This window comes from Eretmochelys imbricata, chromosome 13 (assembly GCF_965152235.1).
Source record: "Eretmochelys imbricata isolate rEreImb1 chromosome 13, rEreImb1.hap1, whole genome shotgun sequence".
NCBI lineage: Eukaryota > Metazoa > Chordata > Testudines > Cheloniidae > Eretmochelys > Eretmochelys imbricata.
In genome coordinates, this window is record NC_135584.1 from 4,150,306 (window position 1) to 4,219,944 (window position 69,639).

General features: G+C 49.6%; 3 protein-coding genes across 5 annotated transcripts; 2 read left to right on the plus strand and 1 right to left on the minus strand.

Moving 5' to 3' along the window:
* Positions 1-2,540: 2,540 nt before the first annotated feature.
* On the minus strand, positions 2,541-20,221 carry ARFRP1 (ARF related protein 1). Its single transcript, XM_077831808.1, has 8 exons — positions 20,063-20,221; positions 18,529-18,628; positions 18,045-18,132; positions 17,468-17,550; positions 15,081-15,162; positions 14,424-14,494; positions 5,045-5,145; positions 2,541-3,512 (listed from the first exon to the last, which is right to left on the minus strand). The coding sequence occupies exons 2-8, from the start codon at positions 18,619-18,621 to the stop codon at positions 3,425-3,427; spliced, it is 606 nt and encodes a 201-aa protein (XP_077687934.1). The 5' UTR covers positions 18,622-18,628; positions 20,063-20,221; the 3' UTR covers positions 2,541-3,424.
* A 138-nt stretch (positions 20,222-20,359) lies between these two features.
* ZGPAT (zinc finger CCCH-type and G-patch domain containing) lies at positions 20,360-31,487 on the plus strand. Its single transcript, XM_077831807.1, has 7 exons — positions 20,360-20,479; positions 21,476-22,269; positions 22,938-23,071; positions 25,083-25,241; positions 26,432-26,563; positions 27,501-27,909; positions 28,607-31,487. The coding sequence occupies exons 2-7, from the start codon at positions 21,635-21,637 to the stop codon at positions 28,743-28,745; spliced, it is 1,608 nt and encodes a 535-aa protein (XP_077687933.1). The 5' UTR covers positions 20,360-20,479; positions 21,476-21,634; the 3' UTR covers positions 28,746-31,487.
* A 794-nt stretch (positions 31,488-32,281) lies between these two features.
* Positions 32,282-60,321, plus strand: LIME1 (Lck interacting transmembrane adaptor 1). 3 transcript variants are annotated; one of them, XR_013347753.1, is made up of 7 exons: positions 32,282-32,474; positions 45,093-45,240; positions 47,503-47,554; positions 50,203-50,290; positions 50,746-51,197; positions 57,292-57,841; positions 60,259-60,312. XR_013347753.1 is itself a non-coding variant. In XM_077831980.1 (6 exons), exons 2-6 carry the CDS (start codon positions 45,143-45,145, stop codon positions 57,721-57,723), a joined length of 1,122 nt encoding a protein of 373 aa, XP_077688106.1. In that variant the 5' UTR covers positions 32,282-32,474; positions 45,093-45,142; the 3' UTR covers positions 57,724-60,321. The 3 variants fall into 3 exon arrangements, 2 of the variants coding, with proteins under 2 accessions (XP_077688106.1, XP_077688107.1); XM_077831980.1 differs by having other exon boundaries at positions 57,292-60,321; XM_077831981.1 differs by lacking the exon at positions 32,282-32,474 and adding an exon at positions 41,024-41,145 and having other exon boundaries at positions 57,292-60,321.
* Positions 60,322-69,639: the final 9,318 nt, after the last annotated feature.

Here is a 69,639-nt window from a genome sequence, read left to right on the forward strand (position 1 = left end):
GACTGCAGCGAAGGAGGAAGTTATTCTGCCCTTCAGGCTGGACTGTACTTTCTGGATGTTAGAACAATTATGGCTTTGGCTTAGGAATGAGACACCATCCTCCCAACATCCACAGGGAAAGGGAGAGTGGTAGAAAGGCTGAAATGCCCCTGGCATCCACTTAAACAGAAAGGGCCTATTCCTTATAACTCTGTGCAAAGCAACTGCTCAGTAAAAAAAACACCAAATAGGCAGGTCTCCTTTTATCTGCTGTTTCACTTATGTCACTGTGCCTGTTGGCCTCTCTGTCCCGGAGAGGAACAGGCCTAAACCAATGCACTAAAAACACTCAGATTTTCAAAGCTGCCTGGGCTATCTGAATCCCCAAGTCCCATTCATTTTAATGGGGCTTGGGCACCTAGATCCCTTCAGTGGCTTTGTCTCACACAGTTTAAGGTTGAGAATTTCAATGAATTCAACCACTGGAGCAATTCTGCATTCCAGCTGTCTCTCTTTCACTACGGCAAGTGTTCCATTGAGCAACAGACTGTGCATGAGAAGGCAGTTATGGTTAGACCACCTTACTGCTGGTGAACAGAATCTGTAGGCCCTGTGTTAAATCTACTGGAGTCTGGCTCTTCTGAGCCAGGCTGTTTCAGGCCTGGGGCCCTGGCTACATTCAAACTGAGTGATTACACTCAGTCTCCAGTTCCCCATGAGTTTCAAGTAAAGAATTTTCTTTTTCCCCCGGACATCTTGTGTAGCGTTGTTACGTGCTGCAGGGGTCTGCTGGAATTTCCTAAAGGAAGAGGGACGTTTGGACTGCTGTCTGAGAAAACATTCTCCTTCACTTCACCCTTCCCTCTTTATTCTTTCCTCAGCACAGAGATGGAGAGTCCGGGCAGCTGAGAACACCTCCAAGGAGGTTTTTCTGTTTTAAAGGAAGAAGAAATCTGTAACTGCTGTGCTCCTCCTTAGCAAGGCCACTTCACACCTGTTCCCTTCCCCTGCTGTGTAAACAACGAGCTAACATCAGTTATTGGTGCAAGAGGGAAGAAATCCCACAATGGTGCTGCGAACAGTGATGCAGCCTCCTGAAACTGTTCCTGTAACTCATCCAGACACGCTGGCTTTTCCCCTTCTCCAAACTGGGATCACGTCAAAAGCCAAATGGCCCAAATTCTGCTCCCATTTAGTGGGGTAAATTCAGAATAATCCTACTGTCTGCAGTGGATATACTCTGCACCTACCCTGGGTTAAGTGCAAACAATATAGCTCTCAACATCTTCTGCAATAGGTTCATGCCTTGTTTGTAGCCCTTTACATGCATCCTGTAACACACAGTCCTGGGCTCTGTGTGAGAAGGCCTGTGCATCAGTGGATTTTTCCATTATGCAGCTAGTGGTCAGGATTCTTGGTACATTCCCCGCTCTCTGCAGATCTTGGGGCTATGGTCAGCTGTAGAAAAAACACAGCATTTGCCAACACATCCACTATTAAACACTCTCACCGCAGGGTTTGAGATGTTGTCAGAAAAGATTAATTCAAAGGCAGTCAGTTCTCAGTGATTCAGATCTATGCTTCCAATATAGCATTAGGCTGTTGCAGCAGCCAACCCAGCTATTCTTTAGAGGTTCACACAGAATCACAGGGTTGGAAGGGACCTCAGGAGGTCATCTAGTCCAACCCCCTGCTCAAAGCAGGACCAATCCCCAATTTTTGTCTTGGATCCCTAAGTGGCCCCCTCAAGGGCTGAACTCACAACCCTAGGTTTAGCAGGCCAATGCTCAAACCACTGAGCTATCCCTCCCCCCTTATACCACCCTCATTCCCATGGTTCCAGTAGTACATTAAGGGACAGGACTCACATCTGTCAGATCTGGTTCATTGGATTAGATAGGGTTCAGCCTGTTTGAAAAAACAACCCCTAGCCCCTCCCACTCCAAAAGGACTATTTGCCAAAATCCTACTTTATGGGATGACGATCTTTCTGAACTCCCTTTCCCATCACTGCTGGCATAGGTCTGCGCCTACTCTCCAGTGTGCACGTACAGCTTCCACTGACGTCACTGTGTCCTCAGGTTCTTACAGGGTGCTCAGAGCTGGTTCAGCCCCTTGTCCTGGAGGTGAGTGGATTAGTTGTAGCCTTTATCTCACAGCTTTCAGTTTAAACTACACAGAAAAACCTCAGAGGAACTTGGCACGTTAATGCAATGCATCAAATGTTTAAACAAATGCCACTTTACCTTCTTGTGAAATTATCACTCATTCATGTCCAGATATTAGCATAGCCACAGCACCCAGTCACCCCTGCCAACACCTCATAAACTTCACTCAAGTGTCTTGTTTCAGAAGAGGAATTCACGGAGCACTTGTGAAGGTGCTGACTCATTAATAGTTTATGATCACTTTAGCAGGCACCCAACGGGCCTGGGCTTTGGCTGGGAGAGTGGCATTTTTGCGTTCTATTTCATTTCCAGTGACCAGAAGCCTGCTGCAAAGGGCGATTGCCACCAACTCTTTAGTGTGGAGGCCTATTAAACAACTACATCAGCAAGGGAGACAGGCAGAGCAGCATGAAGCTTTATTGTATACTTATCCCACCCAGCTTACAGGCACAGCTTTCATCCTGGAACACACATATAGAGGGCCTCAATCCCTCCTAATTACAGTACAGACACCAGGTATTCTCTCAGTTAGACAGACAGCACAATAGTGCTATTGACAATCAACACGAGGCGACACTTCTGAAGGTCATTTTCCAGTTAAAATAGCCCATTGTGAGCTTACATGCCATCACGCAGCTGCTGGGGTGCTGGCTTCCATCTCCGCGGTACTGTACAGTCACAGCTCACTTTGCCACAGTGGAAATAGAACTATAATCAACATTGACCCTACCCATTGCATTAACAACTGCATAAATAAGGCCAGTAATACCACCTCCAATGATCACTGGGGTGGTGGAGTGCAGACCTTTCCCCTCTGTCCTTCACACACACAGAGCTACCACCTTTGATACAATTAAGGTTTGGAAGTAGCTTCCATCAGTGACTGGAACATGAGAATCCAATGAACTGGCCTCTAGCATCTATTAGATTAAGAACCCAAGAATCATACATCCCACAGCCTAAAGCGATGAAGTTCAAATCTCTAAATCCTCTGCAGTTGCACAGCCTGGCTGCAGCATGAGTTACCACTCAGTATCTGTGAAGGCTGCGTGCTCTCAGGCCAAGGGATTAATACACAACACTAGAAACGTTTTCTAGTCCAAATCCTTTGCTCTTACAGTTCTTTTTAGATAGAGAAAAAGAATGTTTGCCTCCAAAAAACAAACAAACAAACAACGAAAGAATCAGGTGTAATAGGAGTCCTGTGGACCTTCTTCTGTAGAGAGAGCAGTCTGTATGGGAAGAAGCTGTCCAGGCCTCAGTTACCCAGCACCTTCTTACGTGATGTCCTTCTGCCTGGGGGGCCGGTGAATGTTCCTCACCACGCATTTCACCATCCACTCAATTCCCTCGTTCACCCCATTGCTGAGGAAACACAAGACAAAAAGCAGTCATGGCCCCTCCATGCCAAGCCATGCCTACCACCCACCCCAGCATGTTTAGTTCTCTCTATTCCCTGCAATCCTTCATTTGGATTATTACACTGGCTCCTCACGCATCTGAGGAACAGGATTCAGTTGTATGCATCAAATTTTAAAAATATTCCTCTCTTCGGTTCCCTGTTTATGCCTTTTGATGTGGGTCCCAGCTCGTACACCATGTTTTAGATCCAATTTGCTGGTAGTTAGCGGCTGCGTGAAAGGCTCATGCAAAGCATCAAATCAAATCACTCAACGTTCGGCAGGGTAGGGACTTTACTCTGATGTCTGGCCAGCTCTATGCCCAGGTCTGCAAACCTCCCAGACTCACCTGAGTCCAGTTTGCAGGGCCCCCCTTTGTGATTGGGTACTCACAGCTCTGCCAGGCTTCAGCACCGTTTGAGTTTCTCAATTAATTTTCCATTAGTTCAAACCCCAAACTCAGAACAACACTTGGGAAGAAAATTCCGCAGAGATCAGAGTGTTTGGGCACAACTCTGGGAACTGGAAAGGCTGCATTTCACATGGCTGTTGGCACCCATTCCTGCTCTAGGCATCACCTAGATACCGAGCTTTTGTTCATTTCCTTGGTGGAAATTACTTCTGTGCAAGGGTTACATCAGTAGCTCTCCTATTTGAGAAGGTTCTTTTCTCCTGCTCTCTCTGGTATTCCTACCATAGGCTTGCAAAGCATTGCTGCCAACTAACCAAAGCTGGCAGGGTACGCTCGACCTGAACTGGATTCAGAGCCTGCATTGTAGCCTTTTCTAACCACTCATAATAGGACTTTGCATTTATACAGAGTAATACTTTTCATCCTAAGAGCTTTATACAAAGTAGGTAGTGATTGTTAGCCCCACAGAACAGAGGGCAACATTTGGAGAAGTTAAGTGATTTTTTTTCCCAAGGTTACACTGGGTGATCACCTGACTTCGACCCCCTTGTTCTAAACACAAGCAGCACCTCAGTCACCTGTGCACGCATGCTGCAGTATTGTTCTCAGGCCTATCTACTTTGAAATGTAAGTACATCTCCTGCCTGAGAAACCAGAAGGATGGCAAGAGGGTAGTTACTTCTCTTTTTCTGAGAACAGACACCCACCCACCCACCCCTCCCACTGCCAAGAGTCACAAACGCAGTCATATTCCCATTTGGTTTTCTGTGGAAAATGCCTTACGGAAAAGTTAACTCATGCAACTGGGATCATGGTGCTGCGTCATTAGGCAATAAAGCCGTCACCAACTGTTGCACAATCCAAAGTCTCAAGGTCCTATAGCACTAAGCAAGTTCGTGAACCAGGGAGGGTACCTGCTTTTAGTGCAGACGAGCAGTGCACACAGAAATCCCTAGGCCCACAATGCTGTCCTCCTTTCCCCTGCCCCGCTTCTCTGAGCACCCTGCACGTGGTTAGCTCATTCTAGCAACGTACACTCGGTTGCGGCAGTATTTCCCCAGGACACTGTCCAAACCCACACTTACCCAGTGAGAGCTGAGCAGGCCTGCGTCAGGCAGTCTCTCCTCCCAATTTTGTTAATGCAGTCACTAAAGGCTGTCTTGATGTCAGGGATTGACAGACAGGTCTGTAAGGGAAGCCATAAAATATAAGCCTCATATGCTACAATAGAGATCATTGGCCCACCTTCCTGAAATGGATCCTACTGTGCCCAGAGCAGTTTCCAGTATTCCACCTCCTACTGAAAGCAGAGAGGTTTTCAGCTGTTGTCCAGGGTGCTCCACTTGAACTCTGCTCTCTGACCATCGCTAACCAGAGCATCACAGCCTCAGCTAACCAGAGCATCACAGCCTCACCCTGCTTTCTTTCCATCTGAAACTGAATGATCTAGCCTTTGGAGTGAGCTTTAGTGTTTTTGAAAGTATAGAAATGACCTCACTAGCTTCAGACACGTCTATATTTAGGTACGTAAACCTGGCTCTCTAAGGCACAGGCCTCTCCGAGGCAGAAACTGTCATGCCAAATTGTGCAATGGGTTAGTGACACAGACCGATATCCCCTGTGGAGTGAAGTACAGAGCAGAGCACCCTCTGTATCCTTTTCCATCCCATGTGCATGGAAAGACTCCCTCTTCCCATCCACCAAACAAGCCCTCCTCCTCCAAATCACTCCCTACAACACCTGGACTTCACAAAGCCTTTCCAAAACCACCTCAACAGGGGGCCTGCACCAACCCCAGCTCTGGCCAGAATCCTAGACACAAAGGAACCATTTTGTCTGTTTCTGTAGCAGACCCTGGGAAAGAGATGGTGTTTCCTCAGCACTGAGTGCACTAGTGGAACTCAAAGAAAACGGCTCAAATGTCATCTCAGCTCACGTCTCTGCAACATTTCCATTAGCTAATGTGGCCTCCCTAGACTTTTCTTCTGGCAGGGAGTAGTGTATTCTTGTTAGTGGGCCCGTGACTCAGACTCACTTTGCCTGCATACTTTCTATGCCACTGGGTCAGTTTGTTCTCGGTTGACATAGGCTGACCAGTTCTTGGGTGCAGGTACATTGTCCACGTGCCCAGACTGCTAGGAGGAGTGGATTTTAGAACATGTAAGTGAATAAAAAGAAGAGGAGGCCAACGTGACCTACCCTGCTCCTAACCTTCCCCGACACAACATTGCCATGAGGAAGCTTTACCCTTCTCAGACTAATGAATCAGGCTTTCAGATTACGACCTCTCGGATCAGAATGGCAAGAGACCTTTGGTTCTCCCCTCCTCCTGGCACCACTGGAATCCTGTAGTTCTCACCTCTCGTTCCCGTCGCTGCTAATCAGACACAGATTACAGAAACTTTAGAAAGCGTTAGGGTCAAATGAAAGCGTAGCTGTTGAAATTTTCGCTCTGGCTTCCCTCAGTGACACAGACTGTCAATGGAAAGCCATGATCTCATAATTATCTGTGTCCTGCTTGCTAACTGCCACATTGACATTTTCTTACATGCTTGTGCAAAAGACAGTTGGAGCTCAGGCTCCAGAAACCAGCAGTGATTAATTAAAAAGCCTCTAAAAGACATGAACAGACTTGAGAAGTTTAATTAAAACGTGATTAATGTACACATGAACGTTAGCCACAGGAAGTGATTTGGTTCAGAGCTTCCACATTTCTAAATTAGAGCAGGAGGGTGGAAAAGAGGAGATGTGATGACGACATGTGGTGGCCTAAGTAAAGTCTAGGAGCCGGGATCTCATACGCTGTAATTCCTGTTCCAACACTGATGCTCTCTTAGTAGTCCTGGACAGGTCATTTCAGTGCTTTATTTTTAACTAGGCATTAGCCCAGCCTCCCTCTTTGCAAGCATAGTTTGAACCTGCAGCTAGTTACAGGCTCAGACCTACTTTTGAGCCAGTTAAGTATCTTGTTCAAGGAGCAAATCAGGACTTTATCTGCCCAAGGAGCAGGATTTTGCGCTCACAATTAATGCAGACAAGGAAAAAACACTACAGGCATAATTTGTGCAGATTGTGCCCGCCAGATGAAAATCCATCTTCCTTGTCTGCAAGATGGGGATAATGATCCTTGATACCTATTGCAGCGCACTGAGGCGTTGCATGGTTAACATAGGGGAGTCCTCTGAGGAGGAGTGCTGGAAGGGAGTACCATTATTCTTCAGTGCTCCTGAAAGCGAGAGGCTATTGGCAGTTGGAGCCAGGGTTAGCATGCGTTTCCCTGCCCAGCTCAGCCAATGCCCCTGACTGTGGCCTTGTGCACCTCCCCTTGCTATTCTAGCCCTGTCTTGCACTTGAACAGTGACAGCTAATTGTGCAATTTCTAGTGAGCCAACCAGGACTAATAGGAAACCATTTTCTCTTGTGCCCCAAGTTGGGCTTTGAACTCCTGCTCTCCAGCTGCAAAAGGTGAGTGTACAAATCCACTGTACTACTTAGACCAGGGGTCTCAAACTCTCAGCCCACAGCCATCTGCAGCCCAAGAACCTCCCCAATGTGGCCCGCAGGCCTCCAGCAATTTTGGGGCCGGGTCTCTCCCTTGGCCCTGCCTGCCACCCCCAGGTGCTCCCCCCCGGCCCACCATGCATCGCGCCCAGGGCACCAGCTGCGCAGTGGAGCTGAGCAGCTTCTGCCTGCTTGCTCCACATGTCTGCCGGACCTTCCCTGCAGCCCCGGGCTGTGCCTCTGCGCGCTGCCCCTGCCCCGAGCGCCCCTGCAGCCAATGGGAAGCTGTGGGGGCAGTGCCTGGGGGAAGCCACGTGCGGAAGCCCCCCAGCCCACCCAAGAACCCCAGGTAAGTGCTGCACCCCCACCCCCCTCCTAGAGCCTGCATCCCCAGCCCATCCCACCCCCAACCCACTGCCCCAGCCCAGAGCCTGCACCCAGCACCCAAACTCCATCCCAGAGCCTGCACCCCAGACTCCCTCCCAGAGCCCAACCTCTCACCCCTTCTGCACCCAAACTCCCTCCCAGAGCCTGCACCCCAATCCTCTACCCCAGACCTCCTCCCCCACCCAAACTCCCTCCCAGAGCCTTAGGCTGGCAGGGGCTGGAGTTTTGGGGGGCGAGTTCTGGGCAACATGAGTGAAATCATTGGCCCACTGGGAGGATTTGAGGACTGGCACTGGCCCAAAGGTAAATTGAGTTTGAGACCCCTGGCTTAGACCATATGCTACAGTTCGCCAGCCGTGGAGCCATAACAATCAACTCTCCGCTTCTTTAATCGGCTGCAACGTGTAAATACGATACGTCCAGTCACCTGTTGTGTGGCTCACTCGAACCCTAACTGCGTTGTGAGTCAGACGGGCCCTTGGAGAGGCAGAACTCACAACAGAGGGTCTGGAAGGTGAGTGAGACACCACCACACTGAAATGATTGCGCCCCTACAGATTTTGTAGGCATTCTCTCAGGCACAATGTTCACTGAGCAAAGAGAAGGGCAGAGCTAATCACCTCCTGACAAATGGAAATTCAGGCCAAGATCCGTACTAGTGAAGATGAAGAGCGCTGCCTACCAGGAATTGCCCACTAGGAAATGCGTAGTATTTACTGTAACATGACCTTTTTTTTATTTGGAAAGTGCGACTTTGCAATGCTAAGCTGCTGGACATTAAAACCTCTGAGGTAACTCACGTTGAAGGGACACCATTCAGCTTATCATGTTTTGATAAGCTACATCAGATTCTCCACGGAAGGCTTGTGGGTAGACAGAGCACTGACTCATTTGGCTATAATGTCCGATGTGACTTTTCAGAATCTTTGAAAAATTCCAAGGAACAGTAAGATGCAAGTGAAGAGGCGAGAGGGCCCTGTAGGATGCTCTGTGTTATGATCTGGAGCTCAGGGAAGAAAACAGTTCTACTGCCTGGACTAGTATTTTGGGATAGAGCAGAGGGGGCACATGCACATATGCACCCCTGCTACCCCCATCTGTAGAAACTCTCCTGAATGACAGGATCTAGGCCTTAAGTAATAGGGGGCTTTTACCTCTCAACTGCATATTCCCCCTTCAATCTCCCCCCTCCCTCTAGCGTAGGTACATCTACAGCCCACGCATCATCACAACCCCAAGCGTTCTAACTGTACCGCACCAGCGAGCGAGGCCCAAGGTATACCGACTTCAATGAATTCACTTGTCCTGATCCAAACAGGCCGGTAAGGCACACTATTGTTACAGCAGACATCACCTACTGCTGTTGTTACACCCAGCCTGCCAAGTTCTTTTTCTCTGTGCACAAGCAACTTTTGTCTTGGAAGAAATACTCGTGTTAGATTGGTTTCAGAGTAACAGCCGTGTTAGTCTGTATTCGCAAAAAGAAAAGGAGTACTTGTGGCACCTTAGAGACTAACCAATTTATTTGAGCATGAGCTTTTGTGAGCTACAGCTCACTTCATCGGATATGAAGTGAGCTGTGGCTCACGAAAGCTCATGTTCAAATAAATTGGTTAGTCTCTAAGGTGCCACAAGTACTCCTTTTCTTTTCGTGTTAGATTGTGGCTGCCTAAGGTTCTGGGATAGAGGGAGTGGTGTGCAAAGCAGGAGCATTTGCTCTCTGCTGTGGGCTCTGGTTCGAGTCAATTCTAAAGGCAAAGTTGCTCCCTGGGAATCAGGCTTTGGTGCTGGGCTGAGACTGCTGAAAGAAGAGACTGCTGGCATCTGGCATCCAGGACTGGTATGCGTGTCACTACAGTCAACAGATTACACGTGGAATATAGCCAGACTCTGCATCACTGGTTTCTCCTCCACTTCTTGAGGCCTTGCTTGTTGGCTTCCATCTGATCCCGCTCAACAGAGAGGCAATGCTACAACAGTAGTGTGGGACTTCTCTCATCCAACCCCTGCCGAAGGGACAAGACTTTACAGTCTTGACCCTTACCATGGTGGTACAGTGGACACCGCTACAACACCAGGTTAGTTTGATATTAGGCCTGGTCTACGCCATGAGGGGGGGAATCGATCTAAGATACGCAACTTCAGCCACAAGAATAGTGTAGCTGAAGTCGACATATCTTAGATCGACTTAGAATCACTTACTTCGCGTCCTCGTGGCGCGGGATCAACGGCCGTCGCTCCCCCGTCGACTCCGCTTCCGCCTCTCGCCCTGGTGGAGTTCCAGAGTAGACGGCAGAGCGATCGGGGATCGATTTATCGTGTCTACACTAGATGCGATAAATCGATCCCGGATAGATGGATCACTACCTGCCGATCCGGCGGGTAGTGTAGACGTGGCCTTAGACTCACTATAAGCTGGAAACTGATTTGGCTTTCAGAAGATATCCCAGGCTCCCACTCACAGGCTTTGGAGGATTGGCCAGAACAAAAGAAAGCAGGATGAGAAATAAAGACCATCTTCACTGCTGCTCCCTCTGTCCAGTGCAAAATAGCCAGCCTGGAGGCTTTTCAAAAGCACTGTAGTTCCAACGGACATGCACACCAGCCCCCTATGGGTGGCCATTCTCCATGATCTATTAACTTCACATGTTTAGCCATTGGAAGCCCTTCTGTGCTGTGATGTAGAGGCCCAGAGCGTCAGTCTACTTCACTGTGTCCAGATCTCTACGAAGGACTTGGGGGGAGATATTTTCACCACTCATGGCACGAACAAACTTGGAGAGGCTCCACCTCAATAGTAGTTTTGAATGCTGTAGTCATCCAGGAGGCTAGGAACAACTTTTACACACTATTTCGGTCACTTCTCTTTCTTGTTGGCCCCGCAATGATGGTTACTTATTGTGACTTATAGAACCAGGCAATCATTGACCCTCAATGGAAACGCAGGTCAGAGGAAAACCAAGGCAGGGTTTATGCTGACTACATTAAGCAGCTAGTGCACTAGGATGAAGAATCTGCTTTGAGGATTTAATCACACTTTGTCTCAAGAGGAAGAACAGCAGCGGGGTCAGCAGTAGGTTGTTGATACAAGGATACACCACTTTTGACAGAGTAGTTGCTTTATTACAGCCTCCAAAAGGAAGGCATGAATTGGGATCCTGAAAACCATTCCTTTCGGCCAGACACATTTGAATGTTTTGTGCTTGGGAGAGAACGTCAGCATAGTTTAAGATTATTTTCCCCCCATGCTTGCAAAGAGATGTTTTAGAACGTCATTTTGTTTCTGACGTAAAACCATCTAAACTAAGAACAAAGTGATGGAAATCAGATCAGTAAGCACACAGGATAGCATGTCATTACAACAATACAACCCACACAAAGACTGCCCTGGAAAGGTCAGATTCATTAGTTATTTCAAAGCAAAGTCACACAACTGCAGAAACTGTTTTCACTTGAGGAATAAATCTGCATCTCAACTCTCCATAAACAGTAAATTCCATAAAATCCCTTTTACGAAGAATGGCTGTTTCCAAGACACAGTCACTTCCCAGAATGGTCTTGCTTTTAAATCTTAGGAGCAGGCTTAAATCCTTTTACGAAGGATCTAGAGAGGGCTCCAGGGGAAGTGCTGCACCTGAAGGGACCCTGTCTATTTTCATGTCCTTGACTGGAAAAAGACAGTGATGTCGCAGAGCCACAGTGTCGGGAATATGCTTGAAATAAATATGGGCTCTTTAAATGCCTCATGAGCAACTGACTAGAAGGATAGGAATAAGATTGGGACTGTTCTGCTAATTCCAGGATGGGTAGCAACGCTACCAGTGAGAAACATTTAAAGAAAAGAAAATGCATGACCAGCATACCCGATCTGCCATGGTATTCTTGGCTTCCTAGAATATAATCTTATTTTATGGATAGGTTAAAATAGTAGGGAATCAGTGTTTCCTAGTGGATACAGCACTGGCCTGGGACTCAGACCTGGGTTCTATTCCTGGCTCTACCACTGAGAGGCTAGCTGACCTTTGGCAAGTCACTGCCTCTGTGCCTCAGTTTCCCATACATAAAATGAGGATATTAATACAAGCCTCCTTTATTAAGCACGTTGAGATCTACTGCTGAAAAGTGCTACATAAACTAGGTATTATCAAAAATTGGAATTGCCAGTAGGGGCAGGAAGAGGCAAATTTCCTAAATTCTGCACCACTAACAACTACGAGGCAAGATCACCAAACTCCATGAACACACAGCTATCCACCAGTACTCCTCCCATCTCTTTTTGTAAGGCCTATCAGAAAAAAATGGGGGCTCTCCAAAGCTCTGGGGTTTCAGACTTCATTTTCAGAAATGTCAAATGATTCCCTTGTAATGACCACATCTCCCTAGATTTACATACCACAGCCCATACTCAGAATACGTTATAAATGGGCAGGTCACATTTTCCAAAATAAAATGTTTTTTGCATGAAGTTTCAGCCTCACAATTTTCCCATGACACTGACATTTTTATCACCCCAGTCACACAGGAAAAAGAGCGTAAGCTCACATTTATGCAGGTTTTACTAGGATAAGCAATCAAAAAAATGTAAACTTGTCTAAACATTAGGGATTCCCACTCAAAACCACTTGAAATATCTTTGTGGGAGAAACTGTGAGGTTACATACCTCTGTCACCAAACCAGTCTGTCTTCAGCCAGTCTAAATGCAAAAAGTTCTGATCTGAATCTTCAGACTTAGCACTGACTATGCATCGGATATATTAAGAGAAGCTGTATTGTACCATTGGTGGGGTCCCACACTCCGGTGAGCACGGTGCAGCCTACTTGCATTGAACTTGCATTCTATGCTTTTGACAATGCCAAATGCTGTTACTGTGAAGTGCCTGGGCAAACTGGAACAGTTCTTGGAACCAGTGTATATGACTGGTTGTGAGTGGCTGAATATGAGAGCGAAGATGGAAATGGATTATGGGGCCCTGGTGTAAATTACAGTGTTTCATGGCAGCTTATATTCCAGTTTCCCCACAGTAAAGCAGCTTCTTTTACAGATAGAGAATCTGAAATAAGAGATTCAGTGACATTCCCAAGTCACAGAGCTCGTCAGTGGCAAAACTAGGGCTAGAATTCAGGAGGCCCTGGCACTCAGGCCCATACTAATTCTTCTAGATCAGGGGTAGGCAACCTATGGCATGTATGCCAAAGGTGGCATGCGTGCCAAAGGCGGCATGCGAGCTGATTTTCAGTATCACTGACACTGCTCAGGTCCTGGCCACCGGTCCTGGGGGCTCCGCTGCCAGCCTGGGGTTCCATCCGCCGGCCCCACTCAGCCCTCTCTGCAGCTGGCCCCAGCCTGGGGCAGTGAGGGGTGCAGACAGGGGCAAGAGGGGACACAGCTCATCACCCCCACCTCAAAAATTGTTCCAGTGCCACTGTACTGGGATATTTTTAAGTCCTGATTTGCCACATGGAACAGCGCCACATGGAACAGCGCACTGCATTTGACGTTGAGATTAGAATGTTCATACAAGAACTGGAATCAGAATTTTCTGACAGATTTCAAGATTTCCAGCAATTTGGCCCAGTGCTTTCTTTTATAATTAAACCTGAAAAGTTCAACGAAAGTGACTTGGATTTGTCTGTATTTCAGTGGATGGGTGTCGAAGATTTCGAAATGAAGCTCATTCAGTTAAAAAGCTCAGAACTGTGGGCAAAGTTTGGAGATCTGCGGATGCATCAAGTGCGCTCCGCAGAAGAGAGCTGTCGCTCACGAAAGCTTATGCTCAAACAAATTTGCTAGTCTCTAAGGTGCCACAAGTCCTCCTTTTTTATTAAAATGTATCTGGCTCTCTCTAGAGGATAACAGATGTTACTGCAGCTCTTGGAATTCCAGGTAGACCATATGCAAAAAGGAAAGAGAGAAGTCTTACATTTCCTTAGAACAGCAAACTGTCACTCAAACAGTATCCACAATTTGATCTGAAACTACAGTAGGTCTATTCTGTAATTCTAGATATCCAAGAGAGTTTTGAAATTATAAACCCAGGAAAAAACAGGCTGAATCTTCTGCCATTCACAGCTTTTTCCAATGGAAAACTGTAGCAGAGACTGTCTCTTTGAGTAATGCTGGTCTGGTTCAAGGAAAGAAGAACGAGAGCATCTCATCACATGATTTGTCACACCGGTATGAGATTACATGAGCACCGAGTTTCACTGGGTGTTATTACTCATCAAAAATTGGATCAGCTGTATTAGGTCAATATTTAAAAAAAACCAGCCCTGTACTGTGTTGGTGTTCACATAAAGTACACGACAGCTACTGCAAAGATGGAAATATTTGCTAGAGAGTCATTTTACAATGTGGGGGGAGGGGAGGGGAGGGGAGAGAGGAAAATACTTGAAAAATCAAATTCACAGCAATAACGTCGAATAGCAAGAAAGCATTGCCATTGCTCAGCCTAAGAGCAGGAAACAAATGCAGAGTGAATACACGGCCCACCTTTTTTAAGCTAAAATAATATGCAAGAAATTTGCTCAGTTGAGAACACAATCTACGGGGGTGGAACGTCAGGAGATGATCTTACCTCTACATCCTGCTTGTTAGCTAACACCAGTATGGGAACCCCTTCCAGAGCTTCACTGGTGACCACTTTCTCTGTAAAGCACAGAAACAGGCAATGTCTAGGTAACTCTAGAACATATAGAGACTCCTCCAAATACAAAAATTACTTTGGCTGGATAGACAGGAGTGAAAGCCACCATGTGCATCACTGTTTACTTTGATCAAACCTAGAACCAAATTAGTCATGGCACAAAAACATCACAACTTCCACCCTTTACTTTGATCAACTGAGTATTTTATGCAGGTATTAATTGGATAGGTTAACACCTGTTATAAAAAATTTGCTACATTTGGAATAAGGGACAAAATGCTGAAAGACGAGGAAAACAAGACCAAGGAAAGATCCAAGAGAACTAAAGGCGACTACAGCTAAAGGTTTTGTCAGTAACAACGTCTGAATGACAGAACAGGCAACACGCCCAAACAGCCCCATTGATTTCAAAACATATACCTGCAAAGTATGCAAGCCATGATATGCACATAGGTGGTCACATGCGTAATACAATCAACTGTATATTTCAATCAGAGTGGCAGGAAGGGGTTTGACTGAAATAAAAGGAAGTCTTCACAGGATATAATGATAAGGACATAACTACAAGTAAAAGCCCAGCGTACTCACCAAAAGCTCTTTTAGAGTCTGAGAGCCTCTCTTCATCAGTGGAGTCGATAACATAGATGACCCCATGGGATTCAGCATAGTACTGAAATCACAGCACAGGTGTTAGTCTCTAACAGTTGGGGATGCTTGCTTGTCTTTTCAACATTGATGTGGATTTAATATGATTTTTGGTACTCATGAAAGAGATGGACCAAGATCAAATAGCCAGAGCCAGGCACGGTCCCGGCAGTTGATTTTGCAAGCTCCATCTACGCAGATCTGCCGAAGTTCCTCTATCCAGACAGGTAAGATGCACTGCCTGCTCCTCCTGTTGTGGGCCTCCTACTGAATTCTGCCAATACATCTCAATCTCGACGTACAGTACCCTGTGCTAGTCCAGTGCCACAGGCTCTCTTAAGCAGAGCCTGACAGTGGTACTCAGCTGTGCGGATGTTTTCAGATGTGCACAAATTCACAAAGGGCTACATAGAGATGACAAAACTCATTACATTTATTCCAGGAAACAGATTTGAACCTGTTGAGCTGGCCTCACCCAACAGAGCACCACAGCGTGGATTGGGTGGCTTTTAGAGCATGGTACAAAGGGTGTTTAGTCAAGTGTTCTATTAACTATTGATCTGGTAGCTATGAGGATCCGTTTGTCAGACAAGTACACCCAACAGTAAAGGTGGCTTGTCTGGATGACCTGCGGGTACATTTATTCAATTTTACATTGGACAGCAGCCAGATGCTATTGTGAAGGGTATGTAATAATTCTTCCTGGCAATGTAGGTTATAACATGACACAGGACTCTGCCGGAGAGGTTAGTGCCCAGCACGCAGGGCTCTTAGGGATGGAGACTGCTGCTGCTAACAGTTACAGACATTACTTTTTCACAGTGCTGTAATAACCAAGAGGCATGGTCAAGCCAAAAATTCCTAAGTTCTAATACTGGCTTTCATAGATTTTTAAGGCCACAAGGGACTATTTGACCTCCTCTAGTACAAGCAAGAGAAGCTCCCCCAATAATTTTTGCATCAAACCCGTAACTCCTGTTGGAGCAATAATACCTAGCTCTTGTAAAGCACTTTTAGATTATGGATGAGAAGCACTACACAATGAAAGTCAGTATCAATATCCCTATTTTACACTTTATAACCTATCTTTTAAGAAGCTATCCAAGCTAGACTACCACGTCACTCTGTGATCTTGTGCACATAACTTCTGGGTTAATTAAGCTCTGCCCCAATTTCCTCTACTTGTTATATAGGGATGAGAATAGTGGCACTTACCTGACATGGGTGCTGTAAGAAGTAGTTAGTGTCTGTAAATCTACAGTAACTCCTCACTTAAAGTCGTCCCAGTTCATGTTGTTACATTGCTGAGCAATTAGAGAACATGCTCATTTAAAGTTGCGCAATGTTCTCTTGTAACATCGTTTGGCAGCCGCCTGCTTTGTTCACTGCTTGCAGAAAGAGCAGCCCTTTGAAGCCAGTGGTGGGGCCTTGGAAGTAGGGTGGACCAGCAGCCCCCCATCAGCTCCCCACTCCCCTAAGTTCCCTGTGTGGCAGCAGCCCAGCTGCGCTGAGCAGTTCAGCTGTCCCTCCCGACACTGCCATGTGCTGCTCCCGCCCTCTGCCTTGGAGCTGCTCCCCCGGAGTCTCCTGCTTGCTGGGGGGGGGGTAGGAGAGGGGTGTTAATGTCAGGGTGTCCCCCTCCTCCTCCCTGCTACTTTACCCCATTTCCACAGAGCAGGGGAGGGACACGACAGGGCTCAGGATGGAGGGAGCTTGCTGACAGTAGCTGCTGTCTCAAGTTGCTGATCTACTTAAAAAGGCAATGTACTTAGAGTGGGGTCAGCCCTGTCTCCCCACCCTCCATTCTGTACTGCCTTGTAGAGTGTGAGACTACATTAACAACAATGTGTTAACCCTTAAGGGCTCAGCCAAGTGTTAGTTCATCATTTAGCAGTAAGGCATTCCCTGGGAAATATCCCACCCTCTGACTTCACCACCTCAACCAAGCTTCACAATCATCATTGCTGTGTACAGTATTAAATTGTTTGTTTAAAACTTATACTGTGTATGTGTGTGTATATATTAAAATATAGTCTTATTTAGCAAAAAAATTTTCCCTGGAACCTAACCCCCCCCCCCATTTACATTAATTCTTATGGGGAAATTGGATTCGCTTAACATTTTTCAGGAACGTAACTACAACATTAAGCGAGGAGTTACTATACGTGTAACTGTTAAATATTAATTTTTGTGACTCTCTCAAACAGAGAAGTGGAACAACAGCACAAGGGTCAGTGCTAAGGAGCAGGGCTGGCTAATTATAAAGTATCCCTGTTTCTCTGCAACTCTGAGACACAAAACATTTAAAATAGAGAAGTTATTTCCCCTACCTTGTCCCAGAGGGACTGCAGCTCATCCTGTCCTCCAAGATCCCAGAACATTAGCCGGGCTTTGCCCACATCAATAGTACCAACTAGAGCAGGGAAAGAAGAAAAAATAACCCAATGCAGACTGACTGTTCTCCAAAGCAGGCAGGCATGCATAGTCCCACAGGAGGGAAGGCAGGCTGGAAGAGCAGTGTTAATCCTCAGCAGGATAGCAGTACCTATCATTGGCAGATAGTGGGTTAAACTGACCTTTGTATCAGCAGATACAAACCCATTGATTTCAGTGGAGTTACCCCAGTGTAAATAAGATCAGAATCAGGCTAATTTCAATGGTGTTACAGTGCTGAATTTGGCTTAGCATCACTAAATGAGGCACACTCGCCTTCAGATCCAGCATGTTTTCTCCATCTGATGGAGAAGTCCATTTGCTCTTTAAAGCATGCGTGGGCAGGTGTGTGGGGGGTGTGTTGGTAGGGTCGCTCTTATCAGGAACTATTTTCACAGTGTAAACTCTTGGAATGATCACTTGTTGTCTAACTTTGTCTGAGGCAGCAAAGAACCTCTAAACAGATTCACTTACTGTTTAAGCCCACAGTGGTAGTGATTTTGGATAAGCTCATCCCCTTGTAGGTCCTGTTAAATCGGGTTTTAGTCTGCTCAAGGAAGGTCTGAAAGGGAAGAAGAAATAAAACTAGCTACTATTATATACTCTTTATTGGCAAGGACAATCCTATCCAAGACCTGTTCTCCCCCTATTGGATCAGGATTCGCCATGAAATCTTAGAATACAACACAGACCTTAGTTTTCCACTATAGCACAGAGCCATGGAAGAGTTCACAGGTGATTATGCGCTTAGCAAAGCCCATGCTGGTGTGTGTCTGAAGGCTTATTGTACTAAAATTAGATGTGTGGGAGTCAAATTCATACTTGGGATAACACCACTGAAACAACTGAAGTGACACCAGGGAAGAAATTGGCCCGTGCTAACATAGTTATGTTTTTGGGGACGAGTGAGTGGGGCTGCATGTGCCCTCCATGTTAACGGGTAACTAAAAGCACATACCGTTTTCCCCGCATTGTCCAGCCCAAGGATCAAAATGCAGTACTCATCCCTACGGAACATGTACTTATAAAGTCCAGACAGCAGTGTATACATCCTGCTCCTGCAACAAATATCAAGACATCAGCAAATAAGTCTTCCCAGGGCCTTCCATTCAACTGTATAATTCTGTTCACTGCCAGATGATAATACAATTTTATATTTATATAGCACCTCACCTTGTGGGATCACAGAGCAACTCACAGACTGTAGGAGACAGACCTTAAAAAGAATTCAAGGCCAGATTTTCAAGTGCTCAAACTCAATACTTGGGGGTGGATTTTCAACTCTTGTTTAGGCATCTAAATAGGCCCAGATTTTCAAACACGCTCAGCACCCAGCAGCTTCTGTCACGACACCGATGGCCAGATTTTCCAAAGAGATTTTCTCAGCACCTAATGTGCACCCCTCACGCTGACCATTTTTGAAAAATCTAACCACTTATTTTGGTGACTAAATGGGAGCTGAGCACTCGTGAGTATTGGTCTAGATAGCGCTCTGAAATGTAGCTACCGCCGCAAAGCAAGGGCGACAGCCAGATGCGTAGCACCCACACATGTGCAGAGAGGGGGTATTTTGACGAAGAATGCAGAGGGCAACCCCTAACTCTGATGAGACATACTGGGGCACACTTAACGATTACACTGAGCAGACAGGACCTATGTTTTAAAAACCTACGAAAACAGTTTCTTGTCAGAATTCAAACATTCCCCGGCAGGACCTCCTCTTGCTGTGTTTGCAGTATACACATTGCATCACCACCTGCATGAGGACCAGACCGTGAAACTGACTAGTCGGTACCCTGAGTGAGGGTGGCAGGCTCAGACAAAGCCAGATGGCTGCTGTACAAACAAGAACAGGAGGACTTGTGGCACCTTAGACACTAACCAATTTATTTGAGCATGAGCTTTCGTGAGCTCCAGTGAGCTCTAAGGTGCCACAAGTCCTCCTTTTCTTTTTGCGAATACAGACTAACAACGGCTGCTGCGCCGAAACCTGCTGTACAAACAAGCACTCTTCCATGGGGTGTGCCTAGCAGGGGTGCGCACACACACTTCGCCCAACCGAGGCCAAGTTCACTTCAAGTTTATGAACGGGAGGACATGATGTGGTGGCCTGTGAGAGCAGGCGGCTGAGCTCGATGACTGAAGGTGCCTGCGTTCCACACCTATGACAAGGGGGTGTTGGCCTCTCCCTGGGAGCCAGAGGCCTGCAGTCACAGCATCTCACAGAGCCCCCAGAGTCTACAGCAGGGCCCACAAGCCCACGCCCCCATCCCCGGGGTCACCCGGCTCCGGCTGCCGAGCTGGGGCCGGGGCCCAGAGACTCCCCCTCCCGCCCCTATCCCCGGGGTCACCCGGCTCCGGCTGCAGGGATTTGGGCCGTGCCCATCGACCCATCCCCGCCCGCCGGGGCCCCCCAGCTCGACCCGGACCCAGGCCCCGAGCCCCCCGCGGCCGGTGGCGAGCGGGGGGACAGTGAAGGCCCCGCCCCCTACCTGGGTGACGGGTCTCGGCGGCCCCGCAGCCCCCCGCTTCCTGCTACGGCTCCGTATCAGCCCCCCACCTGGGTGGGCGGCACCCGCGTCCCGCCGGGCACCCTGGGAAACGGAGTTCCTCCGGCTGAGACAGCCCGCGCCAGCGGCTCGGAAGAAGGAGGCCTAGTGGACTACCGCTCCCAGAATGCTTCGCGCGCCCAGGTGACGTGAGGCGTCCCTGCCTCAGCCAGCCGGAAATCCTATAGGAGGCGGAGCTGGAGGACTTGTCCCCCTCCCGCCCAAGATGGCGGCCGAGGCGGAAGTCAGATCTAGCCGGAAGTCGGGCGGTATCTATCGTTCGGACTCGGTGCGGGGAGGTGGAAACCCTGGCAATGGAGGGTGTCGTGGCGGTGGCTGAGCGGGAGGCGTAGGCCTGAGGTGAGTGGGGTCTTGGGGGTGGGGCTCTATGGCTGGGGAGGGGCTGGGCGTAACCCCTCCCCCTCCGGGGGTTCCATCAGGGTGGGGGTTTCCATGGTTGGGGAGGGGCTGGGCCCCCTTGGGAGGGTTGGGAGTTACCCTTCCCCCCCCCCCCGGGGGTTCCATCAGGGTGGGGGTTTCCATGGCTGGGGAGGGGCTGGGCCCCCTTGGGAGGGTTGGGAGTTACCCTTCCCCCCCCCGGGGATTCCATCAGGGTGGGGGTTTCCATAGCTGGGGATGGGTCGATGGGCTGGGCCCCCTTGGGGGTTTGGGAGTGGCCCCCTCCCCTGGGGCTCAATGGGAGGGGTGGAAGTAACCCTTCCCCTGGGGTCTCCATGGCTGGGGAGTACTGGGTCCCCTTGGGGAGTACTGGCAGTTGTGCCCCCTGTTTTCTACCCCAGTGAGTGGGAGGCAATGAGGGAGAGGGATTTTAAGCGCCTCACCTAGGTGGTAGGGTAGACTCTGTGCCCCCAGTGAATAGGAAGCAGTGTGGGGCTCCTGATGGGGCCTGCGGAGCGTGGGAGGCGTTGGAAAGGTGCAGGTTGAGAGCAGCACAGATGGTTTTGCCCCCAGTTCCATAGCAGGTGAGATGCTGCATGCCATTGAGTGGGAGGCAAAGTGTGTGGAAAGATAGGATTAAAGAGGAGGTAGGCAGTGATGGTGTTATGTCATGGGGCTGCAGGTTTAAAGGGACAGAGAAGCAATGCAATAGTTATGAAGAGAGGATAACATATGCTTGAATTCGCTGAGCTAAGTTAAAAGCTTAACAGTTTGCACTTTAATTCTCTGTTTTGCAAATGCGATGTGTCAGGTTGAATGTACATGACTCGTGCTAGGTGGGTATAATGCCACATGGTGGTAGCTGTCTGCATTAAAGATGCCTTGTTCAATTTAGGATGGCTACCTTCCTTGTGAACCCTTTCTCTAACACAGCTTTATAATATTTGTTCACTGCAGTGATCTTCATTTGGTTGCACCAAAGGGAAGAAAACACAGGACCACCAAGAAGATTGACAACTAGTTGGGACAAAGATTCAATGTTTCACATCACTGTCTAGTAAATTACTTGAGTATGTACTGAATTCCCAGAAAGGAATCAACAAAACAGCTTTTTGCATGATAACAATGGATGAGGAGAGTCTGGAAACAGCAATTCAAACCTATAAAGCACAATTGCAGCAAGTGGAGCTGGCTTTAGGGGCGGGGCTGGATCCATCACAGCAGTCTGACTTGATACAACTGCAGGAGGATTTGAAACAATTGATAGAACTCACTGAATCCAGCCTGGTGTCAGTGAAAAAGAGTAAACTACTGGCCACTTTAGACACAGATGCACCCTTCATTTCTCCAGGAGGTCACCTAAAACAGGACAGTAATTCAGGCAGGTCTGGCAATGATGAGGAGTATGCTGCTTTTAAGGAAGCTATTGCTGAACTCAAGCCATTGAGTACTGAAGATGAGGCCTCTCCAAAGCAAGATGGAGAGGCAGATGGGGAAAATGAATCAAAGTACAGTGAAGAGGAAGAAGCATCTGAGGAAGAGGAGGAGGAAGTGAGTGGGATGAAGGTTAAAGCCCCGTACTACAGTCCATGGGGTACCCTGGAGTACCATAATGCCATGATTGTGGGGACAGAGTGTTTGGAAGATGGCAGTGCAGGAGTCAGAGTGCTGTATCTCTACCCAACTCACAAGTCCTTGAAGCCATGTCCATTCTTCTTGGATGGCAAATGCAGATTTAAAGAGAATTGTCGGTAAAAAAGCTTATCTCCATTGTGTAGTAAGAGGGCAATTAGTGGCAATGTCAGCCCGTGGGAACAACTTCTCACTTGTAAATATCTCACCTTACTTGGTTTTTAAATCAGCTGCAATTTTGCCGAACAACTTTCTATTTGTTTAAAGTGTTGTCATTTTACTGTGCTTTGTCAGTGCGCGTACACTCCTTCAGCTAACCCATGGAGAAAATGGAAAATCCTTAGAGGGAAAAGTACAAGGATTAGTTCTAATATATTGGGTAGCTAAATGAATATTGGCTAAAGAGGGAAAAAAATAAAATCTACTGTAGGGAAAATACCACATCTTAGTAAGAACTTTGCATTTAGCTAGTGTATCTTATCCTAAAAGATGTGAGCCTTGTCATTTTTTTAATGGATTTGTCACTGACCCGTGAAATGCAGCTGCTTCTGGGGTCAAATGTGACACTTGGTTAACAGAACACAATAATGCTATAAAACAGTCTCTTTTTAAGACACCGTGAAGAATAAGTTATGCAGTTGAAACTATTCTAGTGGTGAGATCTTCACAGTTATTGGTGAGAACGATGCAGACAATTTGCCCATAATTCCATAAGGGAAGGAAACTTTTTCTAGAATCCCCTTCGAACAAGGGCAGATCTGATTGCTTCTCCCTATATCCCCTGCAGGTTTTCCCATGGGCAAGTGGTATCTATGGACGAGCTTCATCCATTTCAGGAGCCCAATCTCAGCTCTCTAGAAGTGGGCTCAGCTTGCTTGGCAAAGCACCATGATGGAATATGGTATGCTGCAAAAATCACTGGTGAGTCTTGTTTTATCTGGGTGGGTGTTGAAAGGTGAACAGAAGTATGTCAATCTTCATTCTAACTAAACTCCTAAGACAAAACAGAGCAAAGGATGGTCTTGTAGGCTAAAGCCCAGGACTGGGAGTCCGAGACAACTGAGTTCTCTGCCACAGACTTTGGGGGTGGCTTATGGGGGATCTCAGATGTTGTGATGCTTAATTCATTAATGTTTGTAAAGTGCTTTGAGATCCTCAAAGGCAGATGATCTTTAAGAAGGGGGAACCAGAGAAGGGTTTAGGGATAAGAAGGCATAAAAGTGGTGGGAGGGATCTACAGGGAAAGTTTGGGAGAAGAGAATAGTAGCAGAGCAGAGGACATAAAAATGAAAGAGAGAATGAAAAAATCAATACAAACAACTAGACATTCAGTAAATTGTCCTTTATTTTCCTACCCCCTGTTCAGCTTTGTCCTGATATCTTGTCAAATACTGAAATTCGATACTTGGAACCACTGGCTCTGTTTTAATCCAGTTCCAGTTTAAACAAAGCCAGAGAACTTCACCTGCACACCAGTCACTGAGAGGAGTGTTAGACTGGTACTTCACTGTGTGTGTGGGGAGGTTGGATTTGTTCCTCACACTTCATCTCAAAGCTCTGTGAAGTAGCATTTCTCATATTTCTCCAAATGTGTCGTCCTTCCCCTGTAAGAACAAACTCTGAGTAATGTGCTCAGATGCTGTAAAACACACTGGTACCATTAGAAACTGAAGATAAGTGATAACCCTAGTACTGTTTATTATGACACTAGCTCTATGTTTGTACCATGTGGCAGTATCTGATGGTAGCAGTGGGTGATGATAGATCCACCTTCTAACAGAAAACCCAAAATAGATGAAGCAGAAAAAGCCAAGAGGAGACTTTTAAATCCATGTTCCTGGACTAAACTCATCATAGGTGTCATTCCACTGAAGTCAGTGTGATTAGCTAAGATGGGATGAACATGGTCCTCTAGTTACATTTTGTACTCCTGGGAGACTTCTGCACCAAAAATTAAAAATTCTGCACATATTTGAAAATTCTACATATTGTCAAAATAGCGTAACATAATCATGCCAGTTACAATTATTTTGGTAATTTATTTCAAAATATCTGTCAGCAAGTATGTCTGTAACAATACAGACCAAAAAAAAATTCTGGTAATTTTTTTTGACAAATAGATTCCTTACTAGGCATATTAATACAGAACTTTGTGTAATTCATTTAAATTACAATACAGAACTGTATTTCCTGCACTTTTCAGAAGCAGTGCAAAGGCTTTGGGGGGGGTCAGGGGTAACGGAAGAGCTGAGGGAGAGGGAAGGAGCCTAGGAATGAGCCTGTTGGGTTTGGGTGTGGGTGGGGGAGGTTTTTCTTTGGGGTTGGGGGGGATTGTTAAGATGTTGGGAAGCCTCCCCCATGCAGACCCTGTCTGACCCCAAGCCTCTCTGTCAGTCAGGCACTTTTGCCCCTATTCCCACACCTCTCCTCCTCATGGGTCTCTGCAGTCTGTCTCAACGCTGTCACCCCACTAGCTCCTGAGCCCATGCTCCAATCTGTCCCCCCCACTAGCCATTCTGAACCCCCAGCAGCCTTGTGTGCCCCACTCTGTCCTAACCTGGCTCCGTGGGCAGGGTGCTGTGATGAACTCTATTCCTGGGGGAATTCTGCAACGCTGGACATAGAGTTTTGTATTTTCCCGCATAAAATACATTTTGCCTAAATAGTGCCACAGTTCTGCCTATTGCCCACCAGGGGTCGCTGTGGTGCTAGAACAGCCGGCATGATGGCAGCTGGCTGTTATGGCGCCACAGCAGCCTCTAGTGGGCAAAAGGCAGAACTGCAGCACTTCTGAGGCAAAATGTTTTTTATGCGGGAAAATACAAAATTATATGAGACAGATTAATTCTGCATGTCCGCAGATGCTCAGAATTCCCCCAGGAGTAATTTCGTGGAGATTTGCTCATGTGGTCCATTGCTTTTCCTCCCACAGATGTTGACAGTGGTTACTACACGGTGAAGTTTGAGTCATTGCTGCTGAAGGAGGCTGTCGTGGAGGGAGATGGCATCATGCCACCACTGAGAAGCGAGGAAGACTCTTCCTCTCCCGAGTCTGAGGAAGACAATGTAGATGACTCTGGCTATGCTAAAGGTAGACAAGGCAGAGAGTGAACTGCAATTGTCCGTGATCAAGGTCTGCTATTTAATTCAGGACCTCTTCGACCATTGCCCGACTTGTCAGAACTTTGACAATGTTTTTTACCTCTTGTTCTGCTGCAGGAGGAGATGAGAGGACATTAAGTATCATGCATATCACTGTCTCCAGTTAAAATCTCTGTGATGTTTCATGCTAATGGTTTTCACTAAGCTGATGCAGATAAATAGCTTAAATGAAAAAGAAACATAGTTCACCCCCAATGGGACTAGAGAGCATACCGGAGTGAAATGGAGTTTGGGAGTAGGAACCCCTGTGGTGGTGGTGCAGTTTTGCTGTGTGACTCTGGGCGAGCTAATTAATTACTTACTAAAAAAAGTTTTGAAAATGAAATGAAAAACAAGGACACTTCAGATTTCCAAAGGACGTTGCTAGGACACCAGGACATCTGTCTTACATATTTACATGGCACCCATCACTGTAATACCTGAGCGCCTTGAAATCTTTAATGCACTTCTCCTGTGAGGCAGAGCAGTGCTGATATCGCCACTGTACAGGTGCTTCTGCGTGCCTCAGTTCCCTAGGTGATTTGCTGAAGGTCACACTGGGAGTCTGGCAGAGCAGGGATCTGGCTCTCCCTAGTCCTAGGTTAGTGCCCTAACCACATCGTAGAAACAAACAGGGAGTGTCCTGGCATCCTTAATTTTAGGTAAATAGAGAAAAGGCTCCTCCGTGCCATTGAACCTGTTAAAAGTACGATAGAGGCACAGAATGATGTTCTTCGGCATGCTGATTTCTGTCCTGATGAAACTGTGAAATCTAGCCAGACCCCAGGAGCCTGGAAAGGATCCACTAACACTGCTGGATGATTCTGCTTGACTTAGGGGTTTCTGTGTGTAGTAAATAGGGATCTCTGCGTGAACCCCAGCATTTAAAACCCTGCTTACTCCTCATGCTCCTCACCTGGGCTGATGCATTAGGGAGTGGCTGCTCAGTAGGAACAGGGCGGGGCAGAACTGATTGTACTCCGGAGGTCTGAAGAAGAGGCTGCGAAGTTGCTGAGTGCTTGTGTGGAGGGAGAGGTTGCTGTTTTTTGCAACATTGCTCACAGCTTCATACCTGTTGAGGTTTTCACTTGGTGCTTTGCTTCCTCAGCCTTACTGATCAATCTCCTTTTTGTGCTACAGTGATCGATTCGGAGCCCTTGGAGAACGGGGAAGGGGCTCCAGCTTGCAGCTCCTCCTTTGGTGGCTGGGAGGCACATACTCGTGGCATCGGCTCCAAACTACTCGCTCAAATGGGATATGAGTTTGGAAAAGGTAAGGGCAGAAGAATAAAATACCCGCAGGACAGGAAGCCTGCATGTGTTGCCTGCTGCTTAATCCCAGCCTCACAAAGGGACCAGGGGCTTGTTCCTGCAGAGTGGGGGAATGGGGTGACACTAAATCCTCTGTCCATTGACAGTAAGTCTAATCAGCATTGCTTGGATCAGGCCCAAAATGGGGTATGCATTCAATTCTAAATGCAGGCTTACACGTGTGGTGGTGCTGAAATATGACCCAGTACAGTTAAGGGATAAAGTTTTAATATCGATGTTTGGGGGGATGCAGGTGTGTGCTTGTTGACGTTCATGTTCAGTGATACGTCGGTGCGGGGGATTTTAAAGCAATGGCCAAATGATTAAAGCTGTTAGAGCAGAGCTTTAGCTATTCAGCTGTCCTGTAGGGCATTAGGTAATGGGGGATCTGGCTCAGGGACTTCTAGCCCCAAACACAGACTTCAAAGCCAGCTTCTGATTCCAGACAACTTGTACTGAAGTTCTGCTAAGCCCAGTGGGCTTGGGAAGCCAGCCTGCTGCCCATGCTTGCCTCCTGTTCTTGTGGAGAGACTGAACCTGCTTTTGAAGGGGAGTGTCTTCTCTGCTCAAGGAGGTGACAGTGCAGATCCAAGCGTGGCTTCGCTGCAACACCTCAGCTGCATGACCCTGTTCTGTATCATTGAGGCTCATGTGTGCGTAACAGTGTGAATCGTGTGTGTATGGGGGAAGGTGCATCTTATCTCTTGTTACCATCACGTATGTAGTCCAACGCTGCTCCTGTTGACGTCCAGGGTAGCGGCACTGAGCCCCAACAGACTGTTTTCTGTTGTTCTGAGCCTGGTGGCTGTGCAGAGGTGGATGGGGAGGTATCATTGGTAGATGAAGAGACTCCACTGTTAGCATTTGGCTTCTATCTTGTGCCCTTCTTCCTCCCTCAGGTTTGGGGAAGAATGCTGAGGGCCGAGTGGAGCCAGTGCAAGCCATAGTGCTGCCTAAAGGGAAGTCCCTTGACCAATGTGCCGAGATCCTTCAGAAGAAGAGGCTGGATCCAGCTAAGTCAAGGAAACGGCGAGTGAAGGCAAACCATGTTGGCCGTCCCTCTGCAGGGAGCCGCAAGACCTCCCGCAATGTCTTTGACTTTCTGAATGAGAAGCTTCAGGGGAAGGGCTCTGGGGAGCAGGATGGAGGGATGACACCAGTGGAGAGAAACAACAAGGAGATCTACCATGCCAGTAAGAGCACCAAGAAGGCCCTCAGTGTCCGCCTCTTCCAGACAATGGAGAAGATTGACCAAACGCAGAAGACCATCAAGGGAATCCAGGAGGCCCTGGCACGCAATGTTGGACGGTATGGGGAAACCCCCAGTTGGGGTTCCAGAATGATTTTGGGTTGCCTGTTACTTAGGCTTTGGGTGGATCATGCAGGTCATGGGAGCCGAAGGTGAAGAGTTGGATTATGTTACATTAAAAAGTAAGAGTTTTGAAGAGGACTCAGAATGGGTACTCAGGGATGGTCTAGATAGAAAATACCTAATCCTGCCGTGAGTGCAGGGGACTAGATGACCTCTTGAGGTGGCTCTCTATAGGAGAAGAGCTGAACTTATACTAAGGTGTTTGTCACTGTTCCTACTCTACCCACTGGCATGGGAGGAGGCCTAGAATAAAGTGGTATGCAAAAGCTTCCAAACCATGACTTGGACCAGATTGTGTGTCTGATTGCTGCCTTAAGAAGGCAAGGACCCCTGGGCCAGAATCCAAATTGGGGAAGGAGGAGAACCCTCCAGAGTCCTGCAGAATTTTCTTTGTTTTTTTACTGATCGGGGCCATCCTTGTAGTATTTCTATGAGTAGTACTCTGGCAAGAACAATCACAGTTCTCTGGCTCATGTTTTGCTTGATATCTGACACTTCATGGCTCCCAGCAGGTCATTTACATCCACCCCACTGCTGAGACTGGGATTCCTAGCAGTAAAATGGAGATGTTAATGAGGAACCTTTGTTCTTAACATGCGAGATATCCTTAATGTGCCTGTCTTCTGCTTTCAGGCACAGTATTGCCACAGCCCAGCTGCAGGAGAAACTAGCTGGTGCTCACAGACAGCTGGGGCAGTTGCGGGCCCAGGAAGCCAGCCTGCAGCAGGAGCAGAAAAAAGCAGAGACACACAAGAAAATGACTGAGTTTTAGTCTTCAAGGAAAGTTGTTGATGTGATGTACTGGTTGTCATTATGTCTGAGCCAGCACTCAGTGCGTTGAAACCGGGATGAGCTGGGCCATCTCCTCTGGTCTTGGGCAACCCAGCTGTGAAACTGGAGTGAAAAGCAGCAGTTCTCCCAAAAAAACAGATGCTGTCTGAGCTGAGCTTTCCTGGATGGGGAGAGGGGGGAGTGAGTACTTGCTCAGTCCTGAAGGTGTTCAGAAGGCCCAAACTGATTACATTGACCTGCTATAAAGAAATAAGGCCACTACACCCTGCTTTTGTTCCCTTTTCCCAGTTATCACCATGGCAGTTCTCTCCATCCAGAGAGTCTATAGCCACCCAGGTGATACCATGGTGGTTCACAGATCAGCTGGTGGGAAGAACCATGGGAGCCCCATGGCCTGTCACTCTGCCTTGGAGACTCAGTGGGTTGTGCCTCTGTGTGTTTATCTACTAGGCTGGGAACTGAGTCCCAAACACATTTCAACACTGCAGAAAAGACAGTCTGGTTTTGGTGAAAACCAGGGCGGGTCACTTCAGCTATCAGCTTCCCTCTATCCTTGGCTCTGGGTGTCACTCAGGGACACAGGAGTCAATACTGGGTTTGTCCCTATTAGTTCTGATGTTGCTGTGATATATAAAGTAGCTCTTCAGAGCACGAGCACACTGAACAGAAAGAGAAGAGGCAGGACCGTGTTAAGTTCTGAGATCCCCAGGCCTTGCACTATTGCCGGCTGACTGCAAAAGTATTACTGGGTCCCAAACTAGTACAAAAGTCCCTCCCTGTGAAGTCAGCCTGCATGCTAATGGTGACAATATGGAATGCTGCCCCATTCCATATCACAGCACTGAGTGCCAGAGGTAGGGGAGTGTGGCAACCACATAAGTAGCTAAGTACATAAGAGGTCAGCTACATACCTGCCGGCCAGGAACAAATCTACAGGCAGCCTTTTGCTTTCGCTCTGGCTGCTTTGAGTTTTTCTGCTCTAGATCTCTATGTGAACAAGTAGGTTCTTCTTGTTATGAAACACCACAGAACCATACAAAATGACACAAGATCCAGGTGTACCCACCACACATACCTATCCCTGTGAAAGAGCAGACTCTCCTGCCCTGCAGTGGGTACAGACAATCTCAGGCAGTTGAAAAATCTCCCAGACAGGTTCTGTCGGTGGTGGCCAGCTCTTGCTGTAGAGGAGGTGTTGATTCTATCAGGCGTTCTGTGTTAGGCAGAGGCCTATACATTCGAGTGTTTTCTAGTGTACCTTTATTTTCTGATTCTGTAATTTTTGCAGGTGTCTTGAGAAAACACTTTTTTTTTAAGTAAAAGATATCCGACCCCTGTTATCTTAGAAGAGACTTGTTTTGCTTTTTTATCTCCACCTCTCAGATGCCTTTGAAGGATTACAGAGCTGTCAACCTCAAGGGTAACAGTCACGAGAGCTGCAGACAGTGCTTCCTTGACTTCAGGGGCAGGGCAATTGAATTCAAATGACCACAGCTTTCACAGCCTCAGACTGAGGTGTGGAAGTTTTCTCTCCTCCGCTCCTCCCCATGACTTAAGAACAGCAAAGGAGACAGAAAAGGAAGTGATGGCAAGAATGAGAGAGAGAAAATATATTTAAAAAAAAACGCTAACTTCTTGCCTACTTCAGGGATGCAGGAAGAAAATTAGATCTTTCGTGATTGTCCTTTTCTGAGAAATACTTGATCCTACAGCAATGGGCACTATCATAAGACCTTAAACAGGAGCTGAAGTTTCATCTCTTCTGTTTACAGTGTAAATGAAGGTGATGTGGATTTTGTCTTGAACACATCAGTCTCCTTCCAAGCCTGCAACTAATCAGCACCAACACCACAAGCATTATCATTCTGTGACTAACTATGGGTCTTCTCTCTGCATTGGGTTAATTCAAAGCAGTTTTGGGTTGGGAAATGGGAGACAGGTGGTGAAGAAGGTTAATGCACTTAGCTCCCAAGTTACAGTTAGTGGTCTCATATGAGTGCTCTTTGTGACAATTTGTGGTAAGATTCACAGCTCCACATAGCTATCTGTCTCTATTTGAGAGATCCGGTACTGGAAAAGCATGTCAGGGTGGAGGAGTCTTGCATGGGAACTTCTTTTGCCAGTATTCATGGCATGTCATCTTTTATTTATTTATTTTGTGAGAGTGGGTATGTTAATTCCGTTATCCAATAAGCATAACTGCATTTTAAGTCCCTTGAATTTTCTAAGTGGTTTCAGTTGCCTCCTCACATACCGTCCTAAACACTTTCACCTTGAGACGGTTGCATGTCAATGGTGGATAAAGCGATCTCTCTTTGTAAAGCATTTTGTGATCCTTCACAATGAACAATACTATACCAAAAGGTAACTTATTCTTTTTCACTATATTAATCTACAGAACAAATCAAGAAACCCCTACAGGTGTTATATGCTTCTGGGGGAACTCTGCGCCACTACGCAATGCAGAATTTTGCAGAAATTAATGTGCATGCAGTTTCCTTTCCCCCACAGAAATGGGCTGCTGGCTGCCCCTAGGGGCTGCTGGACCTGGTAGAGCCCAGCTCACACATAAGACATTGCTGTGGGGTGGGGAATAGGAGGGGAAGAATAGAGAGTTCCTAGCAGCTGCAGTTCCCAGCACACATTAGGGGAAGGAGACTGCAGCATGCAGGAAACTCCACATAAGCCTTGGACCCAGCATCAGGCTGTTTCTCCCTCTGGATCCATGGGCTCTGAGGGGAGGGGGGCAGGTGTCTGGGCTGGGGGGGGTCACAGCTGGACTTTGGGGGGCAGGGGATGGATGTTTGGGCTGAAGGGTGCCCACAGCTGGACTTTGAGGGGTAGTGGGTGGGTGTCAAGGTGGGTGAGGTCCCATGGCTGGGCTATGGGAGGGGGAAGGGGAGCGGATATCTGGGCAAGGGGGGACCTCACAGCTGGGCTCTTGGGGCGGGGTATGGGATTCAGGTATATTGGCTAGTGGGGGCCCGCAGCTGGGCTCTGGGGGAGAGGGGTTGTGGGTGTCTGGGTACCTGGCTGGGCTTGGAGGGGGGTGTGCCAGAGAAACAGGAAGCGGGTTGTCATAGGGGTTTCTTTAACTCTACTCCTGGGGGAATTTTTTTGTGTCTGTATTGTTACAGACATACTTACTGACAGGTATTTTGAAATAAAATTACCAAAATAATTGAAACTGGTGTGATTATGTAGTGTTGTTTTTGACAAAATTTGCAGAATTTTAAAATATTGTGCGCAGAATTTTTAATTTGTGGCACAGAATTTTCCCAGGAATAAATGGTGATAGAAATAAGGTCAAGTACTGATGAATGGCCAGGCGTGGGTGCTGTTGCACATAGTCCTGCTGATCCCATCCACCTGCATGTTTTCTGCAAAAGCAGAGTAGAGAGAAAGTAAGTCAGTTGGGTGATATGATGACTTTTGCAGGCCAGGAAATGAGCTGTGGTATTAGACTGCCTGGTGTCTCAGCTCAAAGGCATCTCTATCTCTGGCTGAAAATCAGGGTTGAACAAAGGAGCAGCCTGAGAAAGAGGCACAATCAAGATGTTTGAAACACTCCAGAATGTGTAGTTCAGAACAGTTGTATTCTGCAGTGCAAGGGGAGCAGGCATAGAAGGTAAGGAAGGATATGGAAGGAAGAGGATATGGATGGATTTCTGCTCTTCATGCTATCTGGCTTCTTCTGAGTCTCTGTAAAGTAAGTGTTTCTTGTTTCTTACCAAGCAAACTCAGGTATCCCCTTATCAACTACTGAAAAACATTGCTGCATCTCCTGTATCTGAACCAGTTTTGTTCATAACCCTCTAAGTATTGTACATGAATGTTAGGCTGGCACTGCTGGAATGGCAAGATTCTTGCTCCCCAATTATCTCTGTATTGGTCAGGTTACTTAACAAATGTCCATGTGTCAGTCACTGGCCAATGAGGGCTGTCAGCTTTGTGCACATTAAGATTTATACCCATTGGAGCATCTAGGCTTAAATGCACAGAAAGGTCCGCTGAGCTTGATAATGTGTCTGGCATCTCATGAGTGGAACTTCACAGCCCTGCAACTGACACCCTGTTAAGAACAGTGGGGGCTGTTTCATTTCCTAGTGCCTGGTTTTCAGAAATGCTGAGTTTGGAATCAGTTGAAACTGGAGGCTCAGCACCTGGGGTGGAGGGGTGGGAGAGAAGCAAAGTCAGGCCCCTGATTGTTTGGGTTGAGCCACCTTCTTGTAGAAATCCCCAGCATCACTGACCACACCACTGGAGTCGAGGTTGTGAGGGGTGGAGAGACTGATCACAGAAATAACAGCATATATCCGGGATTTCAAACTCTGTAAATGGAGGTTTCAGAAGCAGGTGAATGATTCTAGTAACTACCAAACACATCTCTCTAAAAGCACCTTCCTGGCGTACAGCACGACTCGGTCTTTTGTAATCTGGCTTTCTATAAACGTAGCAATGAGAATTCTCACCAGAACTGCTACCTTGCTGTTTCCAGCCCAATATTTGCATCAGAAACCTCTCTAGCAGTGCCTGCCTCATGTTTTAAAAATACATACAGTTCAGCAGAAACAGTTTTATTGTCTCAGTCAGCAGAAGGGAGGCACAAAATAATCAAATTTCTGAATCTCAAGGTTTCAGCCAGTTTTCCATGGTGTTCAAGGTATAGGAGGGCAACCTAACATTTAAAGCCACAGGTGTCTTTACCAAAACTTCTATTTATTTTTTCCACTTATTTTTAGTGTAAACAGCAGCACCTATGCTGTGATCAAAAACAGGGCCGAAGCTGTCGGGCACCTAATGTGTACTTGGCATTGGCCCAGCTCCGTATGGCAATCATTCAGAGTTTTGCCATGGACTTCCAGGGGAGAAGAGTTAGGCCAGTGCTGAATGCCTTTTAAAACCCCACCCTACATGGAGCAGTAAGCACTGCAATCGGAAGTGTTTGTGCTTTTGTGCCCATAGCCCTGGCCATTCTGAGACTAACCTTCATAAATCCAGCACGGCTCTTCAAAAACCCAAACCACACCACCCCCAGCCATTAGCCAAAGCTGTCGCTCAGAGCCTGCCCATCTCCTCATGGGTTCTGTTGCTGAATTGCTGTGCTTCTGTGCTCAGTTCAGGTTTGAAAAGTTCTTCTCGGATTTGTTAGTGCTTTATCATTAGCAGCCTCCCATGATACTGTCCTGGGCTGACTGTAGTTCTCGCTGAAGTGAACCGCTCTGGCTTCTTTTGCTGTTGTAGAAATCTTGATAAGGAGAAACCGTCTTTTTTTCAATAACCCCCCTCCTCCTCGCCCCAAGTCCCTGAGAGCCGTGTCAGCCACAGTCCAGCTGGTGATCTCTGGTGGTGCCCAGCTTGTAAGCTTCCTCTTTCCTTCTCCTCAAATAACAGCAAAAAATTGAGCCAATGTTTTGGGGGATTTTGAGGGCATCTCTCTTTCAAGCTGCTATTTCTTAAATGTGGATTCATGTTCATTGATTTTTTTTTTTTTTCACCACAAGGGACCATTGGATCATCTGGTCTGACCTCCTTTTTTACACAACCTGTCGAATTTCATCTCCCAGTGAATTTCATTTCGGGTACTCTTGCAGCCTAGCTTGGATGTAAGCCCTACTTGTAACAGCCAAAAAAAAAAAGTGGGGGGGGGGGGAATCAACAGCAATGAACTATTTTCATGCTTGATTAGCACCTATCTTTGCATGCTTTCCCTACTAATTCTCCTAGTGCCTAGGTGTTTCTGTATTCTGAACACATGCTAATAATGGTAATTGCCTGATCAAAGCTGCTATGGCCTGTAAAGCTTGTCCTCTGTGCAGCACTGCTGTATGTCTTTACCTTAGAGAACAGCTGCAGGGGCTTGGGTCAATAGCTTTATTGCCAGGGAGCTTAATTGCACATTTCAAAGTCCATTTAAGGACTTGATCCTGCAAACCCTTAATTGTGTGACATGCCCTTATGCATGCAATGAGGCCCACTGACTTCCATGAGGCTACTCGCAGAAGGAGAGACTCCTCATGTAAGTAAGGGTAAGCAGAGTCAGCCGTTAAATTTTAAAATTTCAGATGACCCCGATTCATAGTCCATAATGCTGACTCCAGCCTCCCAAAAGTGTTTTTTCTTAAAAGTAATCATACTTTTGTCAACAGATGTAGGATTCCCCTCCCACTCCTCATTCCTGCCTTGTTCTTCTGTTTTTTCTTAAATTCATAGAGTTTGAGGCCAGATGAGAGCATTATCTCATTGTGGGTTCTGGGATCATTTTTTGCTAGTTGAGTGTTCTGACTGTTGTGATTTGTATTTTATGGAATTATTGTACAAGGCCATCTGGACACTTGATGGGCCTTGAGGAAATGTTAAAACCTGGCTGAAAACTTTCAGGAAGAAAGCTGCCTATAACGTGAGGCTGGGGACTCGGCTCGCTGGTGCTACATAGACAGTAATGTTTACCTCCTCACACTTGGTACGTTGATACTAAAGGAGGGATCGGCAACCCTTGGCATGCGGCCTGTCAGGGTAAGCCCCTGGCGGGCCTGTTTGTTTACCTGCAGCGTCCGCAGGTTCGCCGCTCCCACCGGCCGCAGGTTCGCCGCTCCCACCGGCCGCAGGTTCGCCGCTCCCACCGGCCGCAGGTTCGCCGCTCCCACCGGCCGCAGGTTCGCCGCTCCCACCGGCCGCAGGTTCGCCGCTCCCACCGGCCGCAGGTTCGCCGCTCCAGGCTAATGGGGGCTGTGGGATGCGATAGCCAGCACGTCCCTTGGCCTGCACCACTTCCTGCAGCCCCCATAGGCCTGGGATGGTGAACCGCGGCCAGTGGGAGCTGCAATCAGCCGAACCTATGGACGCTGCAGGTAAACAAACCGGCCCGGCCCACCAGGGGCTGTGTGCCAAAGGTTGCCGATCCCTGTACTAAAGGCTGTATCTGTATTATATGGTCCTAAGGCACTGGGTCTTCCGAAAACAGATGGGAGTAGATATTGTGGTAGCTCTGTGCAGCAAACGAATAATCTATCAGTGCGCTGTAGTGCACACCTGACACCGTGTTCATGCTTCTGGACCGCAGCTACACTTGGCAGCATTGGAAGGCTGCTAAGGGGTGAAAAATATTAGAGGATGCATAGTATGTGTGCACCACCAGGTATCCGTCCATTTGAGCGTTAGCTTTGCTTTGCGGGACCCACACTCTGAGGCTGCACTAGGACTGTGCTAGCTAAGGGAACTGACTAAAATTAGGGTTTGTCCTGCGAGTATCCCATAAAAGACCTGTCCCCTCTGAGAGAGAGGCAGTATTATCTAGTAAAAGCATCAAACGGGGAGTCAGAAAATTCAGGTTATCTTCTCAGCTCTGGCACTGACTTGCTGTCTCTTCGGGCAAATCACTTAACCTCTGTCTCAGCTTTGCCATCTGTAAAACTTGGAATAATTCCTCTCTGGGTGTTGAGGCTTTGGTCATTAACATTTTCAAAGGACAGTGAGATTCTCAGGTGGCAGGTGCTGTCCGAGGGCAGCACTCTGTTTGTTTGGGCAAGGATTTGTCGCGCACATTGGCTTGTACCTTCGGGTGCGCAAGCCTGTGAAGAGATCGGTCAGTCTATGGGAGCTGTGGCTTCCTTTGGCTCCCATTTCTCAAGTGGCTTCCCCAGGCATGTGGCCTTCGACTGCTGAGGAAGGGTTGAGGGCTTCTGTTTCCAATGTGATGTGGCTGGAGATTGTGTTGCTTTGTTAGGAGGCTGATCCTGGAGCTGCTGAGTGCACTCCCGCTGTAATCAAGGGGAGATGAGGGAGATCAGCACCTTCTAGGATTGGGCCCTAATTTCAACGTGTGGGGCTGACACTAGGGCCTGCCATGGGCTGACTGAAGCCGGGTAGTTGCCTGACTTTGTTTTCCTTTTCTAGGTACTTTAGTATTGGGCAGGGTGACGGGGCATTTAGGAGGCACACACAGGGCCCAACGGCATGGCTGAGCTGGTTCTTTCCCCTCCAGGGATGCTGTTGAAGTTGTGTGCTTCTGCTCTGCCCGATCCAGACTGCGAGCTGTTTTTCTAGGTAGTGAATCTGTCTTTGTGCCTTCTTGTCCGTTGAGGTGAGCAGTAGCTGTTTCATTGCCTGTCCTTCCTTCACTGACTTCCTTTCAGCATGGCAGCTGCAACGATGGGAGGTTGCCCTAAGTCATTCTCTTGCAACCCCCATCCTTCCATCTGCATGGGGGTGGGAACCCCCGGCTCATTTTGCAGCCTGCCCATAGAGGTTAGGGGGTCAGGAAGAGAATTGTGGATGCAGCTGGGGAACAACTGTGCTTTGCCACATCCTCTGGGGAAGGTGGGATTCCGGAAAGAGCCCTGGAAAATAGGACTCTCGCCTTCTCCTAGTTCCTGGGCTCAGCACCACATCCACCTTGGCAGTGTGGTCCTTGGGTTTATGCTGTCTGTTGGGTTGCCTAGGGCCCTGTGCCTGGACACTTGGCCTGCATGCGTGGATATGGGAGGAGGGCCAGCCACAGATAAACAGGCTTAGGCCAGGTGTGACTTATTTTCCATAGGACTATGCAAAATAAAATACTTTGTCCTTCTACAGCACTCCAAGATTCTCTAGGCCCTTGGCAGACATTAAGACTCCCAAGCTTCCTAGAGCTTCGATACCATTATCCCCTTTTTAAAGAGAGGGAGATCCAAGGCACATAGTGTAAGTGACCTTCCCATGGGCCCCCCGAGAATCAGTGGCAGAGAGGATGCTGGAGAGCTTGCTGCTGACACTCTGGCCTCTCCATGCTGTCTGGCACTACCTCCCCTGGCCGAAGGAGGAGAGAATAGGACAAGGAGGATTCACAGTTGTCTCAGAGCCCAACACATTGTCCGCATCTGTGTTTCTAAAGCTCATTGGGTTGTTCTTTCCCTTTAACAAGAGAACGGCTAAGGCAGGAGAGTCCCCCTCCCAAGAGGTGACTTTTTTGCAAAGAGGGAAGTGGGTGAAACCTCAAAGGCAGAAAATGCATCATTTTCAACGGTGGTGTGACAACACGCATATGGCCTTGAAACTCCCACCCTTAGAACTGCCTGTGACTTGTGCCCTACAGCCAAGTGTTCTATAAACAGGCACAGAGCTCCTTTCTGCACGGGAAGTGCTGCCCAATGGAGAGCCTGGGTGGGTTCAAATATGGCTAATTCTTGCCATGTGGGTGGCACTGAAGCAAATCTTACCCCATCCCTAGTCTGTGCCATAACTAGGTAAACTCTAGTGCTGGCACCCAGTTCACAAACACAGGGCGACATCCTCCACAGCTATGAATCAGCACAGTGACTTTGTGTTGCTTAAGAACTTAAGAGCGGCTGGACTGGGTCAAACCAAAGGTCCATCTAGCCCAGTATCCTGTCTTCTAACAGTGGCCAATGCCAGGTGCCCCAGAGGGAATGAACAGAACAGGGAATCAAGTGATCCATCCCCTGTGACCCATTCCCAGCTTCTGGCAAACAGAGGCTAGGGACACCATCCCTGCCCAGCCTGGCTAAATAGCCATTGATGGACCTATCCTCCAAGAATATATCTAGTTCTTTTTTGAACCCTGTTATAGTCTTGGCCTTCACAACATCCTCTGGCAAGGAGTTTCACAGGTTGACTGTGTGTTGTGTGGAAAAAATACTTCCTTTTGTTTGTTTTAAACCTGCTGTCTATTTTCATTTGGTGACCCCTAGTTCTTGTGTTATGAGAAGGAGTAAATAACACTTCCTTATTTACTTTCTCCACACCAGGCATGATTTTATAGACCTCAATCATATCCCCCCGTAGTCGTCTACTTTTCCAAGATGAAAAGTCCCAGTCTTTTATTAATCACTCTTCATGTGGCAGCCGGTCCATACCCCTAATAATTTTTGTTGCCCTTTTCGGAACCTTTTCCAATTCCAATATATCTTTTTTTGAGATGGGGCGACCACATCTGCATGCAGTATTCAAGATGTGGACGTACCATGGATTTATTTAGAGTCAATGTGACATTTTCTGTCTTCTCATCTGTCCCTTACGTCGACTGTTTTTCAGGAGCCATCTCACAATGCCCTGCACTGACAGTACAACTGATGCAAGGGAGGACGCGTACCACCGACACAAGGAGTTAAGTGTAGACACACTTAATTTTGTAGTGTAGCCGTGGCCTAAGAGAAACCCCTCTGCACGGTGATGATGGAAACCGTGCAAGCACCTTTCTTAGACACAGTTGCTGGTGCCCTTTCAGGGCCAGGCCCGTAGTTGGTAAGAGGCAACAGCAGGTTCATGTCCCACATCACAGGAAGTTTTGCTAACCCCTTGTGCTGTTGCACAGTTTGCTCTTTTCTGCAAAACCTTGCACCGCCGCACACTCTCTCTCGTCTTGTTTCTCTTGCAGCCCGTCGGATGCACTGGAGACCACAGTGAGCGAGCTCGGGGGGTTGGCGGGCCAGGTGGAGGGGAGCTGTGGCTTTTTCGTTTTGTGGTCCCTTTTGCAAGGAGCATGCCTGGTGCAGGGGGGTACAGGAAACTGATTGCCCTGATAGATGGAACTGGAGCCAGCCCAGAAAGAGAGGATGTGACTACATGCCTGCCTGCTTGCATGCAGGAAAGCGTCAGCCCCTTGGGGACGGCATTGGGGGGCCTGCTAAAGGGTCAGCAGCACTACAGATTGTTACTGAGCTGGTGATGTGGCTGAGTCCTTATGTGCCATGTTTAACACCTGGCTCCTACTCACGTGGGTGGGCCATGTTCCAAGCCTCCTCGTGAACAGGGCGGTCAGGCGATAGTCAGGCTGAAGCAGGTTCTAAGATGGCTCTTCTCCCAGCCGGGCCACTCCTCCCTCCTATCCCTCTGGGTGGGAGAACATCCCACATCCCCTGTGCCATGTGATGAACGTCCCCAGTCCTCTGCCACTCGCTCCGGCAGCTTGGGCAGGAGGGGACAGCAGCCGAGACTTCCCCTCAGTGTACTGCCCGAAGCCTGGCTGTGTGCCATGGGAGGCGCAGGCTGGCCAGCGTGGCTGCGTGGAAGCACTCAGCCCTTCTGAAGGGGGCAGTTGGGAACAGGGTACTGCTCAGTGTGGGTCTGTCTGTGGACTGTGCGTGGAGCGAGACACAGCCACTGGTTTGCAGGCCCCAGAAGCTCCTGTGAGACATCTGGCTGCGCCCCAGCCCCATAAGTCAGCACCGCCCCAGTCGTGTGACTTTTGCTACAACCCAGACCTAGTGAATGGCTGGTGCCTTGCGCTGCCAGCGAGGATGTCCAGGGGCTGAAGCCCCAGTCTGGTCTCATGCCTCATGCTAGCAGGGGCTGGGCAAGCTGCCACAGCCAGGGGAAATTAGCAAAGGCCGGGCCAGGAAAGGAATTTGTTTCCAGTACCAGATATGATGTGTGCAGGAGCGGAGAATCCAGCCAGCAGAGGCTGCCTCTTGTCTCTGCCTTTTCCAGGCAGAGGAATGGCTGGCCAGTCCTCTCCAAAAAACCCATCCTGGTTATTGGGCCCCCCAGTCACAGACAGCATCTGAACCAGTCATTGGGGCCATACCTTGAGCCCAGGATGTGGCTGGGCTCATACAGTGGTGACTTAATGTGCATGGGAAATGGAAAAAGGCCATAGCAGGTTTGCAGAAGGCCAGCACTGGATTCTGAAATAGCACCGGGGCGGGCTGAGATTCAAAACCTGCTGCATATCTAGGGCAAAGGGCGGTGAGCCTGCAGCCCTGCTCTTCTGTCCCACATGCATTTGTTCTCCCTTCCCTATTAAGCCCCCTTCTGACCTTGGCAAGGATCAGCTCTCACGCTAAGTATCAGAGACCAGAGAGGGGCTGCTTTCCCCGGCTGGTGTGACCTGGACTCCAAGGCCTGGGGCCACACTCAGAGCTGGTGTCAGTGATGCTGCTCCCCCGGCTGTGTTAAACCAGCTCTAACTCCATGAAGCCAGCGGCATTGCATCTGCTCGCACCAGCTCGGAGTATGGCTCTCGCAGGGGTTGGTTTGCCTACAGGACTCGTGTCACTGGCAAGCTGCTGCTCTACAGAGCTGAACTTCTTGAGGGCCTAAGCCTGAGAGCGGGGAGTGCCTGCTGAGGCCTCAGGATCAGGCCCCAAGGAGAATACCAGAACCACTCCCACTGTACACAGCTGCTAAAGTAGGTCTGGTGGCTGGCTGGGCTGTGGGAAGCAGGCGGTGCGATTAACTGTGAAGCCCTCATGGTTTCCTGTGTGCTGACACAGAGCCTGTTTGCCTTCCCATTGTTACTCACCCCACAACTCAAGCCTGCTTCTGCAAGAGGCCGTGAAGATGTGCGGCCGCTGAGCTCTCTGACGGTGGGCACAGCATTTCCACTCGCCACCCCGTCCCCGGAGCCACGAGACCAGGGTCTCGATGTGCCGGCCAGAGTGGTGAGTGGGGGGAGGGCGTGGGGAAAGAGCAGTTGGGTGACCTGGACGCACGCAGCACGAAAGTGTCTTGCAGGTAGGCCCTGGCCCCAGCTGGACTTGGCCCTGTCAGGCCTGTCCACACAAGCCATATGCGCACATTGGGGCACCTGGTTCCAGTGCCAGAGTGTCCCTTCCACATCCCAATGGGCTGATCCATCTGCCATGTGGTGTTGCCCCAAGGAGGGGGCGCGTGACGGTGTGGGAGCTGGGCTAGTGCAGGCAGGCAGGCTGTTAATGGCAGAGGGCTTCTGGGATGTCCTGGCAGAGTCCGGCAGCAGGCACACACGGGGGTACGAGCTGTGTCCTTCCGAGGAAGGACAGTGGGATTGCAGGGCGGGGTTGGTGATGCAACCACCAGACCAAGGCCGGATGCTCCGGGGGCTGGGAATGGGAACTCCCAGGACTTTTCCCCATGGCAATACTTAATGCCAACCCAACTCTCCCTCGTGAATTTTTTTGCTACACTGAGGCTCCCAACTTTGCATGGACCCAATACCCAGCTTGGGGATTTCAGGCTTGGGGGCTGCCTCTCATTTTAGATTTAAAAATGTGTTGAATCTAAACCAAAAGCTGGGCCCCACACAGAACCTCATGGCTGAAGCTCCCTGAATTTCAGGAGGATCTGACTGTCTGGATCAGAGCTTCTCCTCCACACCATTATACCTTTAGTTTTGGATCAGAACCAGGAGGAGCCTGTTACCCACTGAGATCTCAGGGCCTGAACAGCCATTCTTGGGAGATTTGAACCTAAGGAGAAATCTCATGAGAACAGACGATCTTGCAAGGTTTCCACCAGTGAAGACCAGAATGGCTTGTGAGACAGCAGCACCATGGGACCTGAATCCCAGCCTGGATTCAGCCCGCAACTCCCATGCCCGCTTGCATGCAGAGCAGATGCCCTGTTCTTAGCCCCGCTCAGTGTAAATACCTGGCTGATCTGACTCCATATTCATTTCCAAGCACCTCATAGATTCATAGATTCATAGATTCATAGATATTTAGGTCAGAAGGGACCATTATGATCATCTAGTCTGACCTCCTGCACAACGCAGGCCACAGAATTTCACCCACCACTCCTACAAAAAAACCTCACACCTATATCTGTGCTATTGAAGTCCTCAAATTGTAGTTTAAAGACCTCAAGGAGCAGAGAATCCTCCAGCAAGTGACCCGTGCCCCATGCTACAGAGGAAGGCGAAAAACCTCCAGGGCCTCTTCCAATCTGCCCTGGAGGAAAATTCCTTCCCGACCCCAAATATGGCGATCAGCTAAACCCTGAGCATATGGGCAAGATTCATCAGCCAGATACTACAGAAAATTCTTTCCCAGAAAATTCTTTCCCAGGTAACTTGGATCTTACCCCATCTAAAACCCATCACAGGCCATTGGGCCTATTTACCGTGAATATTTAATTACCAAAACCATGTTATCCCATCATACCATCTCCTCCATAAACTTATCGAGTTTAATCTTAAAGCAAGATAGATCTTTTGCCCCCACTACTTCCCTCGGAAGGCTATTCCAAAACTTCACTCCTCTGATGGTTAGAAACCTTCGTCTAATTTCTAATCTAAATTTCCTAGTGGCCAGTTTATATCCATTTGTTCTTGTGTCCACATTGGTACTGAGTTTAAATAATTCCTCTCCCTCTCTGGTATTTATCCCTCTGATATATTTATAGAGGGCAATCATATCTCCCCTCAGCCTTCTTTTAGTTAGGCTAAACAAGCCAAGCTCCCTGAGTCTCCTTTCATAAGACAAGTTTTCCATTCCTCGGATCATCCTAGTAGCCCTTCTCTGTACCTGTTCCAGTTTGAATTCATCCTTCTTAAACATGGGAGACCAGAACTGCACACAGTACTCCAGGTGAGGTCTCACCAGTGCCTTATATAACGGTACTAAAACCTCCTTATCCCTACCTCACCCCTGTGCTTGCTCTGTTAAGAACCTGCTGATGGGCTAGATTGAAACTTTCCCTCCACCTCCCTTTCTGATTCTACTGCATTAGGTGGGTCAGAGTTCAAATGCAGTCTCGTGCGCTGGGCTCCCATCTTTTTCTCTTCTTTTTCCTCCCTTCCTTTCTTCCAAGCAGGTGCCATTACTCCAGCATCGAGCTGGCTCCAGGACAAAGTGCCACGGCTCCAGAATTCAGTGTTGTCACGCCCACTTGGCCCCGGAATCATTAGACCCCCTGGCTTATAGTTGGAATCCTAGTACTGGCAGCCCCAAGTATTTGAAGATCAGGTGTCAGGCCCCCAGAGATCATAAGAGTGGCTTAAAAATGACAAGATTTTTCAAAATCTTGTCATTTGGGGTCCTTTTTCTTGGCCTCGTGCTGTTTGAGTCTTTAGGGAGCACTTGAGTCAAGTTCTTGAGCGTTTCTAGGGCTAGGAACTTTTTCTTTTAAATGGAAGCTGCAATTGGCACCTAATAACGTGATGCCCCCAGGAGCTGGGGCTTCAAGAAAAGCACCAACTTGAGGCAGACTTGTGATAGAACGGTGAGAATTAGCGATGCCGGAATCCACCTGGCTGGGCTGTGCCAGGAACAGCCGCGTAGGATTCTCCCATGGCTTGGTGCAAAGCAGCAGTAAGGAAGAGGGTGCCCTCTTGCTGAGCTGCAACTCTGCCTTCCAGGGGAGGAACCGCATCCATTCCCCAAAACACCTCTACCTGGGAGATCACAGGCTCACGGCCCACTCTGCCCGAAAGGACACTTGAGATAGAGTACGTACAGGATACAGCCCTGGAGCCCCAGAAACTCAGCAAGGAGGGAGATCTCTTTACTCCAGCCATTCAGCATTTGTCTAGGAAAAGGGGAAATTGGGCCAGATCTGAGACAGTGGCAGCCCCCAGGAATGCTTTGGCTCAAAGCGTCCATTGACGACGTCTGCTTTTTCTTCCTTATTGGCTCCCCCTGGTGGCAAATCCATACGAATTTCAGCAGTTCAGTTCTAGGAGACTTCATTGGCAGGACAAGCTAGATGCAGGTTGCCGAAGTGTAATTCACGAGGCAGATCCTATAGGTAGCTATTGAATGGCTAGTACCTACCTCCAGGGTGGAGCTGCGCTCTGTGCTGGGGTTTGATCCGTTTTTGTTGGACTCCATGTCTATGCTGTTGAATTAAACTTCCTAACTTACAGTAGCTGCAGCGGGAGAGGTGGCGCTTTGGGAAGCGGAGGTAGGAGGAGCAGGAGATCGGCTGCAAGGATTGTGGCTCCCCATCCACGCTGGGAAGATGCTATTGTAGCTGCATTCACCTGAAACTCTTGGCTCAGGTGATGCGACCCACTGGGCCAATCGGTGCCTGAATCCTGGGCTGGGCTACTGCGTGTGGATACATTGCTGTAAACTCCAGACATGCCAACCAACTGCTTGTTATGGTGCTTTGTGCTTGGGATAGACAGGAGGACAGGAGTAGGTGGGGTCTGGCATCATGCTCAGACCTGGCTCTAAACAGACAACCTACCGAATTCTCAATTACTGAGGGACAATCTCCACTCATGGATACATCTTTGCTTTCCACAACCAAATCTCTGTACAACTTCTCATGAGTGATGTACCCGAGTATTCAGATTCTAATATTTAAACTGTATTGTTAAATCTGTTCACCTAAACTTGGGTTATTGCTGATTATGTACTCTATATATGATATGACTTTTAAAAACTAACTTTATATTTGTGGATAATCTAAGCAGTACACCCAGATGTACAGACACTGTTTTCCCAACTTACGTAGTCTATAATTTTTTTAACTTTAGCTTTAATAAAATTTTTAAGCACGACACTATTACTTCCCTCGCTGGCGTGATCCCATGCCTGCCCCAGCCTGAGATGGGGACATTAGATGGCGTTGCCCTCTGCATTCTCCTTCGGGTGCACTAATTACCAATGTTCTCTTCCTGCAGAGCTCTGCGTGAAGTGGATTTCTGAAGTGGCTCCAGATCGTGGTGAAAGGATGGCTGGGCCCCATCCGCCCTCCTTCACTGCCGCCCTGGGACTGGCATTGCTCGGTGTCCTGGTCTTCCTCTCAGCCCTGTGTGCTGCCTGCAGAAGGTACATGTCTGAGCCTCCCTCTCACAGTGTAAACCACGCGTCAGGGTAGAACAAACCTCAGGAGTTTTGCATGGGTCTTGGAAGGGTTAATTCATACATGGATCTCCTTTGGCTTAAGTAGTGGCAGTCTGTATGTCAGCCCCTCTCCCCCACCCCGTCCCTCTGTCCCTCAAATGCAACCAACCAACCATGGAGCCGTGCATGCTGGGGCAAGGCTGGGGGAGCTTAGCTGATGCTGATGCTGTGTGGATACCCACCTATCCCTGTTGCTCAGCAGTGCAGGAGTGTGAGGACCCCAGTGCCTGGATTTCAGTTGCCTGAAACCCCCTGCTGCAGACATGCAACTAGATTCCAAAAGCTCCCACCCTCCTGCTTCACTCCTCTCCCCTCCACCAAGGACTATCCCTGCCAGGTTTGTTCCCCAGCATCAAAGCAGGAACAAAGCTCCAAGCCAGCGCTGCACTGGCTGCAAACAGATGAGTCACAGGCTAGGGAGAGGCTGGTATCTCCCAAACTGGCGGCTTCTTCCAGCCAACCCAAACCACAAGCCACAAAGCCCAGCTAGGCTCCCAGGGCGGGGATGGGATCAGAATCAGCCCTATGCTCTCAGCTACGACTGGGCCTCTCCCCATGCTTCTCCATCGCCTGGTCTTCTGGCCCCAGCACTTGCCTGGCACAGCAGCTGCCCATCGCTGTCATAAAAAGGGGGCTGGACATATCTGTCCTGGCTGAGTACAGTGAGACCTGCCTTAAACCCCCCACCCAAGGGACCAGTAAAGATCCCCCTTCTTGCAGAGGCGGGGCTTGAACTAAAGGCCAGACAGGGTTGTCCTGGGAAGGGCCTAGGGAGACTTAAGGCTGCCCATTGGAGGTGGGGTTGGGCCATTGCTCCCAGTGTCACCATGCCATGTGGCGTGGGGTATGGCTAATAGGAGGAGTTGGCCCTTACGCCACCATAGAGATTCAGAGCAGGGAGGTTAGGGGAGTCTGAAATGTAGGGGGAAGTGATCCTAGCAACACCCCTCCGCCCCTTGGCAGCAGCATGAGCCCAGGAAGGCTGCCAGGGCCCGGAGGCATGTGTCAATCCCACCGGATCCTCATTAAACACTTCCCATAGACTGGTGTGTAAACTAAGGAGGGCACGGCACAGCTGCGGAGATGCCAGGCCCTTTGAAGAGGGAGCCCTGAGGTTTCCATCAGGGTTAGATGCAACTGAGCGTGTCGAAGGTCTTGTCAAGATAAAGGGAGTGGGCAGGATTCCCACGTCGAGCGCAGCAGGGCGCTCTGCAGCACCAGGCTGTCGGAGAGCCCAGACAGGCAGGGCAAAGAGCAGGGGAGTGGGGGCCAAGTGACAGCTGCCCTCAGGAGAAAGCAGTGCTGCAGGTAGCACAGAGAGTCGGCTTGCCACCTCACACAGTGTCCAGGCCTGGCTAGAGGGGGCTCTGGAAAGATACAAGGCAGGACACTCACAGCGGTGTATGGGCACAGTGAATCCTGAGTGGCGGGCGTGCTCACAAGAGCTGTGGGCGTGGATTCAGAGTGGCGGGCGTGCTCACAGGAGCACGTGGGCATAGATCCTGAGTGGCGGGCAGGCTCCCAGGCACAGGTGCAGTGAGGCGGGAACAAATGCGATGCACCGTGTTGTACAAGCTTAGGAGCTGTGCAGTGCCGACAAGATACCAGGTCACGGGCATGCTGCAGCTGGTGCCCGTGCAGGCAGGATGTGGTGTGTTCGTCTGACTGATCCGCGCAGCTGCACGATGCACTGAGTAGTCTCAGGAAGCAGAGAGCGCTCGCCGATGGTGCTCTCATTAGGCTCATTCCCAGCATTCGGTATATGCTCCTAATGTCCGCATGACCACTGTACTGCAGTAGGAAACGTGGCCTTAGATATAACGGTGATGGGCATGGTGTAAGACCCTGGATACAATACACCTGGATCCACTGGGCTAGCCATGAGAAGCAGATTCCTTGGGTGATTAGCATTCACCAGTGCTGCACAGAAACAATACGTTAAAGCTGAGGCTTTAGAAAGTGACCTGTGATTTAGGGTGCCCAACTAGAGACGTCTCACTGAGGCCTGATTCCCAGGGGCAGGCTGAAAATCGGGCCTGTCGGAGGCCTCTCCACAAGGGCCCCCAGAAACACTGGTCGCGTCTGAAAATGTTGCCCTCCAGGCCACAGGAGAGCTCTTCTCACAGGATGCTTGCTGGTGGATCCTTCACCACCATCCAACCTTTGGCTTAATCCTTCTCCTTGCAGGAAAACTAGGAGGAAGGTGGTCCCACCGGACGGGGTGAAGCTGGTAGATGTGGTAAGTGTGCACATTGGCTAGATAAGCTTGTGGCCCCAAAGTCACGCAACAACCAGCGGGAGCTGCTGCTCCTGCTCCAGGGGAGCATGGGTGGCCTAGGGGGAGCCCAGCGGCACTGCCTTAGGAAAGGGCCAGGATGGCCGTCTCCTGGACAGCAGCTGTTGCAGGAAAAGCTCTAGAAATGGGCTGTCTTAGAGCCCCATCCTGCACGGTGCTGAGCACCTTCTCCTGGCTCAGTGGGAACTGGGGGTGCTCAGCACCTCGCGAGGACTGTCTGGAAGCCTCTGGGGAAGAGCTGTCAAAGTGGAAGGTGGAGCGAGTCTTCTCTGCCTGGAGTGAGCAGCCCGCGGGAAAGGGAATTGGGACGGCCTGTCGAAAGGTGTCAGTGGTACTGCTCTGGGAGGGACCAGCTGAGCTGGGAGCCAGGTTGTAGCCGAAGCAGCATATTTTGGTGTCCAGAGATGCACTGGAAAGCTGAGTTATTTTATTCCCAGGCATTAATTCAAAAACACGAGCAGCAGGGGGCTGGAGTGCTCGTTACACAGCAGAGACCAGCCTCCACCAAGCATAGTTTGTGACAGGGAGAAGGCACTGAGCCCTAGCTGTTGCTGGATGGTGCTTAAATCAGAAGGTAAAGTTCACCAGCATGGCACTAGGCGGATGGAGCAGGCTTGCTGGGTGGAGCCGTTTGGGGAGGGCCTGGGGCAGTGCAGCCTGGCTGTAGGGATCCCCCAAAACGGGTACTAGCCAAGCAAATGGCAGGCAGGGTTGGTAAATGCAAATTGTACTGCACACTGGAAAACATCATCCCAAGTACACCTACAAAATAATGGGGTCTAAATTAGCTGTTACCACTCAGAGATCTTGGAGTCATTGTGGATAGTTCTCTGCAAACATCTGCTCGATGGACAGCGACAGTCAAAAAAGCAAACCGAATGTTAGGAAAGGGACAGATAAGACCAAAAATATCATAATGACAAGATAGGTTTCAGAGTAACAGCTGTGTTAGTCTGTCTTTGCAAAAAGAAAAGGAGTACTTGTGGCACCTTAGAGACTAACCAATTTATTTGAGCATGAGCTTTCGTGAGCTACAGCTCACTTCATCGGATGCATACCGTGGAAACTGCAGTAGACATTATATACACACAGAGACCATGAAACAATACCCCCTCCCACCCCACTGTCCTGCTGGTAATAGCTTATCTAAAGTGATCATCAAGTTGGGCCATTTCCAGCGCAAATCCAGGTTTTCTTACCCTCCGCCCCCCCCCACACAAACTCACTCTCCTGCTGGTAATAGCCCATCCAAAGTGACCACTCTCTTCACAATGTGTATGATAATCAAGGTGGGTCATTTCCAGCACAAATCCAGGTTCTCTCACTCCCCTCCAAAAACCAAACACACAAACTCACTCTCCTGCTGGTAATAGCTTATCAAAAGTGAGTCACTTTTGATAAGCTATTACCAGCAGGAGGGTTAGTTTATCAAAAGTGAGTCACTTTTGATAAGCTATTACCAGCAGGAGAGTGAGTTTGTGTGTTTGGTTTTTGGAGGGGGGTGAGGGAGTGAGAGAACCTGGATTTGTGCTGGAAATGACCCACCTTGATTATCATACACATTGTGAAGAGAGTGGTCACTTTGGATAGGCTATTACCAGCAGGAGAGTGAGTTTGTGTGTGGGGGGGCGGAGGGTGAGAAAACCTGGATTTGTGCTGGAAATGGCCCAACTTGATGATCACTTTAGATAAGCTATTACCAGCAGGACAATGGGGTGGGAGGGGGTATTGTTTCATGGTCTCTGTGTGTATATAATGTCTACTGCAGTTTCCATGGTATGCATCCGATGAAGTGAGCTGTAGCTCACGAAAGCTCATGCTCAAATAAATTGGTTAGTCTCTAAGGTGCCACAAGTACTCCTGTTCTTTTTGCAATGACAAGATATAAATCCACGGTACCCCCACTCCTCGAATGCTACGTGTGGTTCTGGGCTCCCCATCTGAAAAAGAGATATTAGATATGGAAAAAATACAGAGAAGGGCAACAAAACTGATTAGGGGTGTGGATCAGCTTCCATATGAGGAGAGATTAATAAGACTGGGACTGTTCAACTTGGAAAAGAGACGACTGAGGGGAGAGAGAATCAAGGTCTATACAATCATGACTGGTGTGGAGACAATGAGTAAAGAAGTGTTGTTTACCCCTTCACGTAGGACAAGAGCCAGGGGTCACCTAATGAAATGAATAGGCGGCAGGTTTAAAACAAGCGAAAGGAAGTACTTCACCACACAGCACACAATGAACCTGTGGCACTCATTGCCAGGGGCTGTTGTGAAGGCTAAAAGTATAATTGGGTTAAAAAAAGAATTAGATAAGTTGATGGAGGATAGGCCTGTCAATGGCTATCAGCTAAGACGGTAGGGGATCCAATCCCATGGTCTGGGTGTTCCTAAGCCTCTGACTGCCAGAAGCTGGGACCGGATGATGGGATGGATCACTCTGTAAATTGCCCTGTTCTGTTCATTCCCTCTGAAGCATCTGGCACCAGCCACTGTCGGAAGTCCAGACACTGGGCTAGATGGACCCTTGGTCTGACCCAGTGTGGCCGCTCTTGAGAGTCTCACCGGTGCGTCTCCTCCTTTCTTTGCAGTCGTTGCTGAGGCAGATGCAGCTCCGATCACTCAGTAAATCTGACACCAAACTGCATGAGCTCAACAGGGTGAAGCACATGGATGAGCGTGAGTGGCTGTAAAATTCTACCGTAGCTGGAGCTGATGTGCAGAGAGATCTGGCGGCTCTGGGGCTGGGAGTGTGCCGATGCAAAGGGAGATGGTGTCTATGCCTGAGGAGCAGCGCAGCCTTCCAGTTGCAGGGATAGGGTAGTGGTTCTCCCAACATCCTCTCTGGTAGGGCCGCGTTGCCTGCTACTAGATGGCTGGTGTATTCCTGCGATCACACGTGTCCACACGGGGTAGTTGCACGTGCAAGTCATCCTCGTTAGCATGAGCAATGACACTCGCTCACGCTGTGAATGAGCTTCCCAGTGAAGGGGTATTGACAAGGGCAGGGTATTATTAACACTTATCTTTCTAACTCTGCTTGGTGAGTCCATTGAAAGAGCCAGCCAGTGTCCCCTACAAGAGCCAGCGCAGACTCCTTAAGCACCTTCTCTTCTCTTCTCTTCTCTTCCCAGACCAAAGACCAGCCAGCGTGGATTTCCTTTACCCATCAGGGTCTTTGGGGGATGGAGAAGGAGCTGCGCATAGCTCGAGCTTCAGCATCCTGCTACACCGAGAGCTGCCCCAGATCCCCCATTCCAACCCTTCGGCTGATGCCCTGAGTCCTGACCAGACTTACTCGAACCTGTTCTTCTCAGCCCCGCTGAAACCAGCCCCGGAGGCGCTGTACGAGTGTGCGGCCGTGACTCAGGAAGGGCCTCAACCAATGCCCGTCTTGGGAACCCCAGTGGAGGCGTCCCCTCTAAGCGAGGCGGACAAGGCAGTGACGGCTGAGTACGCCTGCGTCCGCAAGGCGAAGAAGAATTTCCAGCCAGAGCTCCAGGACGAGACACAGAGTGAATCCTTTGTGGGGCCTGCGGACCCAGAAGGCTGGGAAGGAGCTGCCTGTAACCCCCCAGTGGTGAAGGTACAGTAACATCCATCACCTCCTCCCACCCTGAGCCTCACAGTGCTGTGGGATGGGAGACGGGCAGTGTCGGTGCTAGGTGAGTAGGAACACACTGCCTGGCCCTGAATGGAAGCCCCGAGCTTGGCTTGCCATTATCCAGGGGGTCGCATTGTTCTTTATTTGTGGGGATTCAGGTGGCCGGGGAGATCTGTGGAAATGGTTACAAATCCTGCCAGCCTCCTGAGTGTCAGGAGGAAGGGTATATTTATTATCGATAGCACCGAGAGGGGGCCATTGCTGGGAGCTGCAGAAACTCAGAGCTCAAGGACTGACAAGCCCCAAAGAGCAGAGTGCTTTATTCTCTGGCCCCTGTTATACAGGAGGTTCAGGGTAAATGATCTCGCCTTAAACTTTATGAATCTACCTATTTTATTCATTATTTGTCAGCTCCTTCCATTTGAAATGTTTCAGTTATTCAATCAAGGAGCAGAAATGTGATTTTGGCAGCCGACTACTCGCCATGAATAATGACTAGTCGAAGCAAACAGTGTGGGAACAGCGAGTTTGAGGATATTCATCCAAACTCGTCACCTCCTAGTAACGAAAGGTGAAGGAGGTGAGAATTGACTTGCAAACCCACTGTCATGGAGATTGGGTCCCCCCTGTGGAATGGGGGAAGAGAACTTGAACGCAAGAAGGAAGCCAGAAGCTCTGGAAAATTTTTAAGCTTTCAGAAAGTTCTAAGTGGAACTAGAGCCTGGGGTCCCAGAATTGTAAATATTGTGCCTGTGAAAGGCCCAAGCGTTGGGAATTGTGTGCGCAATCTTAGTAAATGCACGTGCAAATGTGCATGCCGTTCTGAAAACGTGGGCCTTGATTTCTTTCCCCCTTAAACTAGATTCTCACCTCCTTCCCTTCCCCACTAAAGAACACACTTAACCAGTTAGTGTTGCTTTCATTCTTGGGGGAGTCTGGGTGCAGACTAGCTGCAAGATGACCCTTAGAAGGTTTCCTTACAGGAAGATTCCAGGTCCGCCTCAAACAAAGCTTGATGGGGCTGGTGCTGGTGCTGATGCCTATTGGACTAAGGTTCTAGGTCTATTAAATCCTCTGCTCCTAGGAGTGCCAACAGTCCCTGTCTGTACTGATGAGCTGACCTTCCTTAATCACATGTCAGAAGGGAAGGAGGGGGTTTGGATTAACTCTGGATTTGGATTAGGCTTAGGCTGGATTTTGCCTGTGCTTCTGGAAGGGAGTAAAACAGTTTATCCTGTCTTCGCTGTTGTAACCGGGCATCTGCCGGGCTGATGAGTAGCTTATCAACTGAGTTCAGGAGGCCATGAGCTTGCAGGGGATCAATTGTGCAGCAGGGTACAAGGATTCACCACAATCCCTAAGGCAGATCTGACCTTGGGGGATCAGTGGGGCATCGGGCAGTTCAGTCAGGGCCTTATCCAAAGCTGATGGGAGGAAACAGGAGGCTTTGCTTTGCTTTAGGTAAGCCGTGGCTCAGGCCCTCGGGATTCAACTTCACAGGTGGCTGAGGGGATACAAAATTGGTTTGGGAGGGCGAGACCCCTTGGAATGACCCAGGGAAAACACTTCCCTTAAACATGTGCGCACATCAGCATGTGTACATAGCCCTTAGAGCTGGTGAAAGTCTTTCCGATAAAAAGTTGGGGTGGGGGTGGAGGGGGGTGAGATGGGGGGAGGGGTTGATGAAAGTGTTTTTCAGAAAAATAAAACTTTTTGCAAAAGAAAAATTTTAAATTTTGATCAAAATTTTTCAGCCAACCATTCTGAGCTGTGGGTGAAATCCCAGCCTCTTCCCCCTTGTTTTTATTCCTCCCCCAAACTTTTTCCACTTGAAACCAGTGGGGGATGTTTGTATCCACAGAAAATTGGCAGTCTTTTCACCAATAAACACACATTGTGGGAAATTTCAATTAAATAAAAAACATTTTGTTTCTGTCGACATTTTTGTGAAATATGTTTGACCTTTTTAACAAATACCGGCTCTGGGTGGGTGGGTGGCTGGGTGTAAGCTTCATTGAGTCAAAGTGCTGGATTCAGACCTGGCTGTAACGGCAGGCACTCATCCCGCAGGTGCCCCCTGGCAGCCCAGTGTTGAACCACAGTTTTGCCTGCCTCCGTTTCCCCTAGTAAGCTTTCAGTACGTTCAATGAGACTTGCATACAGTGAAAAGCGCCACTTCTGGAGTCTGGTTTATTAAGCATGGTAGGTAAATAAGCTGTCTCTTCCTGCTCTAAGTCTCCAGGCCTCTCCACTGCTTGGAGCTCTGTAACTTCTCCCCTGTACAACTTTGTCTTTGTCTTTCTCCTTGGGAGTTTTCTCTCTTTGCATTCTGGGGGGGATCTGAGCAGATGCCTCTGCTCTCCAGGGTGGCATCACTGGGAGTAGCTTCTCTCTCCCCAGGAGCTTCCTCTGTCCTGGGGCCTCCTGACTGAGCGCTTTATAACTCTATATACAGCCCAGTGTCAGGACTGGGACAGTTTGATCTAGTGGTCAGAGCCAGGGTGGTCAGAGCCAGATTCTAAGCCAGGGGTCAGAGCTGGAATTGGGGAGCAGTAGCCACTTGGGAAATCGCTCAGTTTCTTGGACAACTCCTTGTGCCTCCTTCTGGCTTAAATGGTTTGGTCAGGCCAATCAGTGGGACTAGTCATCGTCCCCAGGCTGGATTCTGTGGACAGTGCCTGTGGGCTGGGTTCGAGTTCTGCTGGCCCCTCACTTCCAGCTGTTCTGGGCGGCCTGCCTCGTGGTGGCCGGGGGGAAGGTGCCTGGTACCTGTGAGCCCTTGCAACCCAGTGTTCCTTAACTAACTAACTGCAGCTCAGCAACGTGTCCACTTAACGATGCGCAGGTGAAACTTGCTCTCCCTAGTAAGAGCCGGTCACAGGGAGGCTGGCTGGCTGGCTGGCTCCTCAGAAGCCAGTCCCTGGGACAGAGGCAAATCCATTCACTTCAGTTGGTTTGTCCACCGTTTACCCCAGGTCTGAATTTTTGCAGAGGGCGATCCCTGCAAAGAACGGGCCAAGGCCAGGGCAGGTGTAAGCCAGGATAACGCTGGTGACTTTGAGCAGGGCTGAACTTGCCCAGTGACTGTTGTTATGGCAAGGGATCCCCTAATAGGGCTGCACATATCAGAAATCCAGGAGGCCTTTTTCCAGCCTTGCCCAATTCCCTCCTCCTTCCTTATGTTGTCAGAGCACAGGCACCATCTGGAGAATGCTCCTTCCCCTTGGTGAGTTGGGATGATGGCCGCTGACCTGGCCATGGCTCAGCTGAGAGCTGCTAGCAGAGGGTAGACCCAGCAACCTGGCAGGGAGAAGACAGGTAGATTGTTTCCACTGCAGACAATGGTGGAACTGTGGGAAGCTCGTTAGCTCCGGGCAATGACACAATGAACTTTTACCCCCACGGAACTAAGAGCTCAGGAATTCTGGAGTCACAGGGTTTGACGTCTCATACATAACTGTGCAGCCTGCAAGAGGGGCCAATGGGTAAAAGTGGCTTCTTCACAGGAGGGGGTGGACCTCTGGTTGCAGAGCGGAGGACTCCAGACTCGGTCCCAGAGGAGCAGCTAGCTACACCTGTGACTTGGGCTGGGATAAAGTGGCTCAGGAGGAGGAGAGAGGGAGGGAGGCCAGCTCGGTTCAGTTTGCAAGAAGCCAGACCATGGTCCAAACTGGAGGAACCGAGCCACTAAGCGTGTAGAGACAGAGGGAATTCAGCAGTAGATTGCCAGTCCTTCTGTCTCCGCACTGGGTTATTTTTAAAATCCCTCCTGTCTCGCCAGCTTTCTGGCTCCAGCGTCCGGCGGGGTTTCCTGGACTGTTGCTGGCTGGTCCAGGGCAGCATCTCCAGCCAGCCCTGGCAAGGGTTGTGCATTTACAGGGACCAGAAGGCAGAAGAGCATTAACAGCTTCAGAGAAAGCAAAAGGCTGATTGTTACCATCCCAAGCCTCAGCGGCGGGGGCGGTGGGGCTGGGGGGGGTGGGGGGGGCGGGGGAATGTGAGTGCCAGCAACTCCTCCTCCTCCTCTATCTCCCAAGGGAGCATCCAGAGCCAGTGACGTTCGCTTGCCGAGCCCCACAGCTAAATAGCAATATAAACAGCAGCTCCCACTCCCTGGCTTTTGGGGCCAAAGGTGCCGGGGCTTAAGCTCTGGGTATGTGAGCTGGGTAGACAGATGGCCGGTGGCGGGGCTCATGTTGAGCACTAATAAAGAGCAGTGCGGGTGTTTTGGCAGCAGCGCGGGCTAGCCACGCGAGCTTGCACCGAGGGAGTAGCTTCAGGTGGCTAGTCGGAGCCTCTGCCACCCGGCTCTTTTTAGCTTGCTAGCACACGGCTGTCTCCCCGGGCTGGGAGGCTCGTTCCCCGCTGTAGCATCGCTATCCCGTTAGCAAGGCGCGGGCCTTCCCTTGGCCACGCCACACTGGGGGAACGGTGCCAAGAGAGGCCTGTTCTGCCCGTGCAGGAGCTCGCTTGGGCCTGGGCATGCGGGTGGAGTTTGAAGGTGTAACGAGCCATCGTGTGCATTGCTACACAGACCAGCCGTGCAGCGCTGGGCTGGGCCGTACACAAGCGATTATACGGGCAAGGCTCCCCCCCCATGGCAGCAGAGCTCCTCCCTGCTCAGACCCTGTGTCCCAAAGACCCAGCCCCGTCAGAAAAACGCCTCCCCAAGGTGAGACTAAATTGGCCAGACGTGGGCTGAGTTGCTGCACGGGGGGGTTGCACAGCCACCAGCCCTCCACCGAGGATGCTGCACCTGCCTGGAGAGCCATGTGCCAAAGTCTCCTCGCTAGAAGCTGTCAGGCTGGACTGCAGACAGCCCCCGGCCCTCTGTGCTGCTACCGTGATGCCTGCAAAGGACTTGCCACTGACCGCAGCTCGGCAGAGGATGTTCCAGGACCTTGGCTTTTTGTGCTATAATTTACTCACTTTGCTGTTACGTCACCCCCCGCCCCATTCATCTCATCTCCCTGTGGCACGTTGCTCTCTTGCTGTAACCTAGATCATGGGCTTTTACGGGCAGGGACTGTCTTTTTAGTGTGCGTCTGTGCAGCAGCTAGCACTGTGGGGCCCTGATCCACGAGGGGAGCTGCCAGGCCCTCCTGCAGTAGAGGAATACGAATAATCACAAGAGGCAGGTGAGGACAAGACTTTGAAATGGATCCCTCTAGGATCGGAGCTTCGCGGGCTTGCCCGAAGAGGAAGTTAGTGAAAGGAGAAGGGGGTTGTTAGCCAAGTTTAGACCCTGAAACCTCACCAGTAGATGGTGTCCTAATGGGAAAACCATGAGCCTTCCTAGGAGGGGTTGTGGTGGGCACTGAGAAATACTGGGCATTTTGTTCAGGGGTTTATATTGGGAGCTGAGTCAGTCCATCACCAAGGCTAAAGGCTTCTGGGAGGAGGCTCCTTGTGTTTCTCTTGGATCAGATGTTTCCCCGGAGGGAAGGATGGGAGGCAAATCAAAGGAACTGAATTCCCAGGATCATCCCGGGTAGGAACAGGGCGACTGAAACGGCTGCCCAGTATTCCCTGTAACAAATCTGGGCTGGGGCTGATGGAGGCAACTTCCCCCATTTCCGCACCCTCGCTTCAGGTGCCCCGGGCAGCTGGGCGCGCCTTCTGCTGAATTAGTACTAGGCTATTGCCCTCAAGTTAACGTGCCTTGATATAATACCCCTGTTACAGGGGTCAGGGGCTGATGATTTAGGAAGTGCTTTGGGCCTCTGCTAATCCTGCTGGCAGGTCGGGTAGATGTAGAGCCTCTTTGAAATCCAGGTCTTGGGGCGAAACCAGGCCTGGCATAAATGGGTGCAGTTCAGCTGCTCCAGGGTTGAATTTGGCCTGTTACGTCTAGATCAGTTGTTCTCGACCTTTTCTGTCTCATGGCTCCGTTACCCCCTGGTCTAGATTGACCTTTGCTGCGTAAATGCCTGGATGCCCTTAATTCTGTGGGTGGGACTGGTGACTTTATAAAGCAAGTGGGCAGAGCGTGAGTCACAGGCAGGAATACACAGGCAGGTTTTGTTGTCCCACTGCTGTACAGGAATCCCCAGTAACCGCAGGTGTTCTTTTCTAGGTAGAAGAAATGTACTCGACGGTGTGCAAAGCTGGCAAGAAGAAGAAACACCAAGGCTCTGCTCTGTCCCTCTCTGAAGGAATGGACCTTGGGGAGACGGGCCAAGGAGAACAGGGGTGGCCAGCTGCCCATCTTGGAGATGTCAGGGCGGGGTATCAGTCCACACCGGGCCAAGTCTCACGCAGTGAGCTCTGCTATGAGTCTATCAGTGTTGGATCCTGGACTGAGCACAGCAGGAACCCAGCCCCAGAATCGGCCTACGAGGCAGTAGATGTCAACTGGAAAAAGCCCAACAAAAGGGACAAGTCTACCAAGAACTGCCCTGCTGAGAACTTGTATGAAAGCATCAGCGAAATGTGGGAAGGGGGCGCTAGGACCACAACTGCCCTGACGGCTCCCAATGGGTTGGAGATATACATGACAGACTTATAACCCCTTATGCATAGCTGCCCCCTTCCAGGGACGATCTGTGCTCCTCCACCGAGACCTCCAGCTGTCTCAGATCTCAGCCACATGGCGAGGCACAACAAGAACATCCAACACCACAACGGTAAATACTAAAAACATCAACCCGCTCTAAATCCTCCTGCCTCAGGTCTCAGGCCAACCTGTCACTAATGGGAGTTTCCCTGTGGGCTAGGTATCCCATTGCTCCTTCTGCAGAAATCCTTGCACCTTCTTCTGAAGCAGCTGGTGCTGGGCACTGTCTGAGGCAGTTCGCTGGGCTACATGGACCTATGGTGACCTGAAAACTACAGGCAAAAGAACTGAGTAATTCTAATAGGTGCCCATTGGAGTTTGGCATTGCTTGGGGGCTGTGCCCATTCTAGGAGCACAGACACCCAGGTCAGGTACCTCTCTTGCCTGAGTCTTTCTGCAGGGTCCAGTGAAGCTGGGCACAGAAACCTAGTTAAGGAAAGGGGCAGCTGAGTTAATAAAGAGGACTCTCCCATATGTATTTTAATCCTGTTGTTCTGAATTTCTGCATCTGTCCCAGCCAGCAGGCTAACAATGCAGCAACTGAGATACCCAGAAACAGGATGGTTTTTATTGCCTGAGAATGCACATTTAATGGGATAACATTGCCAGTTTGTTCCAGTTGAGACGGTGAGGGTTTCCTATCCAGGTTCTTGGAGCTCTCATTATCAGCCTGAGCTGCCCAGGGCTATAACAGTTCAGGGGTAGCAAAACCAGGCAAATGTTGGCCAGACTTCTGAGTCAGGCTGGAGGGTGCAGGCCATAGGCTCTGGAGCGGCAAAAGGAGAGGACAGGAAATTGAGGCAGTGCAGTGAATGGGTGGAGCTCGCCATTTGGGGCTGAATGCACAGCAGGTAGAGCAGATTTGGAGCCAGATAGCTTTGTGCTCAGTGCATGGCCTGGGGGCAGGGGGAAAAGGGTGGGTCTAAGCCACCTGTACACCTCCTCCATCCTTGGGCTGAGCAGGGCCCTTTCAGCCCCTAGCCAAAACAGTACCAGCAGGAACGGTCCTCCAGGTCCTGTTACGGTACCCAGGGACTGCCACTTTGGCCACAGCCCTTCCTGCTGCCAGCCTTCCCTGGTGGTGGCTGAGAACCGGCTATGCCCTTCTTACGCCACCCTGGGATTCTCCAGTGTCAGGGGCGTCCCCAGGTACACTGCTTGTTCTGCGAGAGCCGTGCATGCCAGACAGACAGAGGCTGAGCAGCTGGCCCAGAACGCCCATGTGCTAAGCTTGGGAGTTATCGTTGGGGGCCCCGCTAACGGGTTACATGGAGTAACTGGCTCATCTAGTGCTTGGAATATTGAAGAGTCCAGAGACAAATTAGCAAATTAAGGACTGTTTATTAAGAGAGAGAATTTCTGCAGAACTGCAGGGCTGAGCTGGAGTGAGGGCTAACGCCTGCCCTATGTGGATCTAGGAATCTCCTCTCCTCACTAACTAACGTATTAATACAAGGATCCCACGCTGGCTGACAATACCCTGAGAACCCCAGACACTGGTGCTTGCTGCTTGGGGAAACTAGGGCTGTGTACAAATTAACCCTTTTGTGGTGGACACACACACACACACACACACACACACACACTACAGCTGCCTTGCCTTAGGCTGGGTCTACACTCAAGAGTTAAATCGACCCAGCTGTGTCGCTCAGGGCGTGAAAGATCCACATCCCCTCGCAACGTAGTAAAACCACCCTAGCCCCTGGCGTAGACAGCGCTCGATCAGTGAGAGGGTTCTTCCGTCAGCTCGCTACCGCCGCTCGGGGGAAGTGCATTAAATTCGCTGATGGGAGGACCACTCACCCCGCTGTCATGAGCGTCTACACAGAAGCATTTCCAGTGTAAGGAAATCCGCAGTCCAGCAAAGGAGGAGAGAATTGAGGACTCTGCCCCATGGCGCCTCAGAAATGGTGCTTCTGCCCAGAAAGCAAGCCAGGCCTCGTCTCCGCTGGGATTCCAGCCACTGGTGCTGCCGCACTAATGCGGCTCTGATTTGCCCGCTGGCACGGCTTACCTGCAAGGAAACTGTTCAAATCATGCAGTGCCCGGGACAAGCGTGCCTGGGGGCTTCCACCACTGGCTGGAATCCCAGCGGAGACGAGGACTGCGTTCCAGAGAGCTTGACGAGCTGTGCTGTTCAAAATGTGTGCTGTGTATGTAGCGTTTCTGTGTAACGTAGCACCCTTTTAAAGCCCTTACCCTGTAACAGAAATCACAAACCTCCATGCACTGCTTTGATAGTTTGGAAGGTAACTTTGGGAGGCAGTGTTGCCTAGTGAGGAGAGCACTGAAGTGGGACTCAGAAGAGATGTGGGTTCTATTTCTGGCTCTTCCACTGGCCTGCTGGGTGACTATGGGCAAGTCCCGTCGCTGATCTGTGCCTCAGTTTCCCCATCTGTAAAATGGGGATAATGATATTGATTTCCTTTGTAAAGTGCTTTGAGGTCTACTGATGACCAGATTCAGGGATTACTGTTTTTCTTCTAGATGTCTCCTGCTGGCTGTTGAAGGTCAGGAAGCCTGCAGCCCCCTTCAGTTTCCTATCGCTATAATAACACAATAATATCATTAAAGGGCTGAGAGTGTTTTTATACTGGAGCAAACATCTTTTTAAACTTTCACCTAAAAAACGGGCTTGTGGTTGGGTTTTGTTTTGGGGTATTTTTTCCTGACACATTGTAACACACAAACCAACCCCACCCAACCCAGACTTTATTGTCGTGTCCACTAGGATGGCTTCAGGGTTCAAATAAACACAGTGGCGGCATTTCAAGTGTGCCAGCATGTTTGCATTACCAAAGTGCTCGGATGCAAAGGTAACGACAAGTGGCCCTGCAGAGCCTAAAAATGGTGTAGATTTGCCCCATGCAATGGTTCCCTTTGTGACAAACCTGAACCCAGAACACAGCTGGAGGGACCAGGCCGTGCAGGGAGTGGGGAGCTCTGGACTCCAGGCCACTCCGAGAGCCTCAGGCCTGCACACCTCCCTCCTCGCCCTGCGCACGCGCATGCGTGACCATTTGAAAAGCCCTGAGGTGCATTGTGGGCTGCTGGAGGTGCAACCCCTCTGCCGAGTTTTGTAAGCCCTACTTATTCCCAACCCCTGGAGCTCTGTGGGCCCGTCTGGGCGGAGTCAGGATTTGCCCTGGGAAGGGTTGATGTTGATACAGGTAAAACTCTGCATTCCTCAGCTGGGACAATTGGGTTTGCACTTCATTGTCTCTCTCCAGCATCAAATGGGTAGGCTAGTTTCTGGATCCCTGCTGGAGGGAAATGTTTCAGGGATGGGGGAACCTTCAAAGGCCATTAAATAGATTAGGCTGTACGCTTTGTCCTATCCTAAGCTAAGGAAACACTTACCTGCCTTTCAGCTGCCCATGAGTTATCAAGGTGCCGTGGCCCAGATGTTCAGACCTGCGCACCTCGTTCTCAGGTGCCAAAGCGTGCATTTGCTGTGTGTTACTGCAATTGCAGCCATTGTGCCCTGGAATCAGGCTGCACAAATATGCACACCAGGTCCTAAGGTATATTTACTACTCTCATTTCCCCTGGTGATCAGAGCAGGCAATCTACAAGGGTCAACAAACGTGTGTCATTAACATAGCGTATCAAATGTTTCCCCCTCGTGCATTCTGGGGAACAGGCAAATATGGTCATATTTGAATGTGGTTTAGTGCATCTGTGTGGCATAGCGTTACTTTGGTGGAATCAGCTTAATTCCAGTTGGTTCTGATTGAAGTTCCCATCTTGTTTACATTCAGTTTAGCTAAAGGGTACGTAGCCCTGCAGCGGCACCTCTTTGCAAGCACTGAAACAGTGGTGACCTTTAACAGCTCTCCTGGCACCCTTGATTGTAACTGGCAAAGCAGTATCCTGCCAAGATAGACATTGAGCACAAGGCACCAAGCAATTGGTGACCTTTCACCATTGTATTAACACCTCGACTTTTAAATGATGCAGAAATTAGGCTAAATAGTCTTCCAAAGCCCAGTGCCCAAATCCCAAGCCCAGTGCAGAGACAGAGCCGGCATTCCGTTTCACAGGATCGAAATCACATAGCATCTCCGAGTGGCTTTGACCCTCTATTGAATTTCTTTTAAAAACGCTATGCACAAAGTACGTTAAGCCTAAAAGCCTTCCAGGCAGCAGGGAGTTAATGGGCCATTCTTCACGTGCATTTTTGTCAGACTGATGCTTACTGGTGAACCACAGCCTTTAGCGATAGAAAAGCCCTGCTAGAAATCTGGTCCCATCTCTCTGCCAGACACAGTTCCCTGATAGGGGACATATCAGATCGTGAGCCTGTTATAACATTAGCACGCTGTATGTGGCTGCTTTGAATTTAAAAGCATGTGGCTAAGGTGCTAGATTGGGACTCAGGAGAGAGGGGATAAATTCCTGGCTCTGCCAGAGCTTTCCTGAGCAACCCTGGGCACCCTCTGTAAAAACAGGGCTACTAATCTTCCTTTTCTCCCACGCTTGGTCTCTCTCATCTCTGTGCATTGTAAACTCTGCAGGGCAAAGATTCTCTCTCACTAGCGGAGCGTACAGGGCCTAGCACAACGAGGCCCTGTTCTTGTGTACAGCCTCCAGCTGCTCCTGTAACACACCTGAGTAATAATGATGCTGATGGAACCAAACCAAGTGCCATGACATTAGCGCTCGTGGGCCAGGGTTTCGCTATTGAAGTCGTCATTCAGCGACTTCAGTGAAGGGACGTCAGTTGGTACCAGCTGAGCCTCTGGCCCTGGGCATTCAACTAGTTTGTTAGTTACAGTGCTGAGATAGTGATGTGGAGGATTAGGATGTCCGTTCCTCAGGAGCTATCTGCTTCCCCTCCTCATTGACTGCAATGACAGCAGCATACACTGTCAAAGACAATGAAGTCTTCCGAGAGCAGTGGAAACTCTCATTGGGAATGGCTTGACTTTCATGCCTAGCCGATCTCAATCGGTGCTCTGAAGTGGTTTTTGTCCTCGTTAGCAGCTGGTTTGCAACGCCTGGGCTGGCCAAAGCATTCAGCAAGGTCTGAATGGCCACAAGCTTTTTAATCCTTAAAGTGCTGGTGGGGGGCAGGGGGTAGCAGATTTTCTAAAGTGCTCAGTTCACAGCTCCGTTTTTTCCTGGATGGCAATGAAACAGGCTACAGCAGGACCCAGATCTCTGGCCAGCTAGCTCTGAAACCTGTCCTGCTGCACAACTGTTTTATTTGTCACAAGCTGGCTGGATTTACCCGCGGTGGGAACGTCCAGAGCCTATGGGCTATGGTAGGACCTAGGTGGGCTCAGAAACTCTTGGAAAGACACTAGATTTGGCTAACTGCCAGCAAAGGCAACATGCCCTGAAATGTGAACTGTCCCAGGGGCATGAAGCACCTGGGTGAGAACAGCTTCCCTCCCTGTGGGCTCGGAAGCTGGGCAGAGATTAAAGTGCAAATTGGCAGGGCACCCTTTTTTCCTCAGCTAGCTTCCCAGCAAGGGAGGAACCTGCTGAGCCATCGGACATATAGCTGAGGATGTGGGGGCCAGTCCTGAGCCATGTGTGAATCCTGTACAAACAGGCAGCATCCAGGGTTCACTGCAGGAGTGAAGCTTCACACCCTCAGGGCTGCATTCACATCTGTGGTTCCTGCACTCCCCCTGTTGCTGCAGGATTCACAGGAGTCCTGGCACCTCTTGCCACAACCCTGGCTCGGCCCGCAAAGTCCCTTGCCGGGCAGTGCAGGGAGAGTCACCGTGGACGAGCGCTCGGGTGCACAGAAGCCGGTTGCGTAACTATCCTGTGGCTGGGTTCTTCTCACTGCGTCAGAACTGCCCTGGCTCCAAGGACTTCCCGGGGCTGCAGGATCTGGCCCCCTAAAGGAGTCAAATATGTCTATGCATGTTGCATAACTGCCCCCATTGGGGCTCTGACTTTAGGGAGACAGGCCATGGTGTGCCCTGGAAAGGGGGTGATATGACTATTGGCCCCATCCACTTCTGCAAAGCCCCTTAAGATTCATGGCTCTGCTAATGCTAGTGGGATGGTTTCATTATTCAGCTCGTCCAAGGATTGCCCCTTTGACCTTGCTACAGACAAGATTTTCTGCTGGGAAATGGTGTCCCGAGCTAGTTACCAGAACGAAGGTTGGAGAGCGCTGAGGGAAATGAACGTCATGTCTGCAAACCTAGTTTGGAGTTTGGAATGCTGCAAGAACTGGGGCTTTCTCTCACCACAAGGGAACCCATTCTCTTCTTCTGATGGGGAAGAAATCAGGAAGAAGAGGATAGTCCCATCTCTGTCGTATGGCTTTGTGCACAGATGTGTAGAAGGGGAATTGCTGGCTTCATGTCCTGAACAATAGCTGCATCTGTGTGGTCTGGGGGAAAAGCTGGACCGTTTTAATCAACATTTGCCTTGTGACTTTTTCTGATGTGCATGTTCCAGCCTATTCCTGTGCAGCGAAGGTCTCTCTGTGGGGCCATAGTGCGTGTGCCTTTGGACCAGGCCTCTTCGTCAGAATAGGCCTAAGTGTATTGTGGAGAGGCATCAATCCGCACTCACATTGGCATCTGGTACCAAGAACAGTGCCCTTCTGATATACCCTGTCCTCCTAACCAGCATCTTCACCCATATTTCCCTGATAGGCTCCTGATAGTCTCTTCCTACCTGGTCTCATAACCAGAATCCATTCCACATGGGCACAAGAATCTAGTCTAGGTTTCACCTGTGGGTGTCCTGGGTTAAAAGCATTAGCTAGCCCAGTCTACAGGGTCAGAAAGACAGAGGTCTCTCCCTGCCCCCCACAGGCTGCACATGTCTTTGGAATAAAGAAAAGAGCTTGGTCTGGATTCTTCTCCACAACACACCTGCAGTTCACTAGCCCGGTGGCTGGAAGACCCAACAACGCTCCCAGGCTAAAATGCTGGAGTCGGGCCAGTGGCCCGGCTCCCACACAGCTCTGGGAAGTGGTCAGATGAGTTCAATGGGAATTGGACCCACTTATGCCAAGGCCAGCGATGAGCCTATTGCTCACATTAAATGGTATGACTACCAGGGGTCTCCCAAACCCGCTCTGAGCAGCATCGTGTGAGCAGCATTTGGAGAAAAAGGTGCAGTCTGCCATGTTGCCAGTACTCATGATTTTGTCACCGGCCTCATGGTATATGGAGTTTGCTGTCAAGCCCCAGCTCCTGGAGTCCAGGGATTAAGGGAAAATCTCATCTTTCAATGAAAAAAAAGAACAAATTTCTAATCCTTGTGAAGGTGTAGAAAAGTGTCAAAATATGACCCGAGTGCAGCCTAATGGCTCAAAAATCAGAAACCAAGTGAAAAGAACCCCAAGTTTATGATTTGACTTAAAAATCAGGAGATTTTCTTTTCAATCTCATGATTTTTGGGGGCCTGACTCATCTGAGGTTGGTGATGCTGAGATTGAATGGAAACTGTGCCTGCCGTGTTTGGGGTCCAGCCATGCAGCACAAACCCATCTCTTCCTAAACCCTTGTGGAGAGCTGCTCCTCTCCGCCGCGCGCCTCGTGGGACTTGCCCAGGTATGATCAGGGCTTTGTAGACACCGCCATGCTGCAGAACTGGGCATGTCCCCAAGATACCACAGAATTCAGCTTTCTCGCGGCAGGGTTTGCCTTGCTGCAGCTGGGAGCCCGGCATTCTGGATCTCTGACCTGCCCAGCTGCAACCTTCCAGCTTTCCCCACAAGGGGGAGTTAAACGGAGCACGGTGCATGTTCCTGGAGCTGGTCAGCAGGGGGCTGATGAGCCAGAGCTGCCTCCAGCTTGCAGCCAGGGAGCTGAGGGGGAGCCAGAAGCGTAGACTAGCCAGGTTGGATGTAACGGCCAAGGTCTAGGGAGCTGAGGAGTGGAGCTGGCCCTCCTGGAGCATGTAGAGCAATGCCATTTGCTTTGATTTTCTAAGTGCCTTTGGTTTATACTAGGCACTGTTCAACTTAGGCTCTTCTCGGGGGATCCCCGTGGCTCATCTCCAAGCTGAGGAAAACAGACTTCTGTCCTTTGGGTAGGAAAATGTGCCAATCCAAGATGCAGGGTGAAAGATGCCCCTTCTCCACAGGTGTTAGCAGGCTGAGCCGGATGCAGGCAGTGAGAAGGGCAAAGCCCTGCTGAGCTGGCGGAAGAGGGGACAAAAGGTTACAGCGTCCCTCTTGCCTATCTAGGTGGTGACTCCAAATTAGGGGTGAGGCCTGTTGATGGGGTCGTATGGGGGAGGCTTGTGCCACGGCTGCCTTTCCCGTACAGGTTCTGTGGACAGTCAGAGGAGGTCAGGCCCCAGGACTGTCCATCTGGCATCTTCTCCTTTCCAGCGAGAATCTGGTCTGCCCCAGACAAGATACCAACAAGGCAATCTCCTGGGGAAGCAGAATAACATCCTGGAGACCCCTTGGAGAAGCAAGGTAGCCGGGACAGAGACCCCTCGGCCCCAGAGGGTAAAGGCAGATTGGTGTCTGTGTCGTGGGCTCCCGATGCAGGGGAGCTCTTGTGAAACAGCTGCAAACTACATTAGCTGTGGTTGCATAATATTTAAATTGACTAAAGAAGCCAGCTCAGCATTTTTATGTTAAAGATTAAACAAGATTGGAAAAAAGACAGCCTGCAAGCTGACACCCGGGTCCCAGCGTGATAACAGCCCAGACTTGTTATTTCGATAATAATTTGAGAAAAGAGAAAAAAGGGGCGTTGCCTTTCCAGCCAATGGCAGGTTGTTCTGCTGTTAACTCTTTCCGAGCTCGACAAACACAGGCGGGTTTAACCAAGTCCTCTTCTTCGCCCCCCCAGCTGCTGCACTGGTCCATATATTGTAACGACCGTGGAATTGTATATGAGCAGGGACAGCTGTAAGCACAGCACTAATTGCAGCAATTCCAGGGCGTAGGTGGGCAGGGTCTGAGAGCTCGGGTTTGAATGACCAGGAGTAATCTCATCATTTTAGCCGGTAAAGGTTACCAAGGAGCAGTCCAGTGAAGGCAAGTGGGCTGCACTTGGGGCTCATTAAGGGGTCCATTTTCAGCCTCCCCTGGAAAATGCACAGCCGGTTCTGATCCCGGCAGCGGAATGCACCAATTGCATATGTTTTGTGCACCCCAAACCCAGCTATCCCATTTGCACATGTACAGAAAATTGCCCACATGATGCCCGTTCCTGTCCAGGTTTGCGGGTGTGGCGAGTTGCCTGGGCAAAAGGGAGTGTGCTGAATCAGAGACCCGGACTGCAAGTGAATCCCAAACTGTTACCACTCCTAGCGGCATGGTGACCTACGCAACCCCAGGATTGCGGAGCAGGGTCAGAAAAGGAAGGTCAGCCATGTGGCCAAGAAGCATTTTGTTCTGCACTGCTTGACTGCTGGTCCCGTGGCTAGGGCACTAGACTGGGAGACATGGCTTCAATTGCCCACACAGCCACGGATTTCCTGTGTGTTCTTGGGCAAGTCACTTCATCTGACCTGTGCCTTGGTTTCCCATCTGTAAAATGGGGGTAACCCTTTCCTATCACACTGGGGTGCTGTGAGGAAAAAATCCATTCATGACTGGGCGGGCCAGATAAGTATCTAGATAGTTGAAGAAGTCGGAGCTCATGTTCATTGCTGACTCCAGGCTGCAGCCCTCAAGGGATCCTTTTGGCACTTGACTGTAGTATGGAGCATTAGCCTAACTCCACTAATTCCAGCAACTGGGTTTGTTTAAAGTGAAAGCTGAAGGAGTCTCCGTCACAGGAAAAGCGAGCAGTGCCCTCAGTTGCTGGCCGCCCTGGGCCCTGCTATCCTTGCATCAAACTCCAGTCAAAGTCAGTGGGCGCTTCGCCCGCTTAAACGCTGCAAAATCAAGCCGAGCCGCTGTTTGTGGCGAGGTAGTCACGGAAACTAGAGCTGGAAGAGACCGGCAAGTCCATCCGGCAAGTCCATGCTCCTTCCACCTGTGCAGGACCTTCTCCTGCGGAGTGGTCTCTAAGGCCTTGTCCCATCTGGTTTGAAATGGCACGTACGAGGACTTCTCTGGGGAGATTGTTACACACAGGCTTCTTGGAGGCATTGCCTTGGACTGCAGAGCGGGCGGGAGGGAAGCCTAAAATCTTAACCCGTATGTTCTTTGCAAACCACGTGAGTGCAGTTATGGGCTATGGTTACTGAATTAGCCCTGGACATGGGAATCCGGGATCCTCCTGTGTGGTAGCTCTGAACCCTCCTGCCCCACTAGGATTAAGGCAATCTCTAATAAACAGACCCTGTTGGTAACTGTTCCGTGATGGACAGTCTCCTGCAATAGGCTGCCTCCAGCTGGGCAGTCTTCCTGTAGTACCTCAAAGGGAAAGACCTGGGTGCTCTCCACTAAGGGAGTGGAGGGGAGAGAGGGGTATAATATTACTGATCATTTACATGACGGTGGTGCCCATGGCCCCAGTCGGGATTGGCTCTGCATGGTGCTAGGCACTGGACACACACAGATGAAGGGAGAATCCTTGCCCTGGGCAGCGTAGAGTCTAATAGGCATCCAGCCCAGGCTTAGATGCAAATACAGAGATGGTCCCACCCACTTCAGTTTGAACCAGATGCCAGGTTTTCGAGGGCTTCAGTGGTATGTAGGCCTTGCAGTGCACAGGGGTGAACTCTAGAGCGGGTGAGTCTGGTCTGACTTCAGCCCCCAAAACTGCTCCTTTATCAAGTTCCAGCATTCTGGGTTGGTTACTTGGTGGGACAGAGCTGGTGAGGTGCTTCCTCAGGACCTCAAATTGTACCCATCATTTGACTGTTATCCACTGCTGTGTGTGGCGATCGGGGCTTTGGGGATTTATTCAGTTACTGTTTTGGTTCCTGAAGGGTTAAAAGGAATTGCTGTTCCCTGGTGAAAAGAGGGAAACCGTGTGGGAGGAACTAAATATAAAAATAACGCCAAAGAAGTTATCTGTGTGCATGAGGGGAAAACATCATCCCAGTGCATGGGACATGGTGGGGGTAGTTTCTGGAGAACAATCTGATTTCTAGTAACATAATTTTAATTTCACAGTCCTGATGAGAGCAGGAGGAGGATGAGCAAGCGAGAGGTTTTTGAACCTCAATATTCTTGTAGCTAAAGGGCCCCAGGCTCCAGCCCAGAGAGATACGTCATGCTGCAAGGAAACGGAATGGACGGATGCACCTAAGTTCATGTTCCATGGGCAGCAAAAGGCGAGGGATCCATATTGACTCTGTCCTGGCTTTTCAGCCTCCGGTTTGTAAAGCAGACAGTAAGAGCGTCTGGAAAGCTTCTACCCACTGTGCTGGCTGCCAACACTGAAAGTATGCTGGGGGGAGAAGACAGTGCTCAGAGAAATGCTAACTGGCCTGTCATGTCCATGTTCTTCCTCCTAATGCTTTCCTCTCTCAGCTCCTCCCCCCCTCCCACTTCTGTCCACACACGCGTGATCTTGCTAGGGTTTTCCTTGTGTACAAGAACTGTGGAACTAAGAGATGGGCGAGCCAACGAACGTTCAGGCTAAGCATGAGCAGAGTAACCAGCTATGTGTCCAAGCCAGAGGAGGACCTAAGCTGCCAGAGATTTATTTGGCATCACTTCCCAATGATCACACTGACCACACAGATCAGTTTCTGAACTTCCTTTTCCATGCTCAGAGTTCAGCTCCAGTGACCCGGCTCCCCCAAGCCAGACCTTTTGGCTTGGCTCCACCTTCAAACTTTGTGGCTTATCCTGGTTTAGCAGGGAAGGTCAGTAGTCATGGAATCTATCTTTTGGCAGGTCAAGGCGTCAGATGACAGGAAATGAATCAGTAACACAATGGTCACAAGATGATAGGCAAGTGTAAGATAAATGGAGCAAACTCTCTGCGCACACTGTAAATACGCTCACAGAAGCATTAGGAGCTA

Excerpts from the sequence above, each read along its gene's own strand:
- ZGPAT (XM_077831807.1), top strand. The coding sequence starts at position 21,635 with ATGATAACAATGGATGAGGAGAGTCTGGAAACAGCAATTCAAACCTAT. Across the intron at positions 25,242-26,431 it reads TGACTCTGGCTATGCTAAAG|TGATCGATTCGGAGCCCTTG; the intron begins GTAGACAAGGCA and ends TTTGTGCTACAG. Across the intron at positions 27,910-28,606 it reads CTGGCACGCAATGTTGGACG|GCACAGTATTGCCACAGCCC; the intron begins GTATGGGGAAAC and ends TTCTGCTTTCAG.
- LIME1 (XM_077831980.1), top strand. The coding sequence starts at position 45,143 with ATGGCTGGGCCCCATCCGCCCTCCTTCACTGCCGCCCTGGGACTGGCA. Across the intron at positions 47,555-50,202 it reads GGGTGAAGCTGGTAGATGTG|TCGTTGCTGAGGCAGATGCA; the intron begins GTAAGTGTGCAC and ends CTTTCTTTGCAG. Across the intron at positions 50,291-50,745 it reads GGTGAAGCACATGGATGAGC|ACCAAAGACCAGCCAGCGTG; the intron begins GTGAGTGGCTGT and ends TTCTCTTCCCAG.
- ARFRP1 (XM_077831808.1), bottom strand. The coding sequence starts at position 18,621 with ATGTATACACTGCTGTCTGGACTTTATAAGTACATGTTCCGTAGGGAT. Across the intron at positions 18,133-18,528 it reads TGGACAATGCGGGGAAAACG|ACCTTCCTTGAGCAGACTAA; the intron begins GTATGTGCTTTT and ends CTTCCCTTTCAG. Across the intron at positions 14,495-15,080 it reads AGACTCTAAAAGAGCTTTTG|AGAAAGTGGTCACCAGTGAA; the intron begins GTGAGTACGCTG and ends TGTGCTTTACAG.